Genomic DNA, 72,089 nt, shown 5'->3' with positions numbered 1-72,089 from the left:
GACGAATCATAGCCAATGTACAGAGTGGAAGGAGGCTGTTCAGATCCAGGCTTGAACTGGTGTGACTTAGACTTAGATAGGCCCATTCCCTCTGCTGTCTAACCCCAACACCCCTGCAATTACTTATTTCCAATTTGATATCCCAATACATTTAGGACTTCTTCCATGCAATACTCAGGCAATGTGTTAAAGTCACTAGTTACATAACACCCCAGGATATTTTTGGTAAACCTGTGAAATCCGATTGATCGAGCAATAAAGAACTGCAGATGCTGGTTTACAAAGAAAGACACAAAGTGCAGGAGTAACTCAGTGGGTCAGGCAGCATCTCTGGAGAACATGGATAGGTGACATTTCGAGTCGAGACCTTTCCTCAGACTCTGGAACAAGTAGGTGGAGTTGATGTGGAAGCTTGCATAGATCAGAAAGTGCTGGCGTAACTCAGCAGGTTAGACAACATCTATGGAGAACGTGGATAGGTGACATTTTGGGTCGAAACCCTTCTCCAGACTCATTTTGAAAGAGATTTTAACAGGATTTTCATCCCCCACCACAATCAGTCTGAAGAAAGGTCTCATCCTGAAATGTCACATATCCATGTTCCCAAGAGATGCTGCCTGGCCTGCAGAATTAATCCACCACTTTGTGTCCTTTTTTGTAAACCAACATCTGCAGTTCCTTGTATCTGCCACAGAAGGCAGTGGAGGCCAATTCACTGGATGAATTTAAAAGAGAGTTAGATAGAGCTCTAGGGGCTTGTGGAATCAGGGGCTATGGGGAGAAGGCAGGCACAGGTTATTGATGGTAGATGATCAGCCAGGATCACAACGAATAGCGGTGCTGGCTCGAAGGGCCAAATGGCCTCCTCCTGCACCTATTTTCTATGTTTCTATGTTTCCTCCAGCACTGTTTTTTGGCTCCAGATTTCAGCATCTGCAGTCTCTGGTGTATTCTAGGGGCTTTGGGCATTTGTTTTGCACTAATATTGTTTTTTGTATTTATTAAACTTTCTATCTATTATGTTATCTACCAGTAGGGTTGCCAACTGTCCCGTATTAACCGGGACATCCCGTATTTTGGGCTAAATTGGTTTGTCCTGTACGGGACCGCCCTTGTCCCGTATTAGGCCCGGGGGGGCGCTGTAGGCCCGGACGCTGTAGGCCCGGACAGTGTAGATCCAGAGGCCCGGGCGCCGCCTAACGGAGGTTACGTAGCAACCCGCCTCCTGGCTCGGGCAGCCGCCATTGGTGGAGCGGAACCACGTGGCCACTGACTGAGTGAGGTCACGTGTGGTGCGGGGCGGTGACGTCAAATTTGTCCCTTATTTGGGAGTGAGGTAGTTGGCACCCCTATCTACGAGTATTATGTTTACAGACCTGTTGTGCTCCAGCAGGTAAGAATTTCATTGTTTCGTTTTTGCTGCATATGACAATTAAACACTCTTGACATCGCTGAAAAAAATGATCAAAGTTCAGAGCGGCAATGAGCCTCACCACTAGATGGCAAGGCATGTTCAGTAACGTGACAATCTTCAGCTTGCAGGAAACAGGACCAGGAGTTGTACACACAGCCCCTTCCCCTCCTGCTCCACCATGTGGTTGGATCACAGCCAATCCCTTGCCTCAAGCCTATGTCCCTGTCTGACCCATGTTGATGACCCCAGCCTTAAATGTACTCACAGACTGATCGTCCACAGTTCTTCAGAGGTGCAGAAAGCCAAAGATTTACATCACTTTGCATGAAGAAGTCTCTCCCTACTTCAGTGTCAAATGGTCAAAACACACCCTGAAATTCCACTGCTTCCTCCTAGATTCCATTCCCAAGGGAAAAGCTTGTTGCATTCTTCAGGATCTTCATTGTCACATGTTCATAGAAACATAGAAACATAGAAAATAGGTGCGGGAGTAGGCCATTCGGCCCTTCGAGCCTGCACCGCCATTCAATATGATCATGGCTGATCATCCAGCTCAGTAGTCTGTACCTGCCTTCTCTCCATACCCCCTGATCCCTTTAGCCACAAGGGCCACATCTAACTCCCTCTTAAATATAGCCAATGAACTGGCCTCAACTACCTTCTGTGGCAGAGAATTCCACAGACTCACCACTCTCTGTGTGAAGAAAAATTTTCTCATCTCGGTCCTAAAAGACTTCCCCCTTATCCTTAAGCTGTGACCCCTGGTTCTGGACTCCCCCAACATCGGGAACAATCTTCCCGCATCTAGCCTCTCCAACCCCTTAAGAATTTTATATGTTTCTATAAGATCCCCCCTCAGTCTTCTAAATTCCAGCAAGTACAAGCCCAGTCTATCCTCATATGTAAGTCCCACCATCCCAGGGATCAATCTGGTGAACCTTCTCTGTACTCCCTCTAAGGCAAGAACGTCTTTCCTCAGGTTAGGAGACCAAAACTGCACACAATACTCCAGGTGCGGTCTCACCAAGGCCCTGTACAACTGCAGCAGAACCTCCCTGCTCCTAAACTCAAATCCTCTTGCTATGAATGCCAACATACCATTCGCTTTCTTCACTGCCTGCTGCACCTGCATGCTTGCTTTCAATGACTGGTGCACCATGACACCCAGGTCACGTTGCATCTCCCCTTCTCCCAATCAGTCACCATTCAGGTAATACTCTGCTTTCCTGTTCTTGCCGCCAAAGTGGATAACCTCACATTTATCCACATTATATTGCATCTGCCATGCATTTGCCCACTCGCTTAATCTATCCAAGTCACTCTGCAGCCTCCTAGCATCCTCCTCGCAGCTAACACTGCCACCCAGCTTCGTGTCATCCGCAAACTTAGAGATGTTGCATTCAATTCCCTCGTCCAAATCATTAATATACACTGTAAATAACTGGGGTCCCAGCACTGAGCCTTGCGGTACCCCACTAGTCACTGCCTGCCATTCCGAAAAGGACCCGTTTATTCCTACTCTTTGCTTCCTGTCCGCCAACCAATTTTCTATCCACCTCAACACTGAACCCTCAATACCGTGTGCTTTAAGTTTGTACACCAATCTCCTATGTGGGACCTTGTCGAAGGCCTTCTGAAAGTCCAGATATAACACATCGACTGGTTCTCCCTTATCCACTCTACTAGTTACATCCTCGAAAAATTCTATAAGATTCGTCAGACATGATTTGCCTTTGGTAAATCCATGCTGACTTTGTCCGATGATATCACCACTTTCCAAATGTGATGCTATCACATCTTTAATAACTGACTCTAGCATTTTCCCCACTACCGATGTTAGGCTAACTGGTCTATAATTCCCCGTTTTCTCTCTCCCTCCTTTTTTAAAAAGTGGGGTTACATTAGCTACCCTCCAGTCCTCAGGAACTACTCCAGAATCTAAAGAGTTTTGAAAAATTATCACTAATGCATCCACTATTTCTGAGGCTACTTCCTTAAGCACTGGGATGCAGCCTATCTGGCCCTGAGGATTTATCTGCCTTTAATCCATTTAATTTACCTAACACCACTTCCCGACTAACCTGGATTTCCCTCAGTTCCTCCATCTCATTAGACCCCCGGTCCCCTGCTATTTCCGGCAGACGGTTTATGTCTTCCTTAGTGAAGACAGAACCAAAGTATTTGTTCAATTGGTCTGCCATCTCCTTGTTCCCTAAATGTTCCCTTGTTCATAAACCTGAGGAACAGAATTAGGCCATTTGGCCCATCTATTCCGCCATTCAATCATGGTTGATCTATTTTTCTCTCTCAACCCCATTCGCCTGCCTTGTCCCCAAACCCATTGACAGCCTTACTAATCAAGAATCTGTCAATTTCCATTAAAAATATCCGTCCGTCTGTGGCAATGAAATCCACAGATTAACCACTTTCTGACCAAAAAAATCACTCCTCATCTCCTTTCTAAAGGCGTATTTTATTCTGAGGCTATGGCTTTTGGCCCTAGACTCTCCCACTAGTGGAAACATCCTCTCCGTATCCACTCTATCCAGACCTCCATGAGATTGCATCCTTCCCAAGGGCATCGAGTCGAGGCCATTTTCCATTGTCCTGCCCCTCTTTCAGCTATCACCCCCCTCTCCCCCAAACAGTCTGAAGAAAGGTCCTCTGGTGCTGCAAGGCAGCAACTCTACTGCTGCGCCACCATGCTGCCCTTGTGCCACCATTGTTACAGGTGCAATAGAGAAGGGCTTTCACCCTTTAGAACATTGGTTATTCTTGAATGAACAAACACAGGGCTCCAATTTTATAATTTGGAAATTATCCAATTTTATAATTTGCCACTTGTAATGAGCAAATTAAGCTTGCATCAATATACTCTCAATGACCAGTGATTTGCACTGCTGTTGTCATATGTAAGTCATTACACAATTACAGCCAGTCTAGCTATGCTAACATTGCAAGCTTACAGGTATTAACTCATGGATATTAAAAGCATGAAGACATTTTTCCAAAGTTGGGTCTTGTTCTGATAGGTTTGACTTGTGTTGTCACATCTTAGGAATGTTTGCACTTCTATAAACCCAAAAGTATTTTTGTAGCTGTGAGCTCCAGAATGCAAACATGAAGAAATCAGCTGGGGTTGTGCAGGCCTTTTGATGAAAGGTTATGGAGCTTTAGTCTCCATTCCCAATGAAATATATCTTGGCCTTGGTGTTAGGTAGGCATTTGACTGAATCCTAAATGTTGTCTAATGAGCAGAGACAGGGTGAAAATAGCCTGGAAAAGAACCCAAAGTACTGGAGTAACTCAACGGGTCAGACAGCATCCCTGGAGAACATAGATAGGTGATGTTTTGGGTCAGGACCTTTCTTCAGACTGTTTGGGGGGAGAGGGGGGTGATAGCTGAAAAAGGGGCAGGACAATGGAAAATGGCCTCGACTCGATGCCCTTGGGAAGGATGCAATCTCATGGAGGTCTGGATAGAGTGGATACGGAGAGGATGTTTCCACTAGTGGGAGAGTCTAGGGCCAAAAGCCATAGCCTCAGAATAAAATACGCCTTTAGAAAGGAGATGAGGAGTGATTTTTCTGGTCAGAAAGTGGTTAATCTGTGGATTTCATTGACGGATATTTTTAATGGAAATTGACAGATTCTTGATTAGTAAGGCTGTCAATGGGTTTGGGGACAAGGCAGGCGAATGGGGTTGAGAGAGAAAAATAGATCAACCATGATTGAATGGCGGAATAGATGGGCCAAATGGCCTAATTCTGTTCCTCAGGTTTATGAACAAGGGAACATTTAGGGAACAAGGAGATGGCAGACCAATTGAACAAATACTTTGGTTCTGTCTTCACTAAGGAAGACATAAACCGTCTGCCGGAAATAGCAGGGGACCGGGGGTCTAATGAGATGGAGGAACTGAGGGAAATCCAGGTTAGTCGGGAAGTGGTGTTAGGTAAATTAAATGGATTAAAGGCAGATAAATCCTCAGGGCCAGATAGGCTGCATCCCAGTGCTTAAGGAAGTAGCCTCAGAAATAGTGGATGCATTAGTGATAATTTTTCAAAACTCTTTAGATTCTGGAGTAGTTCCTGAGGACTGGAGGGTAGCTAATGTAACCCCACTTTTTAAAAAAGGAGGGAGAGAGAAAACGGGGAATTATAGACCAGTTAGCCTAACATCGGTAGTGGGGAAAATGCTAGAGTCAGTTATTAAAGATGTGATAGCATCACATTTGGAAAGTGGTGATATCATCGGACAAAGTCAGCATGGATTTACCAAAGGCAAATCATGTCTGACGAATCTTATAGAATTTTTCGAGGATGTAACTAGTAGAGTGGATAAGGGAGAACCAGTCGATGTGTTATATCTGGACTTTCAGAAGGCCTTCGACAAGGTCCCACATAGGAGATTGGTGTACAAACTTAAAGCACACGGTATTGAGGGTTCAGTGTTGAGGTGGATAGAAAATTGGTTGGCGGACAGGAAGCAAAGAGTAGGAATAAACGGGTCCTTTTCGGAATGGCAGGCAGTGACTAGTGGGGTACCGCAAGGCTCAGTGCTGGGACCCCAGTTATTTACAGTGTATATTAATGATTTGGACGAGGGAATTGAATGCAACATCTCTAAGTTTGCGGATGACACGAAGCTGGGTGGCAGTGTTAGCTGCGAGGAGGATGCTAGGAGGCTGCAGAGTGACTTGGATAGATTAAGCGAGTGGGCAAATGCATGGCAGATGCAATATAATGTGGATAAATGTGAGGTTATCCACTTTGGCGGCAAGAACAGGAAAGCAGAGTATTACCTGAATGGTGACTGATTGGGAGAAGGGGAGATGCAACGTGACCTGGGTGTCATGGTGCACCAGTCATTGAAAGCAAGCATGCAGGTGCAGCAGGCAGTGAAGAAAGCGAATGGTATGTTGGCATTCATAGCAAGAGGATTTGAGTTTAGGAGCAGGGAGGTTCTGCTGCAGTTGTACAGGGCCTTGGTGAGACCGCACCTGGAGTATTGTGTGCAGTTTTGGTCTCCTAACCTGAGGAAAGACGTTCTTGCCTTAGAGGGAGTACAGAGAAGGTTCACCAGATTGATCCCTGGGATGGTGGGACTTACATATGAGGATAGACTGGGCTTGTACTTGCTGGAATTTAGAAGACTGAGGGGGGATCTTATAGAAACATATAAAATTCTTAAGGGGTTGGAGAGGCTAGATGCGGGAAGATTGTTCCCGATGTTGGGGGAGTCCAGAACCAGGGGTCACAGCTTAAGGATAAGGGGGAAGTCTTTTAGGACCGAGATGAGAAAATTTTTCTTCACACAGAGAGTGGTGAGTCTGTGGAATTCTCTGCCACAGAAGGTAGTTGAGGCCAGTTCATTGGCTATATTTAAGAGGGAGTTAGATGTGGCCCTTGTGGCTAAAGGGATCAGGGGGTATGGAGAGAAGGCAGGTACAGACTACTGAGCTGGATGATCAGCCATGATCATATTGAATGGCGGTGCAGGCTCGAAGGGCCGAATGGCCTACTCCCGCACCTATTTTCTATGTTTCTATGTTTCTATGAACATGTGACAATGAAGATCCTGAAGAATGCAACAAGCTTTTCCCTTGGGAATGGAATCTAGGAGGAAGCAGTGGAATTTCAGGGTGTGTTTTGACCATTTGACACTGAAGTAGGGAGAGACTTCTTCATGCAAAGTGATGTAAATCTTTGGCTTTCTGCACCTCTGAAGAACTGTGGACGATCAGTCTGTGAGTACATTTAAGGCTGGGGTCATCAACATGGGTCAGACAGGGACATAGGCTTGAGGCAAGGGATTGGCTGTGATCCAACCACATGGTGGAGCAGGAGGGGAAGGGGCTGTGTGTACAACTCCTGGTCCTGTTTCCTGCAAGCTGAAGATTGTCACGTTACTGAACATGCCTTGCCATCTAGTGGTGAGGCTCATTGCCGCTCTGAACTTTGATCATTTTTTTCAGCGATGTCAAGAGTGTTTAATTGTCATATGCAGCAAAAACGAAACAATGAAATTCTTACCTGCTGGAGCACAACAGGTCTGTAAACATAATACTCGTAGATAGGGGTGCCAACTACCTCACTCCCAAATAAGGGACAAATTTGACGTCACCGCCCCGCACCACACGTGACCTCACTCAGTCAGTGGCCACGTGGTTCCGCTCCACCAATGGCGGCTGCCCGAGCCAGGAGGCGGGTTGCTACGTAACCTCCGTTAGGCGGCGCCCGGGCCTCTGGATCTACACTGTCCGGGCCTACAGCGTCCGGGCCTACAGCGCCCCCCCGGGCCTAATACGGGACAAGGGCGGTCCCGTACAGGACAAACCAATTTAGCCCAAAATACGGGATGTCCCGGTTAATACGGGACAGTTGGCAACCCTACTGGTAGATAACATAATAGATAGAAAGTTTAATAAATACAAAAAACAATATTAGTGCAAAACAAATGCCCAAAGCCCCTAGAATACACCAGAGACTGCAGATGCTGAAATCTGGAGCAAAAAAACAGTGCTGGAGGAAACATAGAAACATAGAAAATAGGTGCAGGAGGAGGCCATTTGGCCCTTCGAGCCAGCACCGCTATTCATTGTGATCCTGGCTGATCATCTACCATCAATAACCTGTGCCTGCCTTCTCCCCATAGCCCCTGATTCCACAAGCCCCTAGAGCTCTATCTAACTCTCTTTTAAATTCATCCAGTGAATTGGCCTCCACTGCCTTCTGTGGCAGATACAAGGAACTGCAGATGTTGGTTTACAAAAAAGGACACAAAGTGGTGGATTAATTCTGCAGGCCAGGCAGCATCTCTTGGGAACATGGATATGTGACATTTCAGGATGAGACCTTTCTTCAGACTGATTGTGGTGGGGGATGAAAATCCTGTTAAAATCTCTTTCAAAATGAGTCTGGAGAAGGGTTTCGACCCAAAATGTCACCTATCCACGTTCTCCATAGATGTTGCCTAACCTGCTGAGTTACGCCAGCACTTTCTGATCTATGCAAGCTTCCACATCAACTCCACCTACTTGTTCCAGAGTCTGAGGAAAGGTCTCGACTCGAAATGTCACCTATCCATGTTCTCCAGAGATGCTGCCTGACCCACTGAGTTACTCCTGCACTTTGTGTCTTTCTTTGTAAACCAGCATCTGCAGTTCTTTATTGCTCGATCAATCGGATTTCACAGGTTTACCAAAAATATCCTGGGGTGTTATGTAACTAGTGACTTTAACACATTGCCTGAGTATTGCATGGAAGAAGTCCTAAATGTATTGGGATATCAAATTGGAAATAAGTAATTGCAGGGGTGTTGGGGTTAGACAGCAGAGGGAATGGGCCTATCTAAGTCTAAGTCACACCAGTTCGAGCCTGGATCTGAACAGCCTCCTTCCACTCTGTACATTGGCTATGATTCGTCCCTGCCACACCTTGTTAATTAACAGTTACCTAGGAGTGTCACACAATATTGGGGGAGCAGCTTCACAAATAATCCAGAGGAGAATCATCGGATGAGCCAATACTGAGTGATTGTGAAAGGTTAAATTGCTGGTTGCAGAATTTGTGTGAGGCTACAGTCCAAAGGAATGAATGAATCCATCATGCAGAGGCGCATTAGTTAGGCTGTCCTTGCCTCAGGCTGCCTTGGCAAGGACACCAGTATAATCAAGGACGGATTGCACCTCGGCCACTCCATCTTCTCCCCTCTCCCATCAGGCAAGAGCTATATAAGTGTGAAAATGCACACTTCTAGATTCAGGGACAGTTTCTTCCCAGCTGTTATCAGGCAATTAAACTATCCTATGTTACAACAACTAGAGAGTGGGATCTTGGGAAAATAGATCAGGAGGCAAACAAGAGCAAACATACAAAGAAACTTTTCAAATGTTCATGATGAGTATATTATATAAGCCGAGTAAGAAAAATAATCCTTCTGATGGTAACTAAGGCAACTGGCGACAGGATCAGGTCCAAAACAGAGACTTACAATGTGACGTTGTGGAAACACCTGTAGATTGACAGGGTTTTGAGAAGCAGGAAGTCGGACCAATTCCCTGACAAAGAGGGAGAAAGTTGTTTATTGGTAGACATTCAAAACCTTTTTCCCAGGGTGGAAATGTCAGACTCGAGGGCATATATTTAAGGTGAGAGGGGCAAGTTATTTTTACACAGAGGGTGGTGGACGCCTGGAACACACTGCCAGGGTGGTGGTGGAGGCAGATATATATCATCCCTGATCAAAGAAGGCCAGTATGCCAAAGGTATTACTGACCTCGCTTTCTTCCTACAACGGCACTTTCAAAGTTCGGCTTTTTCTGTGGCGATCTTGTTATGTGTCTTTGCGATGGAGGGAAGTTAAGAAAGCATCTGTACTGTACCTTACCATGGTTCTCACCAGGACACAGTGCCCATGGCAAAGTTTTCAGTTTAGTTTATTGTCATGTTTACTGAGGTACAATGAAAAGCTCTTTTTGATTGCTAACGGAATGGTCAATCAGCGGAAAGACAATATATGATTACAATCGAGCCATCCACGGTGTACAGATACATGATAAATGGAATAACGTTTAGCGCAAGATAAAGTCCAGTAAAGTCCGATCAAAGATAGTCCAAGGGTCTCCAATGAGGTAGATAGTAATACATGAAAATGTGACCTTAATGCATGTTCTCCATCTTGTATCCATGGTGTGAAATGGTGACAAGCAGGACACTTCAACCAGAGACTGGTAACCCATGGGCCAATGCCTGTGGTGGGCACCATTTCATGGTGGGCATCGGGGTAAGGACAACTAACCACCAGCTGCTTTTGGGCACCACAACCCGGTGGGGAGCTGGTAGGCACCATCTCCTGGTGAGGATCAGGTGAGAGCAGTAACTAACAGCTCTACAACTCTACTTCCTTAGAAGGTTTGGGAAGGTTGGCATGTCCCCAACTACTCTCACCAACATCAACAGATGCGCCGTAGAAAGCATTTTAGCGAGATCTTCCCAACTGTTATCAGGCAACTGAACCATCCTACTAACAACAAGAAAGCAGTCCTGAGCTACTATCTACCTCATTGGAGACTCTGGACTATCTGTGATCAGACCTTCTGCAGTGAGAATATCTACAAAATGCATTGCAGTTACTTGCCTAACCAGCTCCAACAGCAGCTCTTAAATTCATGACCTCAACAGCCAGGAACAACATGGACAGCAAGGGCATGATCTCGTCCAAGTTGCTCACCATTCTGAATTGGAAACTCATCACCATTCCCTTCATTGTCACTGGGTCCAAATCTTGGAACTCCCTTCCCAACAGCACTGTGGGGGCGGAGTAATACAACCGGCAGCTTATCACTTCTAAAAGCTAATGGAGGGCATGGCTCCACAGTGAGAGGAGCAATGCTTAGAGCAGATGAGAACGGGGCAAGTTTTTTACACAGACGGTGTTGGGTGCCTGGAACACGATGGTGGAAGTAGATATGAAAGTGGCATTTAAGAGGCCATTAGATAGGCACATGGAAATGCAGGGAATAGAGGGATATGATCATGTGCAGGCGGAGGAGATTAGTTTATTTTGGCATCATGTTTGGAACCAACAATGTGAACCGAAGGCCATGTTCCTGCGCTGTACTGTTCTATGTTCCATGCAATTAGGGAAGGGCAGTGAATGGTAGTTTTGCCAGTGAGGTCCAGATCTGGAAACGGAATATGAAAAAACCTAAGGCACAAAGTGCTGCAGTAACTCAGCAGGTCAGGCAGCATCTCTGGATTACACCGAGAGGTGACGTTTTGGATCAGGACTCTTGAGTGTGAAGAAAATCCCGAGCTGAAATGTCACCTATCTATGTTCTGCAGAGATGCTGCCTGACCCGCTGAGTTACTCCACCACTTTGTGTCCTTTTTTTGTAAAGCACTATCTGTAATTCATTGCGTCTATATGTTTGCCAGGAGAATTCTGGTCGTATACGGAGCAGCATTTCCAGAGATGGTTTCTTTCCAATCATCTGCTTCCTTCAGAAGCCTAAGTGCATATGAGAGAGGAAGAATTTAGAATATCATTCGTCTGTGAAAGAACTTTGACTTTTTTAACTGTGGGAGTGAATACTCATTTCAGACTATAGCCGCCATTTCAAGGAAAGCCAGTCGATAAGCTCCCTCAAGTGATCAGAAGCCCCTAAATAAACAACTAAAGATTTTAAAGGTATAGAAAAGGATTCTTTTCTCCAGAGATGCTGCCTGGCCCGCTGAGTTACTCCAGCATTTTGTGTCTATCTTAAAACTATTTTCCTGTTGAAAAATAAAATTGCTGGTATTCAAAGGATAAAGATAATTCCTTAATAAAACAGAAATTAACAAGCTCTTCCTAAACTGTCTCCCACATCTGGCTCCCTCCCCTGCCAGATGTTTTTCCAGTCTGAGAAGCTCCCATGGCTAACGTGAGGAGGCCTAAGGGGAAATTCGATTTGACATGGTATTCTTCAACACTGTGGACTGAAACCTGCATATTCCGAGTTGAAACATCATGACGTGATGTTCAGGGTTGGCTTCGTGTCACCCGAGGGTGTGGGTCACCCTGGTATCCCTGACACAGGGGTTACGGGGTGCAGATAAACAGTTAATTATCTTCTCCTGTGTGATAATAAACTAAACTAAATTAAACAGCCTGACCTCATTCCCTTTGGAGTATTGCACCAAAATTTAGACAAAGATCCCCAGAGCACCTGACACGGGAGAGTCTGACTACAACTACATCCTCCCATTGCATGACAGATTGGGGGAAATTCATTGCTTACCTTCTCTGGAAGTACCTCAAACCGCATCCCAATATTTCTCCCACTGGACATCATGGGGTTACAAATCAAAATAATCAACTCCCAACTACATCTTGTGCAGATCCCAATCTCCCCCACGATGCCCCGACCCAATGACTTCCCATCCCTGATTGGAAACCTGCCATCCATACTCCCCTCCCCATCCCACATTAATCACTCCATGCACCCTCCATCCCCAATTCAAGCATGAGCCTCCTCAGGGCTTCTTCTCAAGACACACCTTGAACATTGGCCCCTTTCCCTCTTCCTCCCCACCCGACGACATCACTGTCTCAACCTCTGGCCTTCGGTCCTTATTCTCCCTCTCCCTACTCTAACATTGATCCCTCAGCCCCAGGCACCCACACTAACTTGATGAGCAATGCTTATTTGCTTCTGATTGACAGAAGCTGCCCTTTCTAACCCCAGGATCTGAACTTGCAATAGAAGCTGTGTAGGAAGAAACTACAAATGCTGGTTTACATGGAAGATAGACACAAAATGCTGGAGTAACTCAGTGGGTCAAGCAGCATCTCTGAAGAAAAGGAATAGGTGACATTTCTTCAGATTGTTCCGACTGGGTCTGAAGAAGGGTCTCGACCCAAATTGTCACCTATTCCTTTTCTGCAGAGATGCTGCCTGACCCGCTGAGTTACTCCAGCATTTTGTGTCTTGCAATCGAAGCTTTTGACGCTCCTCAAAACAGGCATCGTGCACCCAATCGTTGCCAGCCCAGTCGAGCACCTTCTCGTGTTTCAAGGCCAGGCAGTGTTGCCACCTGCCACACAGCTGGAGGATAGGAAGGACATGGGATCCCTGCTTCACCATGGAACAACTACCCCACCGGCCTCAGTCAGCAGTGCAGCAACAGGTAGGCACCACTTATCCACCAAGAAATCCAGGAATCCCTCCTTCCACTCATCAGCTCTGTGGCGCTGACGTTGCCAGCCCAGTCGAGCACCTTCTCGTGTTTCAAGGCCAGGCATTGTTGCCACCTGCCACACAGCTGGAGGATAGGAAGGACATGGGATCCCTCGCAAATTTACGTTCTCTCAACAACAAAGTGGACGCACTGCGACTCCTGTGCCACACTAACAAGGACTTCTCTCGAGCCGCTGCCCTGTGCTTCACTGAGACTGTGCTCACTCCGCTTCGTAAATCCATGCTGACTCGGAACGATCCTGTTACTACTATCCAAATACTCTGCAATTTCGTCTTTTATAATTGACTCCAGCATCTTCCCCACCACTGATGTCAGACTAACTGGTCTATAATTTCCCGTTTTCTATCTCCCTTCTTTCTTAAAAAGTGGGACAACATTAGCAACCCTCCAATCCACAGGAACTGATCCTGAATTTATAGAACATTGGAAAATGATCACCAATGTGTCCACAATTTCTAGCGCCACCTCAAGTACCCTGGGATGCAGACCATCAGGCCCTGGGGATTTATCAGCCTTCAGTCCCAGCAGTCTACCCAACACCATTTCCTGCCTAATGTGGTTTTCCTTCAGTTCCTCCTTCACCCTAGGATCTCTTGCCACTAGAACATCTGGGAGATTACTTGTATCTTCCTTGGTGAAGACAGATCCAAAGTACCGGTTCAACTCGTCTGCCATTTCCATCCCCCCAGGGTTGCGTCCTTAGCCCCCTACTGTACTCCCTGAAAACACATGACTGTGTGGCCAGGTTCAGCTCCAACTCCATCATCAAGTTTGCTGATGACACTGTGGTGGTGGGCCTGATCTCCGATAATGATGAGAAGGCCTACCGGGAGGAGGTGGCTGATCTGGCACTCTGGTGTCAGGACAACAGCCTCCTCTTGAATGTCACAAAAACTAAGGAGCTGATTGAAGACCTTAGAAGGGCTCAACATCCGAGGTTGTACACGCCACTGGAGTTAAATGGGATTACTGTGGATAGGGTGAGCAGCTTTAACTACCTGGGAGTCCACATCACAGAGGATCTGACATGGACAACACACATTGCCATACTGGTGAGTAAGCCAATGCAGTGCCTTTACCATCTCAGACAGTTAAGGACATTTAGAGTCTCTCTGAGGATCCTTCAGTGCTTCTACTCTGGGGCTGTAGAAAGCATCTTGTCCGGGAACATCACAATCTGGTTTGGGAACAGCTCTGCCCAGGACAGGAAGGCTCTGCGGAGAGTAGTGCGTTTGGCTGAACGCACTATGGGAACTACACTCGCCCCCCTGCAGGACCTATACATCAGGAGGTGCAGATCCAGAGCCAGCAACATTATGGGGGACCCCTACCACCCCAGCAACGGACTGCTCCAGCTGCTACGGTCAGGCAAACGCCTCCGCTGTCACGCTGTGAAAACAGAGAGGATGAGACGGAGTTTCTTCCCACAGGCCATCAGGACTATTAACTCTCATATCACCAGGGACTAATTTAATTTACTGTATTAATTTATTTTTTGTGTTAATTTTTTTTTTCTATTCTGTTTTGTAGTTTATCACAATCCGCAGGCGTTGCCACTTTCATTTCACTGCACATCTTGTATATGTATGTGACAAATAAACTTGACTTGACTTTATTGTTCAATTCCGCAGCGCTTTCATTTTTTCTCGAATAATGGGCTGCACACTGGTGCAGCTAGTAGAGCCACTACCTCGCTGTTGCTGAGATCTTGGTTCGATCCTGACTGTGTGGAGTTTGTATGTTCTCCCTGTGACCGTCTGAGATTCCTCGCACATCCCAAAGTCATGCAGGTTGTAGGTTAATTGGCCATTGAAAATGTTCCCAAGTGTGTAGCGGGTATACCATAGAACTAGTGTGAATGTCTGGGATCGACAGTCGGCTAGACGGTGGGCTGAAGGGCCTATTTCCATGCTGTATCTTTCAATCAATCAATTTCCTATTTTCATTATCTCAATGGGACTACCATTTATTTTTGCAGCACTCTTTGCTGCAAGCTGAGAAATGCTCTTACTTCTTTCATATTCATTCCTAGTTCATAGAACAGTACAGCACAGGAACAGGTCCTTCTGCCCACTAGGTCCGTGCTGAATATGACACCATGTTAAACTAATCTCTGCCTGCATGTAATCCATATCCCTCCTTTCTCTGCACATCCATGGAAGCCTCTTGAATGCCGCTATCGTCCATTTTGGCTGTGTATGTGTGGGGGGGTGGGGTGGGGTGGGGTGGGGTGGGGGGTGGTGGGGGAAACCTTTCCTTTTTAGGTCTCTTCCTCACGGCGGGGGGCGCGGCTCGGCCGCGGGGCCTTCCATCGCCCGGTGCGCCTCGGCCGCTGGACTTTACACCGCTGGTGCGGCTCGGCCGCGGGACCTAACATCGCCCGGTGCGGCTAGGCCGCGGGACTTTACATCGCTGGTGCGGCTCGGCCGCGGAACCTAACATCGCCCGGCGCGGCCGCGGGACGGTTCAGCGCCAGGTGCGGCTCGGCCGCGGGGCCTTCCATCGCCCGGCACGGCTCGGCCGCGGGACTTTACATCGCTGGTGCGGCTCGGCCGAGGGACCTAACATCGCCCGGTGCGGCTCGGCCGCGGGACTTAGCAGCGCACGGTACGGCCGCGGGGCCTTCCATCGCCCGGCTCGGCCGCGGGACTTTTCAGCACCCGGTACGGCTCGGCCGCGGGGCCTTCCATCGCCCGGCTCGGCCGCGGGACTTTTCAGCACCCGGTATGGCTCGGCCACGGGGCCTTCAATCGCCCGGCTCGGCTGTGGGACTTTTCAGCGCCCGGTGCGGCTCGGCCGCGGGGACTTCCATCCCCTTGCGAGGACTGTGCGGGTCGGTCGGGGACGAGCTGTCTGTCCGTGGGTGTGGGGAAGAGAGTGGAAGTTTTGTTGCCTCCATCACAGTGAGGGGGTGTTTGGAGTCACTGTGATGGATGTTTGTGTTGGGGTCATGTGTCTTGTGTTCTTTTATTTTTTTTGTGTGTGACTGCAATGTAATTTCGTTCGGTACCTCGGTACCGAATGACAAATAAAGCTCTGTATTTTGGAATGTTACGTTAAAGTTGTGCAAGACGTTGGTGAGGCCGCACTTGAAGTACTGTATTCAGTTTTGGTCACCCTGCTATAGGAAAGAAACCATTAAACTGGAACAAATACAGAAAAGATTTACGAGGATATTGCCAGGACTTGTAGGCTCTCAGGGAGAGGTTGGGCAGGCTGGAACTTTATTCCTTCGAGTACAGGAGGCTGAGGGGTGATCTTATGGAGGTGTACAAAATCATGAGGGGTATAAATGGGGTCAATGCACAATGCCTTTTTCCCAGGGTAGCAGAATCAAGAACCAGAAGACATAGGTTTAGGTGATTTATTCACAAAATGCTGGAGTAACTCAGCAGGTCAGGTGAGAGGTTTAGGTTTAGGTTTAGGTGAGAGGGAAATGATTTAATAGGAAGCTGAGGGGCAGCTTTTTCACACAGAGAATCGTGGTTGTATGGGACAAGCTATGAGAAGAGGTTCAGTAGTTGAGGTAGGTGCAATAACAAAATGTAAAAGACAATTGAACAGGTATATGGAGTTGGGCCAAAGGGTCTGTCTCTGTACTGTATGACTCTATGACTAACTGAAGTCCCGTATTCTTGCAAAACTTGCAAAACCTTAACTTGTCAAACTTTAGTGTTTTTGGATTGAAATAAAAATAGTTAACTGGCCTGTTGATGATCTATGAGTATTTGTAATGTTTAATGAAAATAACAGATTGTAAACAGTTGAAAGTGCATCACTGGTCATCACTGAAGTTTAGTAACAACCAAATTGGTAAAAGTGTTAAATGATTACTGACATTCTAGATTGTGCAGAGCGCCAAGGCATGGTGGTCTCCACTATTCCAGGCAGCTTCAATGGCTGCTGAGAATGTTATCTCTATTGCACCCTAACCCATTTGCAAATGACAGAAGCAGAATGTGCAGCGGGTAAGCTGCATCCTCACAGTGCCAAAGAACAGAGTTCAGTCCTGACCTCGGGTGCTGTCTGTGTGGAGTTTGCACGTTCTCCCTGTAATCGCATAAGATTCCTCCAGGTGCTCTGGTTTCCTTCCACATTCCAAAGACGTGCAGGTTTGGAGACTAATTGGCCGATGTAAATTGCCCCTAGTGTGCAGAGGGTTGATGCAAAGTGGGAAAATATAGAACTAGTGTGAACGGTTAATCGATGTTTGGCCTGGACTTGGTGGGACAAAGGGCCTGTTTCCATGCTGTGTCAAACAATCAATCAATTAGTCCCTGCCCCGACTTCACTTTCCTGCTCTCTACCCAGACCCAAAACTTCACCTATCCATAATGTCTAGAGATGCTGCCTGACCCGCTGAGTTACTCCAGCACTTTGTGTCTTGTGGACACCATGTGTCTGCTTGTTCTTGTGAATCACCCTGGGAGCAGCCACTGAGCCACTTTGGCAAGCTGGAGGGAAAAGCCCACTCAAACAATCAACAGGAGATCTACAATGGGCAAGAAAGGCCAAAGACAGGGAACACACAATGTTATTGTACCAAGGAATCTCTTAAAATGTAAGGTTGAGTTGATTCTGAAAGGAGGAACAGAATGTTTCAAAAACAGCTGGTAAAGCACCAGAGTTCTGGGTTACATACTGACCTTGGATGCTGTCTGTGTGGACTTTGCATTTTCTCCCTATGACCACTTGGCTTACATCCAGATACGCCAGTGTCCTCCCACATTCCAAAGACATCCGGGTTTTGCATGTTAATTGGCCTCTGTAAATTGTTCCGAGTGTGTAAGGAGTGGATGTAAAAATGGGATAACATAGAACGTGTGATTGATGGTCAACGTGGACTTGGTGGGTGGAAGATCCTATTTCCATGCTGTATCACTAAATTAATCCCCCGCCCATGTTTTCTCAACCGTGAAGCCCAACAAACAACTCAGTTTATTGTCCAGTAGTTTCTTAACTCGGATTATCAATGGGTTTACTGATTAAATCTTTCCACACAGGGTGAGCAAACCCAAGTTTGCCTCGGGGGTCAGCAAACGTTTAATTTCAGTTGTCAAAGTCCATCCAGGCCGCAGGGATATCTTTCCCAATTATTTTGTTGCACTGGGGTCTTCCATTTAAATCCACAATTTTCCGCCCCTGAATCTAATATCAAAAGTCCCACCTTGTCGGGTTGCCCTTAAATATTACTGTGCCAGCCCCCAGCAGACACTGGCCCAGTCTAGAAACCTCCTTCTGTTGTGGTCGAGGGCACTCAAGGCAAGGGCACTCACACATGGGCGGCACAGAGATGCAGCAGGTAGAGCTGCTGCCTCTTAGCAGAGACACGGTTTGATCCTGACCTCGAGTGCTGCCTGTGTGGAGTTTGCACATTCTCCCTGTGACCATGTGGTTTCCTCCGGGTCTCCAACTTTCTACCACACAAAATGTAGGTTAATTGGCCCTCCATAAAATGCTCCTAGTGCATAGGGAGTGGATGAAAAAGTGGGATAACATAGAACTGGTGTGAACGGGTGATCGATCGTCTGCATAGATTCAGCTGGCTGAAGAGCCTGTTTCCACTCTACCTCTTTAAACTAAATTAAACATTGGTGGGTTCAATGAGAAATTCCCCTTGGCGCTTCCTTGATGGTGAGGCATGAGGATGTAACATAGGAATATAAGAAACAGAAACTCCAATGAGCTGAAGGAGGTTAGTTTAGGTTTGTTTTATTATTGTCATGTGCACCGAGGTACAGTGAAAAAAATTATTTTGCATGATAACCAATCAGATCAGATAATACTATACATAATAGACTTTAGACTTTAGAGATACAGCTCGAAACAGGCCCTTTGGCCCACCGAGTCCACGCTGACCAGCGATCACCCCGTACACCAACACTATCCTTCATACTAGGGACAATTTTACAATTTACTGGCCAATTAGCCTACAGGAAGAATACCGGAGCACCTGGAGAAAATCCACGTGGTCATAGAGAGAACGTACAAACTCCATACAGACAGCACCCGTAGTCAGGATCGAACCTGGGTCTCTGGTGCTGTAAGGCAGGAACTCTACCATTCCGCCACTGTGCCACCCTGTGATACAATCAAGCCAAACTCAAGTGCAATAGGTAGAGCGAAGGGAACAATGCAGAGTGCAGAATATAATTCTCAGCATTGTAGTACAACAGTTCCAGAGACGAAGTCCAATGGGGTAGAGGTGAATCGGACAGTAACTTTGCTTATGGAAGGGTAAATGCTAAATCCACTTCCTTAGTTAGAAGAAACATATTTTCCTGAATCAACACTGTCGAGAGCCCTCTAAGCATAACATGTACGTTTAATGCAACCCAACGTCTCCTCAATAAGGCAGACTTGTCATCTCAGGGAACAGTCTGGTGAAGCTTTGCAGCGCTCTCCCTATGAGCAAGTATATGTTACTGTGGGAAAGACAGAACTGTTCCCTATACACCAGGAGTGGTCTTCCTGTGTAAGTCCCACATCACTTCTCTGACTCTCACACCCGCCCCCCCTTTCCAATAAGCTGCGTGTTAGCTCTCGTGATTTGTGCATGAGTTCATCTCGTTCTGTTTGAACAACAGCGTTTCCCAATCTCTCACCATTTACAAAATCTTTTTTTTCCATTGAAGTGGGAGAACCTCATTTGTCCCCACACTGTCCTGTTCACCATGTTTTTGCTCATTCACCCTGCCTGACTCTTTCCCCGTGAAACCTCTTTGTATCCTTGATATTCTCATTTGTTTTTATGTCACCAAATTTGAATCCCTCCACCATAGCAACACTATAAGGGTGGTACAGTGGTACAGTGATAGAGTTGCTGATTTACATCGCCAGAGACCTGGGTTCAATCCTGACTAAGGGTGCTGTCTATAAGCAGTTTGTGCGTTCTCCCTGTGACAACATGGGTTTTCCCCAGGTGCTTCGGATTCCTCCCACGTGCCAAAAACGTGCAGGTCTGTAGGTTAATTGGCTTCGGTAAAAATTTGTGAGTTATCCCTAGTGTGTAGGATAGTGCTAGTGTATGGCGCGTGTTTCAGGTGCCATGTTTCAGGTGCCAACTTGTCCCTTTCCCAATCAGAGTTGTTAAAAATATAGTTAACTTCCTACCTCCTTTACACCTCCACACCTTTCCTATCCATGTCTCGTCCAAATGTCATTTGGACAGGGCATTGATAGGAAAGTTATCTTCTTCAACCACTTCCTCCAGCAGCTCATTCCATATACCCACCACTCATAAATCTTTCCCTTCTCACCTTAAATCTACATCCTCTAGTTCTTGATTCTCCCAGTGTTATGCAGCCTTAAACCTGTAGAACAGAAGGATATGCGTTCTGACTGAGGACACAGCCATGGACAGCTGTGAACAGCTCGAATGATAGTACAGACCCAGGCTGAATGGCCTGTCTCCTGTCTTTATGTAAACATGAGGAACTGCAATTGCCAATTTAAAAAAACCACAACAACAAAGTGCTGGTCATTGTTCTCAATGTGCGAAGTACAAACGCACAGCGAAACTCTTTTCATACAAACAATTTAGTAGAGTATTGCCAAACCTAAGCAGATCCTCGATTAGCAAATGAGCAGCATATAACTCACCAGGTCAGGCAGCAGCTCTGGAGGACATGATATGCAATTTTCGGATCAGGATCATTCTTCAGACCTGAAACTGCAGAGAATTGTGAGCCCTCCCCAAACCATCATTCAAACCAGCCTCCATCTACACCTCATGCTGCCTCGGCAAGGCCACCAGCATAATCAACGACCAATTTCACCCTGAACACCCCCTGTTCTCCCCTCCCATCAGGCAAGAGGTACAAAAGTGTGAAAATGCATACCTCCAAATTCAGGGACAGTTTCTTCCCAGCTGTTATCAGGCAACTGAACCATCCCATCATCAACTAGAGAGCAGTCCTGAGCTATCATCTACCTCATTGGAGGCCCTTGCACTATCTTTGATCGGACAAGGCACAAAAAGATGGAGCAACTCAGTGGGTCAGGCAGCATCTCTGGAGCAAAGGAATAGGTGACGTTTCGGTTCGAGACCCTTCTTCAGAATTTACTGGACTTTATCTTGCACTAAACGTTATTCACTTTATTCCCTTTATCATGTATCTGTACATTTGGTTGTAAGACCAGCCTAACACAAGGCAGATACACCTGGCGACACAACCAGGTGCTGAGATGCTTGGCAGCTGCACTCGAGTGCAAGAGAGTTACCACCAACGCCATGCCTATCAATGCCCAGCTAACACTCCCGCAAATCCAATCGTTCATCCGGGAAGGAGAGAAACGGAAGTACCACCTCGCCTCTCAACTCATGCCCACTGAGCGCAACCAGAGACTGGGAAATGTGGGTTGACCTAGGCCAGAGGCTTTCCTTCCCAGTTGAAATCGCAGCTACCAACCTACGACCAGACCTCGTCCTCTGGTCTGGTGTTTACATCATTGAGCTGACGGTGCCCTGGGAGGAGGCTGTGGACGAAGCATTCGAAAGGAAAAGGCTGAGATATTCCAACCTTGCAGTAGAGGCAGAGGAGCGAGGTTGGAGTGTAAGGGTGCGTCCAGTGGGTGCAGGGGCTTTGTAGCCAGTTCCACTGCAAGGCTCCTGAGGGTGATTGATGACCTCCGTCTGATCAGGGAGAGTGAGGAGGTTATAGATAGGAGTTACAGGGAGGTGGTCACTCCTAGACCACGGGAGGTAGACAAGTGGGTCACTGTTAGGGGGGGCAAGGAACAGAGGCAGGGACTAGGGAGTACCCCGGTGGCTGTACCCCTTGGAAATAAGTACTCCTGTTTAAGTACTGTTGGGGGGGACAGCCTACCTGGGGGCAGCGACGGTGCCCGGGCCTCTGGCAAGGAGTCCGGCCCTGTTGCTCAGAAGGGTAGGGAAAGGAAGAGGAGAGCAGTAGTAATAGGGGACTCTATAGTGAGGGGGTCAGATAGGCGTTTCTGTGGACGCAGTCGGGAGACCCGGATGGTGGTTTGCCTCCCTGGTGCCGGTGTCCGGGATGTGTCTGAGCGTGTCCAGGATATCCTGAAAGGGGAGGGAGAGGAGCCAGAGGTCGTGGTACATATAGGTACCAACAATATAGGTAGGATAAGGGAAGAGGTCCTGAAAGGAGAATTCAGGGGGCTAGGAAGAGAGTTAAAAAAAAAGGACTTCCAAAGTAATAATCTCAGGCTTACTGCCTGTGCCACGCGATAGTGAGAATAGGAATGGAGTGAGGTGGAGGATAAATACGTGGCTGAGGAACTGGTGCAGGGAGCAGGGTTTCAAGTTTCTGGATCATTGGGACCTCTTCTGGGGGAAGTATGACCTGTACAAAAAGGACGGGTTGCATCTGAACCCGAGGGGAACCAATATCCTGGCGGGGAGATTTGCTAAAATAACTGCGGAGACTTTAAACTAGTACGGTTGGGGGGAGGGACTCAAACACAGATAGCTAATAGGCAGTGTGTGAGGCAGGAGGCAGAAAAGGGAAACACTCAGACCCAATATGTAGGAGAGAAAGAAGGGAAAAGAAATAAACTGAGAATAAGAAATGATGGGTCCCTTAAATGTGTATATTTTAATGCTAGGAGCATTGTAAGAAAGGTGGATGAGCTTAGAGCCTGGATTGACATCTGGAAGTATGATGTTGTGGCGATCAGTGAAACATGGTTGCAGGAGGGTTGCGATTGGCAATTAAATATTCCAGGATTTCATTGTTTCAGATGTGATAGAATCGGAGGGGCAAGAGGTGGGGGTGTTGCATTGCTTGTCAGGGAGGATATCACAGCAGTGCTTTGGCAGGACAGACTAGAAGGCTCGATTAAGGAGGCTGTTTGGGTGGAACTCAGAAATGAGAAAGGTTTAGCAACACTTATAGGGGTGTATTATAGACCGCCAAATAGGGAACGAGAATTGGAAGAGCAAATATGTAAGGAGATAGCAGATATTAGTAGTAAGCACAGAGTGGTGATTGTGGGTGATTTCAATTTTCCGTATATAGACTGGGAATCACATTCTGTTAAAGGGCTGGATGGTTTGGAGTTTGTAAAATGTGTGCAGGATAGTTTTTTGCAGCAATACGTAGAGGTGCCTACCAGAGAAGGGGCAGTGTTGGACCTCCTGTTAGGAAATGAGATGGGTCAGGTGACGGAGGTATGTGTTGAGGAGCACTTTGGGTCTAGTGATCATAATGCCATTAGTTTCAATATCATTATGGAGAAGGTCAAATCTGGACCAAGGGTTGAGATTTTGGATTGGAGAAAGGCTAATTTTGAGGAGATGAGAAAGGATTTAAAAGGAGTGAAATGGAAATTGTTGTTTTATGAAAAGGATATAATAGAGAAATGGAGGATATTTAAAGGTGAAATTTTGAGAGTACAGAGTCTTTATGTCCCTGTTCGGTGGAAAGGAAAGAATAATAATTTGAAAGAGCCGTGGTTTTCCAGGGAAATTGGACACTTGGTTCGGAAAAAGAGGGAGATATACAATAAATATAAGCGGCAAGGAGTAAATGAGGTTTTTGAGGAATATAAAGAATGTAAAAGGAATCTTAAAAAGGAAATTAGAAAAGCAAAAAAAAGATATGAGGCTGCTTTGGCAAGTAATGTAAAAGTAAACCCCAAGGGGTTCTACAGATATGTCAATAGCAAAAGGATAGTGAGGGATAAAATTGGTCCATTAGAGAGTCAGAGTGGACAGCTATGTGCTGAGCCGGAAGAAATGGGGGAGATATTAAACAATTTCTTTTCTTCGGTATTTACCGAGGAGAAGGATATTGAATTATGTGAGGTAAGCGAAACAAGTAGAGTAGTGATGGAAATTAGGAGGATTAAAGAAGAGGAGGTACGGACACTTTTGAAGAATATAAAAGTGGATAAGTCTCCAGGTCCTGATAGGATATTCCCTAGGACATTGAGGGAAGTTAGTGCAGAAATAGCAGGGGCTATGACGGAAATATTTCAAACGTCATTAGAAACAGGGATGGTGCTGGAAGATTGGCACATTGCGCATGTTGTGCCTTTGTTTAAAAAAGGTTTGACGTCTGTGGTGGGAAAATTAATGGAAAAGATACTTAGGGACAATATATATAATTATTTGGATAATCAAGGCCTGATTAGAAACAGTCAACATGGATTTGTGCCTGGAAGGTCATGTTTGACTAATCTTCTTGAATTTTTTGAAGAGGTTACCAGGGAAATTGATAAGGGCAAGGCTGTGGATGTTGTCTATATGGACTTCAGTAAGGCATTTGACAAGGTTCCACATGGAAGGTTGATTAAGAAGGTTAAATCGTTGGGTATTAATAGTGAGGTTGCAAGATGGATTCAACAATGGCTGAATGGGAGATACCAGAGGGTAATGGTTGACAATTGTATGTCAGGTTGGAGGCCAGTGTCTAGTGGAGTGCCCCAAGGATCTGTGTTGGGTCCACTGTTGTTTGTCATTTACATTAATGATCTGGATGATGGTGTGGCAAATTGGATTAGTAAATATGCAGATGATACTAAGATAGGTGGAGTAGTTGATAGTGAGGTAGATTTTCAAAGTCTACAGAGAGACTTGGGCCTTTTGGAAGGGTGGGCTGAAAGATGGCAGATGGAGTTTAATGCTGATAAGTGTGAGGTGCTGCATTTTGGTAGGACAAATCAAAATAGGACGTACAGGGTAAATGGTAGGGAATTGAGGAATGCAGTGGAACAGAGGGATCTGGGAATAACTGTGCATTGTTCCCTGAAGGTGGAATCTCATGTGGATAGGGTGGTGAAGAAGGCGTTTGGTATGCTTGCCTTTATAAATCAGAGCATCGAGTATAGAAGTTGGGATGTAATGTTGAAATTGTACAGGGCATTGGTGAGGCCGAATCTGGAGTATGGTGTGCAGTTCTGGTCGCCAAATTATAGGAAGGATGTCGACAAAATGGAGAGGGTACAGAGGAGATTTACTAGAATGTTGCCTGGGTTTCAGCACTTAGGCTACAGAGAGAGGTTGAATAGGTTGGGTCTTTATTCTTTGGAGCGTAGAAGGTTGAGGGGGGACTTGTTAGAGGTTTTTAAAATTTTGAGAGGGACGGACAGAGTTGACGTGGGTAGGCTTTTCCCTTTGAGAGTGGGGAAGATTCCAACAAGGGGACATAGCTTCAGAATTGAGGGACAAAGGTTTAGGGGTAACATGAGGGGGAACTTCTTTACTCAGAGGGTTGTGGCTGTATGGAATGGGCTTCCGGTGGAAGTGGTGGAGGCTGGCTCGATTTTATTATTTAAGAGTAAATTGGATAGGTATATGGATAGGAGGGGATTGGAGGGTTATGGTCTGAGTGCAGGTAGATGAGACTAGGTCAGGGAGAATGGTCGGCGTGGACTGGTAGGGCCGGACAGGCCTGTTTCCATGCTGTAGTTGTTATATGTTATATGTTATATGGAAGTTGGAGTCAGAGGGCAGGCCCAAAGGAGAGCAATCAAAGAACTTGCAAATGCCGCCGAACGGAGCAGTCACTGGCTGTGGCTGAAAAGAAAAGATACTGTCTGGGCTGCCACGTGACCATCTAGAGGCTAACCATAAGACACACACCCAGGTCTGATCACCCTGCGGTGGGCCTGCCTCAACTGAGGGTGTCTTGTGATAAAAGGCCGAAACACCCAGTGACGTTGAGGTACACAACTGAAGATGTGACGGAATGGTAGCAGCATCACCTGGTGGTCACCCCCAAGAACCAGTCTACACCAGTCTACACCAGTCAATTGTAGTGCAAACCTTAGGGATTGTAACATCTAGTCCTACTAATCAATTTGTGGATGGCTCGATTTTAATCATTTATTGTCTTTCCGCTGACTGGTTTGCACGTAGCAAAAACTTTTCACTGCGACCATAAACTAAACTCAACATCAAAGATTGACACAAAATGCTGGAGTAACTGAGCGTGACTCTTGTTCAAACTGGTCTCTAACCAAAATGTCACCCATTCCTTCTATCCAGAAATGCTGCCTATCCTGCTGAGTTACTCCTGTATTTTGTGTCTATCTTCAGTGTAAAGCAGCATTTGCAGTTCCTTCCTACACATTCAAGTCAACATCACCTATCCATGTTTATCCAAAGATGCTACCTGACCCATTGGATTACTACAGCACTCTGTTTTTCCCAGTCTTTCTGTATTCACATTTTAGATGTAACAGTGCCCAGCCCCATCACGGGGCTCATCGGATTGACTGTCGCACCCCTTACTTGATTAAAATATACTCCACTGAGAAATTCAGGAGCTACTCCCTAGGCATGTAGAGATGTATTTGTGTTGTATGTTGACAGAAGGGAGTTGATTAAATAATGATTACCCTTCCTTTGATAAGGAGTGACGGTAAACCAACTCCTGCTCCTGTCTGGTTAGTCTAAAGGCTAAGATTTCACAACAGCTAAAGTACATCAGCACAGATCTATCGATGTGCCATTTCACTTGAAAGCTGGTGGCAACATTTACTGCTACAATGCACTGTCAATAAGATTCAAGCTCCACCCGCCAACAAATAAATCGTGCTTCCAAATTTAAGATGGTCCTTATTCCATGCACGACCAACTGCTGAGGACTTTAACGTCATTGTTCACTGAGTGTTAACGTTTCCTCTAACGGAGAGATCTGTTTGGGCGGCACAGTGACGCAACTGGTAGAGCTGCTGCCTCACAGCGCCAGCGACTGATTCCATCCTGACCTCGGGTGTGGGTTTGCACATTCTCCCAGTGATCGCATTGGTTTTCTCCGGGTGCTCCGGTTTCCTCCCACATCCCAAAGACGTGTAGGTTTGTAGGTTAATTGGCTCTCTGTAAATTGCCCCTAGTGTGTGGAGGGTAGATGAGAAAGTGGGATAAAATAGAACTAGTGTGAATGGGTGATTGATGGTCGGCGTGGACTCAGGGCAGTACAGTACATGTAGAATTCATGGATAGGAAAGATTTGGAGAAATTATGGGCCAAGCATTCGCAAATGGGACTAACTAAGGAAGGTCCCATGGTTGGCATGGGTGAGGTGAGCTGAAAGGGATGTTGCTGTGCTGAATGACTCTGTGAAGGAATTTAAAATGTTTAAATGCTAAATCTGTTAGTCATACACCTTTACAGCATGAATAGACCCTTCGGCCTGCCTTGTCCATGCTGACTAAGCCGCCATACTGTGCTAGCCCCATTTGCCCAACTCTTCCATGCTGACCAGGGTGCCTTCCTGAGCTAGTCTCATCTGCCTCTAGATGCACCTGTCTCTCAACAGCTACTGCCAATATGGTCCATGTCATAAGGTTGTAGATTTTACCACCGTCTTCAGCATTGAAGTGCAGAGGGCTATTATGTGGTTTCTTCTGAAACATCAGGAGATCAAATTGCTCTCAGTACACCAGGCCTCCAACTGTGAATGCTTTTTCTCAGCCCTCCCCACTAACCTTTTTAGAGTCATACAGCATGGAAACAGGCCCTTCAGCCCGTCGTCCATGCCAGCCAAGATGTCCCATCTAAGCTAGTCCCATGTGCCCAAATCTGGCACATATTCCTGTAGTTTAGGTTTAATATTGTCATGTGCACTCAGACAGTGAAACACTTTGTTTTGCATGCTATCCAAACAGATCAGATATACCGTACACAAATACAATCATCAAACTCAAGAACAATAGATAGAGCAAATGGGAAGATACAGAGTGCTGAATATAGTTCTCAGCATTGCAGCGCATCAGTTCCACAGATAAAGTCTAATGCCTTCAATGGAGTTGAGGTGAATCAGGCAGTGCCCAATCTAATGGAAGGACCATTCGAAAGCCTGATAACAGAGGGGAAGAAGATGTTCCTGAGTCTGGTGGTGTGCACTTTCAAGCTTCTGTACCTTCTGCCGGATGGGAGCAGGAAGATTGGGGTGAGACCAGTCTTTGATTACGTTCACTGCTTTTCCGTGCCAGCATGGTGGAGATGGAGTCAATGGTATAAGTCTTGATATAAACCATTCCTATCCATGCCATATAGCCACCACTTTCTGAGTGAAGAAGTTGAAGAAGTCTGAAGAAGGGTCCCTACCCGAAACGTCGCCCATCCTTTTTCTTCAGAGATACTGCCTGACCCGCTGAGTTATTCCAGCACTTTGTGCCTATCTTAGGTATAAACCAGCATTTGCAGTTCCTTGGTTCTACAAAATGTTGCCCCTCAGGTTCCTATTATATCTTTCCCTTCTCACCTTAAATCCGTGTCCTCTGGATCTTGATTCCCCAAGATCCAGGGTAAAAGACTCTGTACATTCACCCTATCTATTCCCCTCATGATTGTACATACCTTTATAAGATCACCCCTCATCCTCCTCCACTCTTAAACACCACTTTAGAAATAAAGCTCGGAAACTTGCCCATCAGCCCACCGAGTCCGCGCCAACTACCGATCGCCCCATATCCTACATGCTAAGGACAATTTACAATTAACAGTGCCAAATAACCTAAAAACCGGTATGTCTTTGGAGTGTGGGAGGAAACCAGAGCACCCAGAGGAAACCCATGCGGTCACAGGGAGAACGTACAAAACTCTGAAACAGACAACACCCGTACTCAGGATCGAACCTGGGTCTCTGGTAATGTAAGGCAGCAACTCTACCACTGCGCAACTGTGCCACCCCTAACAAAGTATCAGCCTCTACCACCACCCCTGGCAGGTCGTTCCAAGCATCACCGCCCTCAGTGTAAGAAACCTGCCCTGCATATCTCCTTTCAACTTTGTCCCTCACACCTTAAAGCTATGCCCTCTGATCGTTGGCATTTCCCATTTCCACAGTGGAACCAGCTCAACTCCTAAGTGATGCCAACATCGAGGTGGGTTTGCTGACCAGATTCATCTCACAAAAAAAATGCTCAAGTCTGATAGGTTGGGGAATGTTGGCAAGTTTGTGACCTCTTTGTTTGGAGAAGGATTCACTATCTCCAAATGCGAAGTTGCACTGTCTGCCCACGGCTGTTTGTTCAAGTACCTCTGTCGGCAGTTAAGACCCGTAGGCTTAGCAGAGGCTTCCAAGCTGTTTGAAACCTGGATTAGAAATGCTTGCTTGCATCCAACTCCTTTTCCTGATTTTGCCATGTTTTGGTGAGTAAAATTCACTAATGGGGGGGATGTTGGCGGCTTTTGTGACAAAGGAATTTGTTATAACAAAACATAAAACCGTAATGTCTTCCTTTTTTCACAGTAAGAGCTGATGCATTGAGTGGCTATGTAAAAACAGAAGGGGCTTGGATTCAATCTACCAGAGAACTGTTATACTCCGTGGTCTCTGTTGAAGAATGTGCGGTAAAATGTAACTGGGAGACCCAGTTTATTTGCAGGTAGAGTTTTCTTCCTATGAAATAGAAGACTAATAATGCATGTGTAGGAAGGAACTGCAGATGCTGACTAAACCGAAGATAGACAGAAAAAGCTGGAGTAACTCAGCGGGTCAGGCAGCATCTGTGGAGAAAAATAATAAGTGACGTTTTGGGCCGAGACCCTTCTTCAGACTGAGAGCCAGGGGAATGGGAAATGAGAGATATAGACAGTGATATAGAGAGATATAAAACAAATGAATAAAAGATATGCAAAAAGTATCGATAATCAAAGAAAGGTGGTGCCCACAATGATTATACGGACAGTGAAATTGAACAGGACGACAGTGAAACTAGTACGACGACTTGGCTGGGGGAGGGAGATGGAGGATAATGTATGACCGGTTTGTTTATATCTTTAATAACATCTCTCAGACATTTTGTACTTAGAAGCACTGGCAATTCCAAACCAGGAGTCCATAAACTGTCTGGAGGCGTGTGTGGAGTACTGAGGAGGTGCAGCAAGGGGTTAAACTCAGCCTGAAGAAAGGTCCCAATTCGAAACGTCGCCTATCCATGTCTTCCAGAGTGCTGCCTAACCTGCTGAGTTACTCCAGCACTTTGTATTCTGCGTTAAACTCAGCCCCTTCTGTTCTTTTAAAACCACCTTCTCTAACCTGCCAAAGTCCTGTGAAACAAATTACATTCCTCCCCATCTTGTGTGCAATTGGCAAACTTGAAATGTTCCAGAAGATTCCTCCCTGGAGTTTTGACAGATTTTTTTTACCCTACTGAATGCCCAGTTTTTTTATGTCCTTGCTGTTGGTGGGAAGTTTTCCTTCAATTCAAGAATTAAGTAATTGACTAAAACACGAAGTGCTGGAGGGTCAGGCAACATCTGTGGAGGGGGTATACAGGCAACAATTCAATCAGTCTGCAAAAGAATCCCGAATAAAACACTGACTGTCCATTGTGTAGAAACAAAGAACTGCAGATATTGGTTTATACCAAAGACAGACACAAAGAGTTGGAGTAACTCAGCGAGTCAAGCAACATCACCGGAGAAAAAGGATAGGTGACATTTCAGGTCGGGACTGATCTGAAGAAGGGTCCTGACCCAAAATGTTACATATCCTTTTCCTCCAGAGATGCAGCCCGACCTGCTGAGTTACTCCAGCACTTTGTGTCTTTCATTGATCGTCTTTGGCCTGCAATGTGGCTGCAAGTAAGAATTTTATAGTTCCGTTGTCGGTATATATGACTATTACACACTCTTGACTTTCTTGACTCTTGCTCATCACAGTTTGATCTGTTTGCCAGAGCTTTCCTCTTCAACCTGAAGGAACAGGAATGCATCATTACAGCAGATAACAAGCATTCGCAGATGTTGGTGAGGAAAACAAACAGCATTCTTTATGAGAAAGAAGGTAAAGGAAAGTTTAAATCAGATGTGGAACAAACATATTGCAAACTAAACTCAAAGAAGTGCAAAATAAAATAGAGTCATGCAGCTCAGAAACAGGCCCTTCATTACAAATCGTTCATGCCGACTAAGATTAAGCTAGTCCCATTTGCCCAAGTTTGGCCCATTTCCCTCTTAACCTTTCTTATCCATGTGCGGCCCAAGTCTCTTTTAAATGCTGTAACAGTGCTTCAACTACCTCCCTTGGCAGCTCGTTCTGTATATCTACCACCCTCTGTGTAAAAAAAATGCCCATCAAGTTCCTTTTAAATCTTTCCTTTCTCACCTCAAACTTCTTGATTCCATTATTCTGGGTAAAAGATGCTGTGCATTTACCTGATTTCTCTCAGATTTTACACAGTTCTATACGATCTCCCCTCATCCCCCTGCTCCAATGAATAAGGTCCTGCCCAACCTCTTACTATAGCTCAGCCCCATGAGTTCGGAATGCATCCTCATAAGTCTTCTCTACTTTCTTTCCAGCAAAATGGCATCTTTGCTCTAGCAGGGTGACCAAACCTGAACATAGTACTCCAAATTCAGCCCCACCAAAGTCTGGCACAAGTGTAATGTAAAGTTCCAACTTCTACTCTGAATATCCTGATTGATGAAGGCCAGGGTAACAAAAGCCTTCTTTACCACATCTACTTCATATGCCACTTTCAGCAAACTATGTACTCATATTCCTTGTTCCCTCTGTTCTCCAATACTCCAAGGGTGCTACTGTTCACTGTGAAAGTCCAACCCTGGTTTAACTTCCCAAAATGCAATACCTTACACTTATCTGAGTTACATAAACATAAACATAGAACATAGAACATAGAACAGTATAGCGCAGGTACAGGACTTTCAGCCCACATCGTCAACAACATTTCCTTTGTCTGCACGTGGTCCATATCCCTCTATTCCCTGCATATCCATGTGCCAATGTAAAAGCCTTTTAAATGCCATTAACGTATCTGCCTCAATCACCACCCCAGGCACTCTCCATTCTCTGTGTGAAAAACGTGCCTCACATATATCCTTTAAACTTTGCTCCTCTCACATTAAAGCTATGGCCACTAACATTTGACATTTCCACCCTAGAAAAAAAGTTCCCAATCGATGCCTCTCCTAATTTTATATACTTCTGCCAGGTCTCCCCTCAATTTCCAACTTTCCAGAGAAAACAATTCAAGTCTACAACCTCTCCTTGAAGCATATACCCTCTAATCCAAGCGGCATCCTCGCAACTCTTCTGCACACTCTCTAAAACCTCCACACCCTTCCTATAATGGGGAGACCAGACCTGACCAGAAACTGTCCCTTTTCCTGCCTCATTATTTTTGCCAGCTTTCGGCCTCAGCACTTGTCCCTGAGGCTCTGTGCAGGAATTTTAACAAAGTCAACAATCAGTCAGTGCTCGATGAGTGCTTGCCCTCCCTTCCCCTCCCCTTCACTCCTTACCAGCCCTTCCTCCTCAACCATCTGGTCTCACCCACCTCCACCGCACACTATTAATGTTTAACTGGGAGAAAGTTGCAGTTTGACCAACAATTGATCGGTTGCTCGCAGCCCGGGAGGTCAAACAAACATGAGGCAGGAATTTTGAAACTCACTCTTTGGTCGTTACATTACAGATTTCAGATACAGAGAATTCCTGCTTCTATTTGTGATCGATGGCTGAGCCTGTTGTTGTTTTCCACACTTACCACTAGCCCAACATTTCCTGCATATCTATGTATCTATCAAAGTGTCTCTTAAATGTCATTATGGTACAAGTACAACACGTGCAAGACACTTGGACAGGAATGTGGGTAGGCAAGGTTTGGAGGGATTGGGACAAACGTGGGTAAATTAGATGGGTGACTAGCTTAGATGGGGCATTTTGGGCCAGGTGGATGAGTTGCATCTCCCATTCACGAATGTGAAGGGTGTTGGACTAGGGGTAAGTGTGGGAAACAACAACAAGCTTAGTCATCGATCACAAATAGAAGCAAGAATTCTCCATATCTGAAATCCGTAATGTAACGACCAAAGAGTGTGTTTGTAAATTCCTGTGATGTGGTTGAGAAAACCGGAAAATGAGTGATTGATTGAAGAGAACAAGCCCTTTGGCCCACAGAGAAACTGACAGAGACCAATTAACCTACCATCCCGCACGTCTTTAGGATGTGTGGGAGAAAACCGGAACTTCAAAGGAAACCCACACCATCACAGGGAGAACGTGCAAACTCCACGCAGACACCCAGGATCCAACCCGGGTCTCTGGTGCTGTGAGACAGCAACTCTACCAGTGCTGTTAACACTGTGCTGTTAGTTGATTAACGTTCATTTTCAATGAAGGATGTTGAGTTATAGGACATGGAGCATGGAACAGTGCAATATAAGAACAGGCCCTTCAGCACACAGTGTCTGTGCCAACTCTGATCCATATCACTCCATTCCCTGCAAACCCACGCACATATCCAAAAGTCTCTTAAATGCCACCATCGTATTTGCCTCCACCTCCATCCCTGGCAGCACTTTCTAAGCACCTAGCACCTTCGGTTGGAGGTACCACCTTTGCCGCTTGCCATACTGAACAGCAGCACAATAGGGACTCCTTTGACAGACCCTCAGAGTTGAGAAAGACTTGCTTCCACCCTGGTCCTGAGGCGTCCGATGAGGCCAATGAGGCTCGTCCACAGATGGGGCAGTTGGCCGGATAGTCAGTGAGGTGGGGCTCTCCTTCCACCACATGGATAGGAAAGGTTTAGAGGGATATTGGCCAAATGCAGGCAGGTGGGATGAGATTAGATGGAGTATCTTGGTCGGCACGGGCTAGTTGTGCGAAGGACCTGTTTCCGTACTGTGACTCTATGACTAGCATGCACCCTTTGAGTGCTACTCATGGTTCACCCTACCGTTCCCCCGTGCTCCTTCTCCACTTTGAGCGGTCGTGGGCCAGGGATTCGCAGGCGTCAACATGGATGTGGCATTTCTTCAGGGCGGGAGGCGTGGCATTGAGCCCACCCTTGAACCTCTTCCCCTGTCCTCCTGGTAATCTCTTCCCCATACCAAAGCTCAGAATGCAGTATCTGGTTCCAGATTTCATGGTTCAATTATGCTTTAATGTCACATTTATGTAGGCACAGTGAAATCTGGTATTGGGCATTACAAGACACGTAGACAGGTACATGGATAGGAAGGGTTTAGAGGGATATGGGCCAACTGTGAGCATGTGGGAATAGCTTGGATAGGCCATCTTGGTCGGCACGGGTGAGTTGGGTCAAAGGGTCTGTTTCTGTGCTGTATGACTCTATGAACCTATGGCAGCAGTTTGCACTGTCCATTGTAGGAGACTGAAGGTTACCAGGGCCTCCACACTATGGATGGTGGCCTGGGACAACCAAGGACATTGGTTTGGACTTGGTTGTGATACTCCACTAATGAGCTTCCTTCCACCCTCACTGTAATGTGGATGGAGGTTCCTTAGGACAAACATGAGGCATGAGGCCTACAGGAACGGGAGCAAGAACTCATGAGTGAAAAAGAAAGAAGAGGCACAAAACACATAGTGCTGGAGGAACCCAGCGGATCAGGAGGGAAACGTGTGGAGGGAGATGGACAGAGTACATTTCAGGTCGGAACTTATTCAGACTGATAGGAGTAGGGGATGAGAAAACTGGGTAAGAGACATTGGGGCAGGACAAAGCCTGGCAAGTTTGGAAGGATATGGGCCAAACACAAACAGTGGGGTTAGCGTAGATGGGGCATCTTGGTCTGCATAGGCAAGTTGGGCCGCTGGGCCTGTTTCCGTGCTGTCTGTCACTATGATCTAAGAGATAGTTGGAAGAGCAGGTAAGCAGCAGGAATCACAGAGGGAGACGTGTGAGAAAGGGTCTCACAGAGCACCCTTCGGAGAGAGGACAAGTTCTTCAAAGTCGACATGCTTTGAGGAGAATTTGCATTGAACCAATAAAATGGAGTGTAAAAAGGAAGCGATCACTGAGCAATTATTGCTGCCTACATGCAACGTAATTTGTTCCATCGTTTGACTGACAGGTTTATTCTCTTCTACCTCAGCTTTCCTTCTGGAATGCAAGATGAGCAATGGGATAACCTACAGAGGATCATCAACACAAACGCTCTCGGGAAGAACCTGCCAGCATTGGAGCAGTACGCAGCCTCACAAGCCAAAGTTTGTCATTCATCTTCGCCGCTAAAAGTCTCATAATTCTTCTTGTAAAATGACAGTATCAAAAAACACAAATAACAAATGACCTCATTCAGATTCTGTATTACATTTTGGATACCTGAGGGTTAGAAGGGCGGTGGATGGGGTGGGGGGGGGGGGGGGGGGTGGGGGAGGGGAGATGTTGAACCACATTTAACTTGCTGGTTCACCTCCTTACGTTTAAGATTTGACCAAATCTCTCACACCAAGGGGCAATGGTTTGAGGAGGAGCAAAGGGTTTCTCCACAATGTTCTGTACAGTATTTATCCCTTTATCCTGTATCTGTACACTGTGGTCAGCTTGAATGTAATCATGTATAGTTTTTTTGCTGAAGATAGACACAAATGGGTCGAGACCCTTCTGCAGACTGAGAGTCAGGGGAGAGAGAAACCTAGACAAACATTGAATTCTCCAATCTTAGGTAACTAACCCTTCTTTCCCCCCCCCCTTCTCCCCTCCCCCCACCACTTTCCCTGTGCCACACTTGGACGTGCACGCATTTCTCCCCTCCCCGTCCTGTCCCCGCTACATTCCCTCTGCTACCTTCATTCTTCACGCCTCCACTATCCTTATCTCACACCTTTTGACTTTTCATCTCTACCCTTTGCCCAACCATCAGCCTTCAAACCCCACCCCCTTCACGTTTCCAGCTATCACCCCCCTGCCCCCACCACAATCAATCTGAAGAAGGATCCAAACCAAAAACATTACATATCTATGTTTTCCAGAGATGCTGCCTGACTCGCTGAGTTACACCAGCACTTTGTGTCTTTTTTTGTAAACCAGTAGAAACATAGAAAATAGGTGTAGGGGAAGACCATTGAGCCCTTCGAGCTGTCATTCAATATGATCATGGCTGATCATCCACCAACAGCACCCCATTCCGGCTTTTTCCCATATCCCTTGATTCCCTTAGCCTTAAGAGCTAAATCTAACTGCAGTATCTGCAGTTCCTTGTGTCTCCATGGGTCTGATTACAATTTGACATTCCTTTGGCATTTAGTTACACGCCTGAAAATAGTCCATACGCCGACCTGGAAGAAAACTTCTGCCGAAATCCGGACAATGATACAACAGGACCCTGGTGCTACACCAAAGATCCATTCAAGCGATGGGAACACTGCAATATTCTGAACTGTGAAGGTACAGGCATGGGGGTTGCTCGGTATACTGTAGGCAGTGGTGAGAATGGGAGAAGACAGAGGGTAAGCAAGTGGCAAAGTGCTCCACAGCCGTTCTCATGAAATGAAGTGGGAGAAGGTGTGGATGACAACAGGCTGATGGACGTGATATATATGTTTGTGTGTGTTTGTGTGTATATATGTATGTATGTATGTATGTATGTGTGTGTTTTGTGTGTGTGTGTGTGTGTGTGTGTGTGTGTGTGTGTGTGTGTGTGTGTGTGTGTGTGTGTGTGTGTGTGTGTGTGTGTGTGTGTGTGTGTGCGTGTGTGCAGAGTGAGTGTTTTTATCATCATATGAATTGAAACGGAACAATGAAAATCTTATTTGCAGCAGCAGTACAACAGATTTGTAAACACAGTACCCAATAGATAATACAATAAACAAAAAGACATAAAAAGTCAATAAGTTTAAAAAGTCCAATATAATGTATAGGAGCAAATGGAAATGCCAGTCAAAGCTGATCTCCTGAGTGTGATTTTGGAACAGCTTTTACATTCTCAGCTGGCAAGATTACACAGAAACCACAAACAGCAAAACTAGGTCTTGGTTACAGAATGGAGGTTACAGAAAGACTTAATTGGGTAACAAACTAGGTGTTGATTACAGACTAAAATGATTATCCACAAGTCTAACATAATCAATGAAGTCCCTGAAACTTGGGCATTGTCACTATTGATTTCTATATCTCTACTTTTAGGCTTTGTCTGCGGTTCCCTGTCACCACATTAGCACAAACCACATCCCTATTTACCAGTTATTAGCCCTCACTATTCTTTTCCCTACAACACAATGCAAAAACAAAACTAAGCCCAAAGTCCTAATGCAAACAAGGCAGTTTGGTTGGAGTTCGTAGTGTTTGGAGTGGGGGGGATTGCAGAATATTACAGGAGCGGTTTAGTAATACCCATCTGCAAATGGATTTCAAAATAACATTGAGCAAGCAGTTTGCCATTAAGGATTAAGTGCCATATGCTGCTAGGATAAACAGACTGGGTGGGAGACTGGGTGTTAAGAGGTATATTTTAGCAACTCCAACCCCCATTTACAGGAAGTACTACATTTTAAACTTTTTTTCACATTTTTCACTTTTAATTTCAAGTTTTTGTGTACCTTGACTGTTGGCAGATCAATTTCCCTCCGGGGATGAATAAAGTTTATCGTATTGTATCGTATCGTATAACATCTCCGATAAAAGAGCCTCGTTAGAGTCCTGAATTGTTATTCCTCATCACTCCCTCCTCGAGTTGGGAATGGGTGATTTGCCTGCCTGCTGCCATCCCTGGTTGTGGTAGCCATGGTAGGCACTAATAGTACCATTGGAAGCTGACAAGGCAGACACTGGGAAGTAGCAAGGCTGGTTAATGAAACCATGTAAAGGACATCTACAGCTGTACATTTCATTTATGGACTTGTCTCATTCAAAGGCAGAGAGGTTTTGCTAAACTTAAATAGACCACAGAGCGAACTCTACACTGATATGTGTCAGTAGTTATTGCAGTTACAATGTGTTTGCCGTAAGGATGCCAATGTGGCTGGAGTCGTCTCTGGGGAGGAGAAGCAGATGGGAGCAGACATCTCTGGCAGTGCGGTGGGGCAGCGGTAGAGTTGCTGCCTTATGGCGCCAAAGGATTGCCAACAAAAGCTTTTCACTGTACCTCGGTACGCATGACAATAAACTAAACTGAACTGTGCAAAGACCCGGGTTCGATCCTGACTACGGGTGCTGTATGTACGGAGTTTAGACGTTCTCCCTGTGGCCACGTAGCTTCCCTCGGGTCCTCCTTATTCCTCCCTCACTCCAAAGACATGTAGGTTTGTAGGTTTATTGACTTCTTTGTAGGTTAATTGACAATAGATACGCTGTATTTATTCACAAAATGCTGGAGTAACTCAGCAGGCCAGGCAGCATCGCGGGAGAGAAGGAATGGGTGACGTTTCGGGTCGAGACCCTTCTTCAGACTGAAGAAGGGTCTCGACCCGAAACGTCACCCATTCCTTCTCTCCCGCGATGCTGCCTGACCTGCTGAGTTACTCCAGCATTTTGTGAATAAATACCTTCGATTTGTACCAGCATCTGCAGTTATTTTCTTATACAGATACGCTGTATCTCTGAACTAAACAAAACTAAACTAAGACTCCCAATTGACTCACAACTGCATGACCATTGGGGCTAAGGAAGCCCTGGCTTTTACTCAGGGCTGCCTCGCACGTAAATGGCGATGGGTTGTTCGGGCCAGAGCAAGCTTGTCGAACATTTTAATTTATCTGCTCTTTCCCTGTAACTTGATTATATTATCTGATTTAATTGGATAGCATGCAAAACAAAACCTTTCACTCTACCTCGCTACATGTGATAATAATAAACCTAAACCCAAGCCGAGGCTGTAACGCTGTTATAATCATGTGTAGATGGAGTGGATGCGGAAAGGATATTTCCGTTAGTGGGAGAGTCTAGGACCAGAGGGCATAGCCTCAGAATAAAAGGATGTACCTTTAGAATGGAGACAATGAGCAATTTCTTTGGCCAGAGGGTGGTGAATCTGTGGAATTCACTGCCACTGACGGTTGTGGAAGATAAGTCTTTGGGTATTTTTAAAGTCGAGATTGATAGGTTCCTCCTTAGTAAGAGTGTCAGAAGTTACGGGGAGAAGGGAGGAGAATCGGATTGATGGGCGAAAAATAGATTTGCCATGATCGAATGACGGAGTTGAATGGGTTGAAAGGCCTAATTCTGTCTTATGTTATAAATCAACTATACTGTGTCTTATAAGTTATAAATCAAAGGAGCAGGATTAGCCCATTCGGCCCATTAAGTCTACTCCACCAATGTGGTGATCTATCTTTCCCTAACCCCATTCCCCTCTTATGATCTTATGAATTTATGATACAGTGAAAGACTTTTCTTGCAATCTAGTCCAATCATACTATACATGAGTACATCAACGCCCAGCACCTCTTCAATGGTGTGTGACCAACAGGCACGATTCAGGTTGTTGCAGTAACAGCTGCGTCCAGAGCCATATTTCCCTTGTGATTGCAGAGGAATGCATGTTCTGCAGCGGCGAGAACTACCGTGGGAGAATCTTCCACACAGAGGACGGAACCCCATGCCAGCGCTGGGACACACAGACACCCCACCAGCATGGCTACAACCCAACCAGGTAAGTAACGGGCCAGACATTACCAGAACAGGCACGACCCACCCAAAGGTAAACACAAATAGACAAGGGAGGAACGGTGGCGCCACAGTAGAGTTCCTACCTTACAGCACCAGAGACCCAGGTTCGATCCTGACTATGGGTGCTGTCTGTACGGAGTTTGTACTTTGTCCCCGTGACCACCTGGGGTTTCCCTGGGTGCTCCGGTTTCCTCCCACACTCCAAAGATTGCAGGTTGTAGGTTAATATTAGCTTCAGTAAAAATTGTCTCTAGTGTGTGGGATTGTGCTAGTATATGAGGGTCGTTGGTCAGCATGGATTCAGTGGGCCGAAGTGCCCTTATTGCCCATCCCCATTGGAGCCACTGCCTCACAGCATCAGAGATCTGAGTTTGATCCCAACCTTGGTCTGAGTTTGCATGTTCTCCTTATGATTGCATGAGTTCTCTTGGTTTCCTCCCACATCCCAAAGACATGCAGCTTGGGAGGTTAATTTACTTTGAAAATCGTCCCTGATGAGGGGAGAATGGTGGTAGAACAGTCAGTGGGCCCGTGGGAGAGAATAGGCTGCGGGAACAAAGGCACTGATGGGAGCCAGCATAGGCTTGATGGGCTGAATATCGATGACAATATGACAGATACATGTCATATACAGGTACCTCGCATTTTATGTGTGTGGAGGGGTTACGTGCTTGAAAGGCAGAGCGTAATTTTAAAAATGCATAATTTAAACATACATGACTGCACAGTAAAGTTAAGGAACATGCGTGTATTTCAAAAACACATAAATCAATCACTCATTAAACACAAGGTGCCTGTATAGGTAAAAACAGGAATATCAAAACAGTTTTCCCCCCAGAGGTAACTCAATAACCTTCAGTTTTCCAGATAAATACTTGGAGGAAAACTACTGTCGGAATCCAGATGGAGAGCCCAGGCCGTGGTGTATAACGACCAACCGCCAGAGACGCTGGGCTTACTGCAACATCAGCCGCTGTGGTGAGTTCCCTACTCCCCCTGATGCTCCTTCTACAGGTCAAGGGGTGGATGAGCACACTGCCCTAAACCCCCTCTCACAGGATTCAAAGGGCTTGTTTCCATGCTGTACCTTTCAATCAAAACCCTTGGTCGACACATGGACATGTACATAGATAGTAGCTTAGAGGGATAATGGCCAAACATAGGCAAATGGGGCCATCGTAGATTAGGCATCTTGCTTAGCATGGGCTGTTTCCATGCTGTATGACTCTACGCCCAGTTGCTCAGACAAGGGAAGTCCCAGTGTTCATCACACATTGAAGTAGATATTTATTGGAAGAATTCCTATGGCCATGCTTTGAGACATAGGGGAACCAATGCACGCACACCTTAGAGTGGGTTCCCTGACTGCTCCTCTCCTACCCCAACTGCAGGTCCCCCTGTACCCACCAGTGATTTTCCAGCCAAGGGGTCGGGCATCTCCTTTAATCCGGACAAAATTACAAGAGCCCACTTGAAATCTCCCCGGAAATGTGGTGCCGAGACCGGGCGAGGCAGCCGACCTCAACCACATCTACCGGACTACCAAGGCTGATCGTTGGGTCGAATTTGCCCCCTATGACCAGACAGATCTCCCGTCTGGTTGGAGCTGGACCTGGCAAATCCATTCCATCTCTAACTTCCGAGGCTGACTTTGTGTGTCTTTGTGTGTACTAAAATGTAGTACTTCCTGTCAGGGCCGTCTTTATAGCATTATGGGCCCCGGGCAAAGCAGTGTACTGGGGCCCCTACAACAACTACTCACAGGAATAAAAATGTAAATGGTCGATAAAATTAAACATATATTTATTTTATTGGCACTTCCAACAAAAGCACTTAGCGATGGACTTAGGGTGCTACATTGTTGTGAAAAGCACTTACAGATCGCTGTGAGAAGCACTTAGGGATGGAAAAGCAAAGCACTTAGGGAGCTAATTGTTGCGAAACAGATCGCTGTGAGAAGCACTTAGGGATGGAAAATGTTGCGAAAAAAACACTTAGGGACCAAAAATGTTGCGAAAAAAGCACTTATTGAACCTACATTTTTAAAGTAGTATTTATTTATTGCAAGTCACTTAACATAAACAGATCAGCATGGGGCCCCTATGCTCGTGGGGCCCCGGGCAAGTGCCCATCAGGCCCATGCGTTAAGACGGCCCTGCTTCCTGTAAATGGGGGTTGGAGTTGCTAAAATATACCTCTAACACACAGTCTCCCACCCAGTCTGTTTATCCTAGCAGCATATGGCACTTAATCCTTAATGGCAAACCGCTTGCTCAAAGTTATATTGAAATCCATTTGCAGATGGGCATTACCGCTCCTGTAATATTCTGCAATCCCCTGGCAGCCTTGGTGGAACATTCTGGTACTGTTCGACTCCTCATGGAGGCCGTGACTCTGTTAGGCCGGCAAAATGAATAATCCTGAAAGGGTCTGGAACCAAGGGTGCTAGAAAACCGGTGGAGGACCTGTACAAGATTTAAAGGAGATGTGTGGGACGTTTTTTTACACAGAGGGTGTCTGGAATGTGTTGCCAGGGATGGTGGTGGAGGAAGATAGGATAGTGGCATTTAAGAGGCTAATGGATTTGCAACCGATGGAGGGATATGGATCATGTACAGGCTGAGAAGATTAGTTTAGCTCGGCATCATGTTCAGCACAGACATTGCGGGCCTAACGGCCTGTTCCTGTGTTTTACTGTTCTCTGTGTAGCCTCAGCATTGCAATGCGTTGCTTCATTAACCATATAACCATATAACAACTACAGCACGGAAACAGGCCCGTTCGGCCCTACCAGTCCACGCCGACCACTCTCTCTGACCTAGTCTCATCTACCTGCTCTCAGACCATAACCCTCTAATCCCCTCTTATCCATATACCTATCCAATTTACTCTTAAATAATAAAATCGAGCCTGCCTCCACCACTTCCACCGGAAGCCCATTCCATACAGCCACCACCCTCTGAGTAAAGAAGTTACCCCTCATGTTACCCCTAAACTTTTGTCCCTCAATTCTGAAGCTATGTCCCCTTGTTGGAATCTTCCCCACTCTCAAAGGGAAAAGCCTACCCACGTCAACTCTGTCCGTCCCTCTTAAAATTTTTAAAACCTCTATCAAGTCCCCCCTCAACCTTCTACGCTCCAAAGAATAAAGACCCAACCTGTTCAACCTCTCTCTGTAGCTTAAGTGCTGAAACCCAGGCAACATTCTAGTAAATCTCCTCTGTACCCTCTCCATTTTGTCAACATCCTTCCTATAATTTGGCGACCAGAACTGCACACCATACTCCAGATTCGGCCTCACCAATGCCCTGTACAATTTCAACATTACATCCCAACTTCTATATTCGATGCTCTGATTTATAAAGGCAAGCATACCAAACGCCTTCTTCACCACCCTATCCACATGAGATTCCACCTTCAGGGAACAATGCACAGTTATTCCCAGATCCCTCTGTTCCACTGCATTCCTCAATTCCCTACCATTTACCCTGTACGTCCTATTTTGATTTGTCCTACCAAAATGCAGCACCTCACACTTATCAGCATTAAACTCCATCTGCCATCTTTCAGCCCACCCTTCCAAAAGGCCCAAATCTCTCTGTAGACTTTGAAACTCTACTTCATTATTAACTACACCACCTATCTTAGTATCATCTGCATATTTACTAATCCAATTTGCCACACCATCATCCAGATCATTAATGTAAATGACAAACAACAGTGGACCCAACACAGATCCTTGGAGTACTCCACTAGACACTGGCCTCCAACCTGACATACAATTGTCAACCATTACCCTCTGGTATCTCCCATTCAGCCATTGTTGAATCCATCTTGCAACCTCACTATTAATACCCAACGATTTAACCTTCTTAATCAACATTCTCTTTCTCTTTCTCCAAGCCCCCAACATGTGCAATTCCTCAGTAGTGAAGCAGGTGCTTTTGTTTCCTCTTCCGGTACTGTAGAGGGGGAGCCGCCTGCTGTCAAGGTCGAGACGTATTGCTACACAGGGAAGGGCCAAGCCTACCGCGGGATCCTGGCGACCACCATTTCTGGTAAGGTCTGTCAACAATGGAGCTCTTTGGTCCCACACAAACACACGAGGACCCCGGAGAATTATCCCTGCAAGTAAGTGGTCCGGCCATTCCCCTTTCCTAACTTCACCCCTGACCATTTTATTCAGCCAACTGTCGGGTCGAGTGGAATTCACCGGGCAAAGGCAGCGTTGGCAGATTCCTTCTCCTCACTGCTCTCCTGTCCATTACAGAGGTCTCGAGGACAACTATTGCCGCAACCCGGACAACGAGAAGGAGCCTTGGTGCTACACAACCAACCCAGAGGTCCGATGGGAGTATTGTCAAGTGCCAAAGTGTGGCACCTCCCTGGCAGGTGAGATGCCCACTTTCATCCTCCGCATGAAGAACGGTCCCAGCCCAAACCTTCACCTATCTATCTACTCCAGAGATGCTGCTTGACCCTTCTTGAGGCAGCGCCTCCGGTGGGTCCCTTTCATGGTGGTGGATCAGTATATGTAATGGCCTTGTCCACGAGTCTCTGTAGATTCCTTCGTTACTGGGTGTTTGAGTTGCTGAACTAGGCCATGATGCAACTCATCAGAGTGCTCTCCATCATACACCTGTAAAGGTTCAATAGAATGTATGAGACAGGTTTGGAGGGACATGGGACAAACACTGGCAGATGGGACATGTTGGTCGGTGTGGGCAAGTTGGGCCGAAGGACCTTTTTCCACGCTGTATGACTATGACTATGAGTAGGAAAATAACTGCAGATGCTGGTACAAATCGAAGGTATTTATTCACGAAATGCTGGAGTAACTCAGCAGATCAGGCATCTTCTCAGGAGAGAAGGAATGGGTGACGTTTCATGTCGAGACCCTTCTTCAGACTGACTATGACTATGAGTGATCATTTGATATATTGAATCTCCTCAATCTTCTGAGGAAGTAGAGGCATTCATGCAACCAGTCTGTATTCAGTAGACAGAATAATTTACCTTGTGAAACTGGCAAATAGAAGTAGAGAGTTGATGTGTTGATCAGAATGATGTCAAAATCTTGCCATGTTTACTTTCAGGGCCTGTGGATGAGGGTGGACCCACTGATTGTTACAGGGGCAATGGCATTGCCTACCGTGGAACCACTTCTGTGACTCGGTCAGGGAAAAGATGCCAGGACTGGGATTCCATGGTACCACATAATCACAGCAAGACTCACAGCAAGTTTCCTTACGCGTACGTGCATACAGAAACACCAACCTCTTCTCGGACTCAGCGAAAGAGATAGCAGAACTTAAAAGCATTCCTCACAACCTGAGGGTATCATAGCCCAAAGTTACTGGTTCTGGATGCCTCATTACAGGAAGGATGTGGAGACTTTGGAATGGGTACCAAGGAGGTGCCTGGATTAGAGGATATTATCTACAGGAGAGATTGGACAGACTTGGATTGTTTTCTCTGGAATAACAGAGGTGGCAGGTATTCCTGATAGAAGCAGGGCAAGTGTTTCACAGAGAGGGTGGTGAGTGCCTGGAACACGTTGCCAGGCATGGTGGTGGATGTAGATGCAATGATGGCATTGAAGAGATTTTTGGATAGGCACATAGATATGCAGGGGGTGGAAGGATATGGATTATGTAGATATAGATTTCCTTATTGATCAGGTAGATGAGATGGTCTTGGCATCAGGTTCAGCACAGGCTTTGTGGGTCAAAGGGCTGTTCTTGTGCTGTACTATTCTCTATGAAATCTGCCAGAGGAAGGTCCTCAAAATGTCTGATGAGAACAGCTCTGGGGTCGTTATAGTAAGAGAGAGAGAGATTTGCTCTGGGGATGTCTTTGGCACTCTGAGAGGGGCAGGTGGAGCTTGCTTTAAGCTCCACTGCAAAACGGCATCCCTGACAGCACAGCATCCTCTCAGTGAGTGCCTGGGCTACGTGCTCAACTCCCAGGACTGGGACTGACTCTCAGAAATGAGGGTGTACATATCGACTTGTGTCTTGAATGGTATTCAGTGAGCTGTTAAAATCAGCAAAGCAGGGTGCTGTATGTACTGGCACCCTCCCTCTGACCACTGTAGGTCCACAGGCAGAGTTGTACTACACTGGACTATCGCACAGACAATCTCACATCTCAAAGGGATCTCCCGACCTGCTTTTTCCGCACATCCCACCTCGAGCTCAGTATTTTCTGTCAGCTTCACTCTTCTCACCATCTCTTTAATGGATTATCCTGTCTTGTTCCTGTACCCCACCCTCTTTCATCTACCCCTTTCACCTATCCCCTCCATCCGCCCCTGCCATCCTGTATTTGTCTTCTATGGATCCCCTCCCCTCATCTGTATCCACCTATAACTTGCCAGGATTTGCCCTGTCCCCACCTCTTTCCCAGCATTCTCCCCCCTACTACAATCAGCCTGATGAAAGGCCCGACCCTAAATGGCCGTCTGTGATCTCCAGAGATGCTGCCTGATCTGCTGAGTTACTCCAGCCTTTTGTACCTATCTGTGATCTCCAGAGATGCTGCCTGATCTGCTGAGTTACTCCAACCTTTTGTGTCTTTTTGCCTTATCCTGGAGTCCCGTGTTCGTTCTGTCTCACTCCGTGTTATTTCTGCCCTGGCTTCCATTGTTTCATGAAATGTAAACCACCCTTTTTAATAGTTAAACAGGGAATATCATGCAGTCACCAAATAATGAAACACAATGTCCTCCTCAGATATTTAACAACCTATAGGGGTGTACAAAATTATGAGAGGAATAAATCAGGTAAACACACCAAGCTCTTGGTTCCCAGAGGAAAGGAATCGAGAACCAGGGAACTTAGGTTTAAGGTGAGGGGGGAGAAAGATTTAATGGAAACCTGAGGGGCAACTTTTTACACAGAGGGTGGTGGGTGTATGGAACAAGCTGCCAGGGGAGGTAGTTATGGCAGGTACTATTGCAACTTTTAAGAAACATTTAGATAGGTACATGGACACAGTAGGTTTAGAGGGATACTAGTCCAAGTAGACCCGTTCGGCCCAAACCTCTCCTGCATTGGTGCAGCACCCTCTCCTCCCACCTCCCCCTCCCCTCTCCCCCCACTCCCCCCTTCCCTCCTCCCCTTCCCTCCCTCCTCCCCTCCCCTTTCCCTCCACCCCTCCCCCTCCCCTCCCACATGGCAGAATTACTGCCGTACAGCGTCAGAGACCCAGGTTCGATCCTGACTATGGGTGCTGTCTGTACATTCTCCCTGCAGCTTGCGTGAGTTTTCTCCGGTTGCTCTTGTTTCTTCTCACACTCCAAAGACATTCAGGTTTGTAGTTTAATTGGCTTTTGTAAAATTGTAAATTGACCCTAGTGTGTGTAGGATAGTGGTAGAGTGCCGGGTGAGCTGGTTGGCATGAACTCTGTGGGCAGAAGGGCCTGTTTCCATGCTGTATCTTTATACTAAACTAAACTAGATCCCCATCATCCATCTTGAATGTGAGGTTGCGATTTTCAGACTCCTGTATGTTCTTCCCAATCTTTGATTCTTTTCTCCCTGTCAATCCACAGGGGACTGGTTAACAACTTTTGTCGAAATCCTGATGCCGATAGGTTTCCTTGGTGCTTCACCACCAACCCGTTAGTCCGATGGGAGTATTGCCGGATCTCAAAATGTGATGCCACACAGAGTCAACCTTCCACTTTAAGACCCACTGTGATACCAAGACCGGAAAGTGGCAACGTTCCCACAACAAGACCAGGTAACCAGAGCAACTTTATGTTAGGAAGGAATGGTTTAAACCAAAGATAGACACAAAAAGCAGGAAAAACTCAGCGGCTCAGGCAGCTTCTCTGGAGAAAGACTAGATGATATTTCAGGTCGAGACCCTTCTTCAGACTGAGAGTCAGGAGAAAGGGAAACGAGAGATATAGACGATAATATCGAGGGATATATAGAACAAATTAATGAAAGATATGCAAAAACTAAAGATGATCGCTGGACCATGCGAGGTGATAACAGGTTATGCAGACAGTGAAACTCTACAGAATGACAATGAAACTAATATGACGACCAGGGTGGGGGAGGGACGGAGGGAGAGGGGATGCAAGGGTAATTGAAGTTAGAGAAATCAGAATTCGTACTGCTGGGTTGTAAGCTACCCAAGCAAAATATGAGGTGCTGTTCCTCCAATTTGCATTTGGCCTCACTCTGACAATGGAGGAGGCCCAGGACAGAAAGGTCAGAAAGGGCATGGGAATCCAGCATCCAGTATCTGGACACAATTCATCCTGACATCTCAAAAACGGCGTCCAAATACACAACATTGAAGATGCTGCAAACATGAAATTAAAATGGTTGGGCCCTGGGGTGTGTTGTGGAGCAGAGGGATCTTGGAGTACAGGTACATAGCTCCCTAAATGTGACGCCAAAGGGGTGATGAGGACGGCTTTTGGCACATTGGCCTTCATCCATCAGGGTATTAAGTATAGAAAGAGGGACGTTATGTTACAGTTGTACATGACATTAAAATAATATTTGAAAGACATGGACTGGTCTAGAGGGATATGGGCCATATATAAGTCAGGATCAGTCAGGTTTCTGATGCTGTGAGGCAGCAGCTCTACCAGTTATGTCACAGTTCCGCCTTTTTAAACATCTTATCTTAAAGATGACACCTACAGTAATGCAACACTCTTTCAGCACAGGCCTTCCTTAGCTTTGAACTGCAGCCTTAACGTAGATTATTTAGTTTAGTGGGACCGAAGATAGACACAAAATTCTGGAGTACCTCAGGGGGTCATGCAGCATTTCTGGAGAAAAGAAATAGATGACATTTTGGGGGATCGAGACCTTTCTTCAAACTGAGACAGTCTGTCTCAATCTGAAGAAGGGTTTCGACCCGAAACCTCATCTATTCCTTTTCTCCAGAGATGCTGCCTGACCCCCTGAGTTACCCCAGCATTTTGTGTCTATCTTCAGTGTATACCAGCCTCTGCAGTTCCTTCCTACACATGAAAGTTGGGATGTTATGTTACAGTTGTGCAAGACATTGGTGAGACTGCACTTGGAGCACAGTATTTAGTTTGGGTCACCCTGCTGCAGGAAAGATGCCATTAAGTTGGAAGGATGCAGAGAAGATTGACCAGAATGTTGCCAGAACTCAAGAGCCTAGCTATAGGGAGAGGTTGGGCAGGCTAGGACTTTATTCTTTGGAGCAGGAGGATGAGGGGTGATCTTATAACAGTATAACAGTATAACAGTATAACAGAGCTTTATTTGTCATTCGGTACCAAGGTACCGAACGAAACTACATAGCAGTCATACAAAAAAGAACACAAGACACACAACCCCAACACAAACGTCCATCACAGTGACTCCAAACACCCCCTCACTGTGATCGAGGCAACAAAACGTCCACACTCTTCCCCACGCCCACGGACAGACAGCTCGTCCCCGACCGACCCGCACAGTCCCCGCAAGGGGATGGAAGTCCCCGCGGCCGAGTCGCACCGGGCGCTGAAACGTCTCGCGGCCGAGCCGGGCGATGGAAGGCCCCGCGACCGAGCCTTGCGCAGCTAAGTCCCGTGGCCGAGCCGCACCGGGTGATGTTAAGTACCGCGGCCGAGCCGCACCAGCGATGAAAAGTCCCGCGGCCCAGCTGCACCGGGCGATGTAAAGTCCCGCGGCCGAGCCGCACCGGGCGATGTTAGGCCCCGCAGCCGAGCTGCACCGGGCACTGTTAAGTCCAGCGGCCGAGCCGCACCAGCGATGTAAAGTCCCGCGACCAAGCCGCACCGGGCGATGAAAAGTCCCGCGGCCGAGCCGCACCGGGCACTGTTAAGTACAGCGGCCGAGCCGCACCGGGCGATATAAAGTCCAGCGGCCGAGCCGCACCGGGCGATGTTAGACCCCGCGGCCGAGCCGCACCCCGCGCCGTGAGGAAGAGAAAAGTTTCCCCCACCCCCCCCCCCCACACCACCACCCCCCCACACATACACAACCAAAAAAATACAAGAACCATCCCAACACCGACACACAACACAAAAAAAAGGAAAAAAGACGAACAGACTGCTAGTGAGCCGCAGCCGTTAGGCGCCGCCACTTCCGCTCCCATTATAGTGATGTATAACATTTTGAGGGGAATAGATAGGGGGAATACACAGTAGGGGAATTAAGAACCATAGTACGTAGGTTTAAGATTAGAGGGGAAAGATTTAATAGGAACTTGAGGGGCAACATTTTTACCCAGAGGGAGGTTGATATATGGAACAAGCTGCCAAAGGAAGTAGTTGAAGCTAACATTTAAAAGATATTGGACGGTACATGGATTGGAAAGGTTTAGACAGAGTGGAAAGGTTTAGTAGAAACCTGATGGGCAACCTTTTCCACACAGAGGGTGATGGGAATATGGAACGAGCTGCCAGAGAATGTAGACACAAAAAGCTGGAGTAACTCAGCGGGACAGACTGCATCTCTGGAGAGAAGGAATGGGTGACGTTTCGGGTTGAGACCCTTCTTCAGACAATGTAGTCGGGGAAGATACCATAACAACAGTTAAAAGATATTTGGATGGGTACATGGATAGGAAAGGCTTAATAGGAACCTTAATAGGAGGGGTAATTTTTTTCCCAAAGATTCTCACAGATCCTGCGGTCAATAACATGGAGGTCATTTTCTCCCCACCCCCACCCCGTTCTGACGATGTTTTGCCAGATTGCACGATTGGTATCGGGGAGCTGTATCGCGGGACCCGATCCACCACATCATCCGGCAGGACCTGCCAAGCATGGTCGGCAATGCACCCCCACAGCCACCATAGCTACACAGTCCAGACTCACCCCGATGCGGGACTGGAGAGCAACGTAAGTTGCGTGCCACTGCGAGAACGGGTCGGCGCAGCAGTGTAGGAAATGCGCGCCGCTCCAGCTGTTCAGCCCCACCCTTCCACGTGCCTATCTAAAGCCACCCATGCAGGGGGCTTCGCAGAGCTCGGAGCAGGGGTGGGTGGGTGGGGGGCAACCGGGGTCTCCGGGTTGGGAGGTAGAGGCAGTCTACCCAGGTGTGCAGGGCCAGCAGCAGAACGATGGGCCGAAGTCCCACCTTCACTGTTCTCTCATATGCTCTTCCTTCCATTCAGTGTTATATCAAAGGTTCGTCAATGAGCAGCAGTGGTGAAGGAGCCGGTGTCCTGGCAATTCATTCTGGCCTTTAGGTTCACACTGATGCTCTCTTTGCAATCCTGCTTACTCCATGCAACATGCAGACTTAGGCAGCAGTGATTTCTTTGCCTCGTAGTCTAGGCTGCAAAGTGCTGTCTTCCTACCTCACTGGCCACTCACCTTGCTCCTTCTCCTATCAACCTTTTCATCCCTGTTCCTGAAAGACCGGAGGTGTGGCTGTGATTCAGCTTCAGAATGGATGACTGGACGCAGGGTCCATGGGGACCAGAGTTGTGTCATTATACTTCCACAGGGGCATTTCTCTGGGTGTGTACCCTGAGAATATCGAACAGTACAGCCCAGGCCCTCGGCCCACAGTGTCTGTGCCGAAGACGATGCCAAGACCAACTCCTGTCTGCCTGCACAAGATCCATATCTCTCCACCCCCTGCATATCAAAATGCCTTTCCAAAGCATAAACACCACTATCGTATCTGCTTCCACTACTACCCCTGGCAGTGAATTCCAAGAACTCACCACTCTCTATAAAATACATGCCCTGCACATCTTTAAACTTTGTCCCTCACATCTTAATGCTATGCCCTCCCGTCTTTGAGCACCCTAGAGCAAAAGGTTCTGACATGTCTTCCCAATCTATGTCTCTCATAATTTCATGCACTTTTATCAGGTCACCCCTCAGCCTCCAACACACCAGAGAAAACAATCTAGGTTTGGCCAATCCAACACCCGCAGTGAGACGCTCCTTCAATTCCTGCCTCTTTGCACATTTCCTTTGCATCAAACAATGCAGATGCCACTTTACAAACGAAAATACAAAGTATTGGAGTAACTTAGTAGATCAGGTGCATCCCTGGAGAATATGGATAGGCAACACTTTGGGTTGGATCCTTCTCAAGACTGAAGAAGGGTCCTGACCTGAAACATTGCCTATCCATATCCTCCAGAGTTGCTGCCTGACCCGCTGAGTTACTCCAATACTTTGTGTTTACCTTTGCTTCAGAATTGGGCAGAAACCTTCGGATCCGGACCTCTGTGCCTATATATCTCCTCTCTCTCAGTATCATTTAGGACTCTATCTCTTTGACTAAACCTGATCACCTCCCTTAGTACCTCTTCACCTGGTTCCGGCACCTAAGTTCAATGCATAATGAGGCAACTTGAAATGTTTTTAACTGCATTGCTTCATTATATATAATGCAAAGTTTTGTCACTGCTTGACTAAAACAGTCATGTTTAAATACAGTCTTGCAGAAACCCAGACAGTGATCTCAACGGTCCATGGTGTTACACAACAGATCCAGCTGAAAGATACGACTATTGCGATGATATTCGCCCATGCGGTAAATTCTATTTCTGTACTAACTCTGTGCACCCATCATAATTTATGTTAAGCAATAATTCTATGTGCATGAATTATTTATGAAACATAGAACAGTATACCATAGGAACAGGCCTTCTGCTCCACAATGTCTGTGCCGAACATAATGCCAAGATAAACTAATCTCCATTGCTTGCACGTGATCCATACTCCTGCGTACCATGCCTATCTCACAGCCCCCTGAATGCTAGTATCGTATCTCCCTCCACCACCACCCCTGGAAGCACATTCCAGGTGTCCACCACGTTCCGTGTAAGAAAATTGCCCAGCATATCTCCTTTAAACTTTGCTCCTCTCACTTTAAAGCTATGTCCTCTCGTCTTCAACATTTCCAACCTGGGGACAGTACCTGTCAATGGTGGGGAAGTCAGTACCCATGATGGACTGGACAGTGTCCACCACGCTTTGTAGTCTCCTTCGTTCCTGGGTATTAAAAAAATGCCGAACCATGCCACGATGCAACCAGTCAGCATGCTCTCAACCAGGGTTGCAGTGTTGCTGGAGCTCACCACAGCGCCGCTCCGGCACCTCTGTAAAAACAAAAACAAAATAAACAGCGGGGAATTTTTAACTGGCGGGGAATTTACCAGCGGCCACTCCGGCCCCAGTGACAGCTCCGGCACCTAAAAGATTAGCATTGCAACACTGCTCTCAACCATACACCCATAGAAGATCCATAAAGTGTTAAGATCCATAAAGTGTTCCTCAACATACTAAATCTCTTCAATCTTCTGAGGAAGTCCAGGCATTGATGAGCTTTCTTCATGATTTGTGAGTTTTCTGGGCACCTTCAAACAGCGGAAATGTAGAAAAGAGGAACTTATATGGTTGTGATATTGTTCTTTCTGCATTACCAGAACTTCCTAATGAGTGTGGAATACCGAGCATCGAACCCAAAAAATGCTTTGGACGAATTGTTGGTGGCTGCATATCCAAACCGCACTCCTGGCCTTGGCAAGTGAGTGTCCGCACAAGGTAGGTGCCTTTCCTCAATGTGATGTGAAGTCTTTTCCAGATACATTTACAGGTCTCTGTGGCAGCACCAGCGGGTGGGACCAGAGACGGCGAATTTGACCTCGGATGGGGTTTAGCCGAGAGTCTCTGGTATGCTGTATGTGGGACTTCACTTACACTGGAGAGTCTTGGAACTGAGACACTAAAGGGCAAACATAATAGGACTGTTCAAAATAGTGGTGGGTTTTAAGAATGCAGAACAAGTAGAATTGCCTGGGGGAGGAGCAGTAGCCATGTTGTTGACGATGAATAAGGAAAGGTTAAAATTAGGTAAATATTTAACGTTATTTGCATTCATATTTCTTTTATAAACCTCTATGGTTTACTTATTAATCAACTGGTGTTACATTAGTAAAACAAAATGTCCGTGTTTCAAGCAGGTTTGGTTCTCATTTCTGCGGAGGAAGTCTCATTCATGCCCAGTGGGTTCTCACTGCCAAGCACTGCCTGGACCGGTAAGAGAGTGAAGCATTACATCCACCAATCTGAAAATTTAAACATCATGCACGGAATACTTTCTGTGGCCTCTGAAGAAGGATGCCGACCCAAAATGTCATCTGTCCATTTCCTCCACAGATGCTGCCTGACCCACTGGGTTGAGTTGAGTTGAGTTTAGTTTAGAGAAACAGTGGGGAAACAGGCCCTTCGACCCACTGAGTCCACGCCGACCAGCGATCACCCATTTACACTAATTCTATGCTATCCCACTTTCACATCCACCTCCCACACGCCATGGGGGTAATTTACAGAGGCTGTGTCTCTAAATCTTAACCTGTGTGTGCTATGTGCCTGCTTCATCCAACATGGTTAGCTTGGAGATACAAGGGACTACAGATGGTGGAATCTTGAACAAAACACAAATGCTGGAGGAACTCAGCAGTCTGAACAAGTGTACTGACCTACAAACCCGCACATCTTTGGGATCTGGGAGGAAACCTGAGCACCCGGAGGAAACCCATGCAGTCACAGGGAGACTGTGCAAATTCCACACAGACAGTCAGGATCGAACCCTGGACTCTGGTGCTGCGAGGCAGCGGGGCTACCAGTTGAATGAACAAATGACATTACTTTTTTATTTTGTTTTAAAAGTAAATGTAGCAAAAATTGACCGCATTCTACATAATTTCAGGGGTATTCAGCCTTCAGACCTCAAGATCTACCTTGGAATACACAGAACTAGTGCCTTGGAAACGTCAAGACAAATCAAAGATGTTGTTAAAATCGTCTCACATCGCACGAGTGATATTGCTTTGCTAAAGCTGACCAGGTATTTGTTTATTTTCATTTCCGTACAAAATCCACCATAGAATTTAAGAAAACAGATGAGGAAAGGAGTAGTAAAATGTTAAGCCAGAGGGAGAGATGTTGGTGAGCAGGGGATGTGGACAATGGTAAAGGGGGCATGGGGATGAATGAGACATGGTATACCACGTTTCAGGGTTGCGAGATGTACGTACGAAAGAAGAGAATGGAGATGACAATGGGGAACATGGAACATAGAACAGTACAGCACAGGAACAGGCCCACAATGTCTGTGCCGAACATGATACTAAGCCAAACTCTTATAGTTTAGTTTAGTTTATTATAACGTGTACCGAGAAAAACTTTTGTTGCGCGCTAACCAGACAAACCAGACACCAGTGGAAAGACAATACATGATTACAATCAAGTCATCCACAGTGTACAGATACATGATGAAGAGGATGCCGTTTAGTGCAAGATAAAGTCCAGTAAAGTCCGATTAAAGATAGTCTGCGGGTCCCCAATGGGGTAGATGGTAGCTCAGGGCCGCTCTCTAGTTGTTGATAGGATGGTCCAGTTACCTGATAACAGCTGGGAGGGAACTGTCCCTGAATCTGGAGGTTTTCACACCTGTATCTCTTGCCTAATGGGAGAGGGGAGAAAAGGGAGTGACCGGGTGAGACTCGTTCTTGATTATGCTGGTGGCCTTGCCGGGGCAACGTGTGGTGTAAATGGAGTCAATGGAAGGGAGGTTAGTTTGTGTGATAGTCTGGGCTGCATCTATAATTTTCTGCAATTTCTTACGATCTTGGATGGATGGCCTTGGATTATCTGCCTGCACAAAATCCATATCTCTCCATTCCCTGCATATCCATGTGTTAATCTTCGTAACTCTTCCACTTTCTTTCTCCTCCAGCCTTTTTCACTTACTCCACCCATCTGCATTTCACTTCTCCCCCACTCACATCCATCTATCATGTGCCAGACTTTGCCCCACCCCACCCTCTCTTTCCCTTCTACTCTATCAGTCTCACGAAAGGTCCCGCCTGTCTGTTCCCTCCACAGATGGTACTCTGGCATTTTGTTTTCTCCATCACAGTGGCGCAGATAATAGAGCCGCTGCCTCTCAGCACCAGAGTTCATCCATTGGAATTTATCGCTGGAGCTGTTATGCTATAATGCTGAAACACTATGTCCTGCACTCTGGTATTTTTCTCCACTCTTTCTGTTGTACTTCTACAAAAAAATGACACAAGGTGCTGGAGTAACTCAGCAAGTCAGGCAGCATCTCTGGAGAACATGGAGAGGTGACATTTCAAGTTGGGACCCTTCTTTGGACTGACTCCCAACCCGAAACATTACATGTCCATGTTCTCCAGAGATGCTTCCTGACCCGCTGAGTTACTCCAGCACTTTGTGTCTTTTTTTTATAAACCACCATTCGCAGTTCCTTGTTTCTACATTCTTTTGTGCTTGTGTTTGGCTTAATCATACTCATGTATAGTATTGTATGATCTGTTGGATAGCACGCAAACAAAATCTGTTCACTGTAACACATGACTGTTATAAACTAATAATTCTAAATGCATCTTTTGGTTACAGGCCAGCAAGGTTGAATGACAAAGTGGGATTAGTCTGCCTGCCTGGCAAGGGCTTTATTTTACCTGGTGGAGTGGAATGTTATGTCACTGGCTGGGGAGAGACTCAAGGTATAATCTGTACAAGTGTGCCTCAAAGTCCTTCCAATGGCCTTGCAGGCTGGTGTTTTTCTCTTTCTTTTGCCTCTTTATTATTTATTGTGTTACAGTCTGGTTACTTAATAGTCATTGATTCATAGAGTCATACAGCACGGGGGCAGGCCCTTTGGCTCAACTCATTCTTGCCGACCATTCTATTTGGGCCATATCCCTTTAAACCTTTCCTCTCCTCTCCATGCACGTGTCCAAGTATCTTTTAAATGTTGTTATAGTACCTCCCTAAACCATCCTCTGAGTGAAAAAGTTACCCCTCGGGTTCCTATTCAATCTTTCGTTTCTCACTTTAAACCTTTGTCCTCTGGTTTTTGATTCCCCTTCTCGCCTGTAACTGGTGGTGTGCCTCAGCATTCGGTGTTGGGCCTGTTACTGTTTGTCATCTGAATCAATGATTTGGATGAGAACGTACATGGCAAGATTAGCAAGTTTGCAGATGATACAAAAATGGGTGGTATTGCAGATGGTGAAGATGGATGTCAAAATTGCAGCAGGATCCTGGTCAGTTGGCCAGGTGGACAGAGGAATGATTATTGAATTTAATACAGAGAAATGTGAGCTATTGCATTTTGGAATTTTGGGTGGTGAATCTGTGGAATTATTTGCCGCAGGAGGCTGTGGAGGTCAAGTCAATGGATATTTTTAAGGCAGAGATAGATAGATTCTTGATTAGTCTGGGTGTCAAGGTTTATGGGGAGAAGGCAGGAGAAAGTGGTTAGGAGGGAGAGATAGATCAGCCATGATTGAATGGCGGAGTAGACGATGGGCCGAGTAGCCTAATTCTGCTCCTATCACTCATGACCTTATGATACCACACCATATCATTCCACACCATACCACTCCACACCATGCCATATCACACCATACAATACCGCACCATACCCTACAATACCACACATGCCATATATACCATGCCATACCATAGGTCATATCAATAATAGCTACCCTACTTTGGGAAAGGTGTTTACAAGGATATGCCAGGAGGAATTCTGCAATAAATTCAGAGTTTCAGTATTCTGGGAGAAAAGAAAGGAAGATCTGGGACAGCAGTCCGCATTGGCCTTTGTACCATCCCATTGGCATGGACACCTGACCCCCCCCCCCCCCCCCCCCCATCTCCACTGGCTGCTTCCACTGGTGTTGTGCCCATCTGTGCCCACTGGCCTTGGTCCCCACTGGCACAGGACCAATGCAATCAGGGGAGAGTTCATGGGCATGTGAGGTTTCAAGTTTACAGTGGGATAGGGCTGATGCGCCAGAGCCAGACTGAATTACCTTATTGGTCGTCGTGACAAAGTAACCAAGAAATCAGGGCCACCTCAAGTGAGGTTTGGCCATTTTATGTCCAATTTACTTTCACAACCCTGCCAGTGATAAGTTCTGGCCATTGAACAAATGGATGCCAGTTGTAGACACTGTATTGTTAATTTATTCTGACTGCATAGGAACCATTGGTGATGGGGTTTTAAAAGAAGCAGGATTCCCTGTGTTCGAAAATAAAGTCTGCAATCGTGCCGAATACTTGAACGGAAAGGTGAAGAACTCCGAGCTTTGTGCTGGGAACATATACGGCGGTTCAGACAGTTGCCAGGTAGGTGAATTAGCCTGTGGTGTAGGACAGCTTCCAGTGACCTCACATTCACATTCACATTTGACATGCAAGTAGGATTTTAAGTGATTCAACGAATAATGTTCCATGTGCAGGAAAGAACTGCAGATGTTGTTTTAAATCGAAGGTATACACAAACTACTGGAGTAACTCAGCGGGACAGGCAGCATCTCTGGAGAGAAGGAATGGGTGATGCTTCGGGTCAAGCCCCTTCTTCAGACTGATCCATGTTTAATAATAATAATAATGTTCCATGTATTGATTGAAATGTGAAGTGCACATTTAGAATCAACAAGGGAGCAGTTCAAATATGGAAGAAGTTCCCTCATCCCTTCCCTTCCAAACCACCGGCTCCCAACATAATTTCCCCAACAACCACAGGAGATGCAACACCTGACGTTGTCCCTCCACCCTCGACTCCATCCTGGGACCCCAACTGTTCTTTCAGGTGAGGCAGAGGTTTACTTGCACCTCCTCCAACCTCATCCACTGTATCTGGTGTTCTCAATGTGGGCTCTTATATATCAGCAAGACCAAGCACAAACTGGGCGATTGTTTCGCTGAATGCCTTTGCTCAGTCCGCCTTGGCCTATGCAATCTCCTGGTTGCCAGACATTTTAGCTCCCCTTTCCAGTCCAATACTGACCTTTCTGTCCCGGGGCTCCTCCACTATCAGAGTGCAGGCTTGTGCAAATTGGAGGAACAGCACCTCATATTTTACTGGGGCAGGTTACAACCCAGCGGTATGAATATGTATTTCTCTAATATCAAGTAACCCCTGCCTTTTCAATCTCTCCGTCCCTCTCCCACCCTAGTCGTCTTGCTAGTTTCACTGTACGTATCCCTTTGTAATCACCTACTCCACAGCCAACAATTGTGGGCTCCTTCACCATCAGTGCCAGCTCTGATTTGACATGTACCTGTTCATACCTTTAGTTTCCCACTCCCCTGAATCTCAGTCTGAAGAATGGTCTCGAACTGAAACATCATCTATTCCTTTTCTCCAGAGATGCTGCCTGACCAGCTGAGTTACTCCAGCATTTTGTGTCTATCTTCAATGTAAACTAGCATCTGCAGTTCCTTCCTATACACTAGCAGAGGTTTTGTTTGAATGGTAACTCTCAACCTGCAATAACCTCCCAGGAATAATGGGAAAAAATGACTTCACAATTCCCTTGAGTTTATCCCATCATTTAGAACTGAAACATCACCTATCCATATTATCCAGAGATGCTGCCTGACCAGCTGAGTTACTCAAGTGGTTTGTGTCTTTTTTTCATAGATTAGTACAGCCCAGGAACAGGGGCTTCAACCTACAATGTCCATGACAATTTAAACTAATCTCCTCTGCCTGCACAAGATCCATATCCCTCCATTCCCTGTATATCCATGTGCCTATCCAAAAGCATCTTAAACATTGTATCTGCCTCCACCACCACCTCTGGTAATGCATTCAGGGCACCCATCACTCCACGTGTAAATAAAACGTGCCCTGCACATCTGCTTTAAGCTTTGCACCACTCATCTTAAAGCAATGCCATCATTAAGGTAATCTCCTTCACTCAAAAGGAAAAGTCCCAACGTATCCAATCCCTTCCTATAACAAGCCCCCAAGCCCCGGTAACATCCTAGTGAATCTCTTCTGCACTCTTTCCAACTTAATCCCACCCTCCCTGTAACGAGGAGACCAGAACTCCACAGGGTGCACCAAGTGTAGTCTCACCACACACTTGTACAGCTGCATCATGAAATCCCAAACTTTGTGCGTGATATCCTTCCCAATGAGAAAGGATGTGAGGCATTGGAAAGGGTGCAAAGGAGGTTTACCAGAATGATGCCTGCTTCAGAGAGTATTAGCTACAGGGAGAGGTTGGACAGACTTGGCTTATTTTCTTTAGAACGCCGGAGGTTGAGGGGAGACCGGATAGAAATATATATAAAATTATGAGAGGCATAGACAGTCAGAATCTTTTTATCTGGATGGAAATATCAAATACTAGAGGGCGTAATTTTCAGGTGAGAGGGGCAAAGTTTAAAGGAGATTTGTGGGGCAAATATTTTAACACCGTGTGTGGTGAGTGCCTGTAACACGCTGCCTGGGGTGGTGAAACTTTTAGAAAGGCACATAAATGTGTAGACCTTCATCTGAAAGGTATATTATAGAGTCTTAAACCCATTCAGCACGGAAACAGGCCCTTTGGCCCAACTTGTCCATACCGATCCCATCTAAGCTGGTCCCATTTGCCCATGGCCGTTTGGCTCATATCCATCTAAACCTTTTCCATCCAATAACCTATCCAAGTGTCTTTTAAATGATGTTATTGTATCTCCCTCAATTACCTCCTGTGGCAGCTCATTCTATATACTCACCACCATCTGTGTGGAAAAAGTTGCCCTGAAGATTCCTATTAAATCTTGCCCCTCTAACCATAAACCTATGTCTTCTTGTATTTGATTGCCCTACTCTGGGCAAAAGAATCTGTGCATTCACCCTATCTATGAGGTTAAGCCATGAGCCCTGTCATCTCATTGCTGGCTTTCGGTGTTTCCTAGGGTGACAGTGGAGGGCCTTTGGTTTGTCCAGATGCCAAAGGGAGTTACATTATCCAAGGAGTGACCTCGTGGGGCCTCGGTTGCGCGAGGGCGATGAAGCCAGGAGTTTACGTGCGGACATCTTTCTTTATTGACTGGATCGCAGATGTCATACGGGATGGTTAGGTTGGATGCAACAGAGGAACGATCAACGTCCAATGCGTATGCTCAATCAGGTGTCAAATTCTTCCCCTGAAACATTAAATTCCTTTGATCTCATACCTTCGGCTTTTACTTTACCAGGAGGTTATAGCACCAGGTGGAGAGAGAGAGGGAGGGAGGGAGGGATGGGATCGTGCTTTGATCTGGGGAGGTGATGGGATATCATATTATCAGCAAGTGTTTACTGTTTGTATTCTTTTATCAGCCAAACCTCATATAGAGAGAATCATATATATTGAGTATGAAGAAACATCCCAACCAAAAGGTCACCTACCCATTTTCTCCAGAGTTGCAGCCTGACCCGCTGGGTTACTCCAGCATCTTGTGTCTGTCTCTCACATAGAGGGACATTGGTATCGGAGGGGCCAGGTTAATAGTGACAGCCTCCCTCAGTGCATAGACTGGATGCTCAATTCGATGCTCGATTTCATTGGCAGGAAACCTCCATCCAGGAATCAAACCTGGATCATGGTTTCTGGAGAAAAAGTGAATACCAACCACTTTGCAAAGTTACCGCAGCTACACAATGGCACGTGTAAGTTGTGCTCTTCTTCCTTTCCTCTCCAGCCTCATGGAATGGTAAATAAAGGCAAGTACTCGAACAAAACCAGCTTCCAGCCATGTGATTTTGTGCCTGTTTTCGTGGGGCACTGACACCAGGCAACATCCTGGTGAACCTCCTCTGCAACCTCCCCAACACCTTTGCATTCTTTCCATAACACGGTGACCAGAACTGCGCACAATACTCCGTATGTGTCCGAACCAATGTGTAATACAGCTGCCAAACCCTCCCAGCACCATAGCATGTACTCATCATTTGGCAGCAGTCCTCAGTACTAGAACAGTGCTGGCTGGATTGTGGGTGATCCTATGTGGACTGCTTCCTGAGGTCATGGCTATCACACAGAGGGTGGTGAGTACATGGAATGAGCTGCCAGAGGAGATAATTGCAGCAGATACTTTCACACTTGGCCCCTAATGCTCACTGCTATTGAATCAAAATGGGGACCACACCAGCTCTGTTCTGCAAAAGCCAACAAACTTCACATTACTGTCAGCCTTTAAAAATAACTTCAGGGGGATTGCTGGTAGTATTTTAACACCAGATACCAATCCAGCTGAATTTCCAGACCCTGTACTGCTCTGGTTGTTTGCTGAGTAACCCACAAACCACTCTCTCCCCTTTAACACGATGCACTAACATCTTCACTACACTATTTTTGCATTATACAGTAGAGTAGGGTCATAAAGTCATACAGCTTGGAAACAGGCCTTTGGCCTAACTTGCCCATGCTGACCAACATGCCCCATCTACACTAGTTCCACCTGCCTAGGTTTGGCCCTTATCCCTCCAAACCTTCCCTATCTATCTACCTGTTCAAATGTTTCTTAAATGTTGCAATAGTACCTGCCTCAACTACCCCCTCTGGTAACTTGTTCCATATACCCACCACCCTTTGTGTGAAAATGTTGTCCCTCAGGTTCCTATTAAATCTTTCCCTCTTCACCTTAAACCTGTCCTCTGGTGCAGTAATAACATCAAACACTTGGATATATTTGCATCAAACTTTAATAAAGTCTGACGTATAAATAAAAAGATAATGTATTCCCTCTATCTAGTTTACATATCAGCAGTGAATCGCAAACTCGGGCAATGTTGAATGAAAATTTGGGGTCAGAGTCATGGGTTGTTTACCCATTGACAGGCATTGCTCTCTCCCATACTTCTCAAGGCAAGAACCCTTGCTTCAAGCTTTTAATCACAGAAGCATAATATTGACAATGCAGGAGAGCCATGGAGCTGTATAGTACCCCCCCCCCCCCCCCCCTCCCCCACACACCCTCCCCTGTCCATGCCAACCAAGTTGGCAATTTCTGCTGGTCCCATTTACCTGCATTTGGCCCTAGAACCCTCTAAACCCTCCCTATCTATGCATCTGTCCAAATGATTTTTAAAAGTCATATTTGTATCCATTTCCATATCTCCCCCTGGCAGCTTACTGCAGATGTGGACTAACCTCTGAATGAAAAAGTTGCTCCTGATGTCACTCTTAAATCTCTCTCCTTAAGCTATGCTCTCTAGTTTGGAATCCTCTAGAGTCATAAAGCATGGAAACAGGACCTTGCCCTAACTTGCCCAGGACAACCAAGATGCCCCATCTAGACTAGTCCCACCTGCCTGCATTTGGCTCATATCCTTCTAAACCTTTCCCATTCATGTACCTGTCTAAATAAACATCACATATAATGTGGGTTTGAGTTGGTATAACTCTGGTTCTCAATTCACCTACTCTGGGCACGAGGCTTGGTGTGACTACTCGGTCTATTCCTCTCATGAGCTTCTACAGTTCTATAGGACTAAAATGTACAGAGGGTCTGAAGAAGTGTCCCGACCCAAAACATCACCCATCCAAGTTCTTCAGAGATGCTGCCAGACCTGCTGAGTTACTGCAGCACTTTGTGTCTTTTAAGGGTTTAGAGTGATATGGGCCAAACGCAGGCAAATGGGACTATCTCAGAATTGCAACTTGGTTGGCACAGATAAGGTGGGCCGAAGGGCCTGTTTCTGTGCTGTACAAGTCTATGATTGTAATATAGCGGGAAAATGTGAAGCTGACATTGGTGCTGAAGAACAATAGTGCGATCTATTCACGCGTTGTCCCTGGCACTGTGTGTTGGTGTCATTGAGTGAAGAACCACCTTCTGGTAGGTTGTCCTCGAAGAGTTTCTCTTCCACCTGGTGGAACAAGCGGATATTCATTACAAAAACATCAAACCTCGCAGCGCAAGGGAAGGTCAATTGGGAACGGACTTTGCTTTCCAATCCCATCCTCAGCTCAGAGTTCGTGTTGTGGGCAACGTGTGGGGGGTTTCCGCCACCACCATTCTCCCACGCAGTGAGTTCCACCCCCCCCCCGCCCTCACTGGCTTAGAAACGTTCCTAGTCCTCCATCCACTGTGTTAAATGTTTTCACTGCGCACAATGTTCATTCGTTCACTCGCTCGCTCGGTACAAAACGCCACCCAGCGGCAACTCCTTTAGTCCCTTCAGTATTCTGTCAGTGGGGGAGGTGAAATGTTGAGGCAGAGTCCTCCCTGTTCACTTCCACCCAGCACATTGAATATACCCCCCTCTCCCCCCCCCCCCCCCCCACACCATAGCGCGGACAGGTGGTGGGGACAGGTGCAAGGTGAGGGGTCACAGATGTGGGGTCACAGGTGGTGGGGCAGGTATAAAGTGAGAGGTCACAGGTATGGGGCAAGCATAGGATGTGGGGGTCACAGGTTTGGTTTAGTTTAGTTTAGAGATATTGCGTGGATAAAGGCTCTTCGTCCCACTGAGTCTGCACCGACCATCGATCACCCATACTCTAGTTCTATCCTACAACTAGCAACTACTTACAAAAGCAAATTAACCTACAAACCTGCACGTCTTTGGTGTTTCCTCCCACCAACCTCTTGTTGGTGGGAGGAAACAAGAGCACCCGGAGTAAACCCACGCAGTCACAGGGAGAACGTATAAACTCCATACAGATAGCACCCATAATCAGTATTGATCTTGGGTCTCTGGCACTGTAAGCAGCAACTCTACTGCTGCATCACTGTGCCACCAGGTGGTAAGGCAGGTGCAAAGTGATGGGTCACAAGGTGAGGGATCATGAGTGGTGGGGTGGGAGGTGCAGGTCACAAGATGTGGGGTCACCACAAAATACACAGGGTGGTGGTCATCTAGAACGTACTGCCAGGGGTGATGGTGGAGGCAGATACAAAAGGGACATGAATCAAATGCAGGCAGATAAGAGTTGGACTTGGCATGAAGGGCCTGTTCCTGTGCTGTACTGTCCTATGTTCTAGGGTGGGCGAGGGGACATCACTTGGGCACTCACCGGCTGATGTCCTCGATCTCCTCAATGGTGTCGGGCAAAGTCAACCCCTTTGTCTCGGGCAGAAACAGCACCAGGACCCCGGAAACCAGCCCGATCATCCCTGAGAACGGACACAAACAGGGGAAGAGAGAAGACTGCTGATTCAACTCAGTACAACGGGGAATTTGGTGAATCTAGCTGGCGTTTAAAGCTGCAAATCCAAGAAAACTCTCTCGCCACTGGGGAGGCGTGAGGGGTGAGGCGGTGAACCAGGCAGGTAAAGGAGCAGGCAGTGAGGATTACAACCCCTTGGGAAAGGTAGGGCTGAGAGGGAAAGAGAGAGACATCTGTGCAACAACGCAGACTGCGTACATGGGTACAATAAGCACACACACACTGTTACACACATGCATACACACATACAGTGGTACAGGAACTCACACATAGTCATGTACACTTACACAAACACACACACAGTAGTACACACAGGCACAGATTCACACAAAGACACATCCACACACAGTCACACGCGGACGGACACATATCTACACACAGACTCATACATGCACGCAAACATGTATATAGATACGTGCAGACACACAAACAAGCTCAGACACACTTCTTCTAAAACATACATATAGACATTCACAGACACACACAGAGGTACAAAGATACACAGCCATTCAATTGCACAGACATATACACATACAGAGAAAGATAGATACACATGCACAGAGACATACACAGTCTCACATACATATACTCTCTCACAGACAGACACACATACAAACACTCCCACACACACATACAGGCACATGCATACACACAGTCACACACAGACTCACTCACAGACACACACATAGAGATCCACACACACAACATGGAAGACACCAACAGAGCAACAAAAAAGCCCCTTCAGTTTCCAGCTCCATTGACGGGTTGTCAGTTTTGGGGAACGGCAGTGAATGGGATCGGTCTGACGCCCTCACCCCTCACCCCGCACCCTGTACAAGGAGAGCCATTTGCTTCCACCGCAGGCAACTCACCAAAAACCACGAGCGGCATCTGCACCGAGAGGGCAGCCAGCCTGAACACGAGGAACGGGCAGAGGATGCCACCGAGGTCCGACAACGAGGCGCACACCGACACACCGAAGCTCCTGCTGTGACAACCACCTCTGGTTAGTTTAGAGATGCATCATAGAAACAGGCCCTTCGGCCCACTGAATCCACACTGACCATCGATCACCCATTCACACTAGTTCTATGCTATCCCACTTTCTCATCAATTCCCAACACACTAGGGGCAATTTACAGAGGCCATTTAAACTACAAACCTGCACATCTTTGGGATGTGCGGAATATCCTCTCTTTAATTAACCTCAAATCCAAGTTAGGATGAAAGGTCTTCATCCTGAAACGTTGACCCTGTTTCTCTCGCCACATATGCTGCCCGACCTGCTGAGCATTTTCGGTGCTTTCTTATTTTGTTGCAGATTCCCAGCATCTGCGATATTTCTTACCGCAAGTAAGTGGGGTACAGCTCTGTGTTTACGAAGCACACCATCTCCATGGTAATAGTTATGCCCAGCCTGCCCAAGGACGTGACCACGGTCTTCAGCCAGCGGAGATCTACAATGGAAGAAATATCACCAATTCACAAAATGTCCTGCCTCCCAATAAACTTCAGAATATCGCAAGCTACCTTTTGACCATAAGATATAGGAGCAGAATTAGGCCATTCGGCCTATCGTGTCTTCTCCGTCATTTGATCGTAGCTGATCTATTTTTCCCTCTCAACCCCATTCTCCTGCCCTCTCCCCGTAACCTTTGATGATTATCAAGAATTTATCAATCCCTGCTTTAAAATACCCAATGTCAGGCTCCACCACCATCTGTGGCAATGAATTCCGCAGATTGACCATCATCTGGCGAAAGAAATTCTCCTTCATCTCCATTTCATTCCAAGATTACGGCTCATTTCATGAGATAAATCATAACCTCTCTTCCTTGTCAGAAATTGAGGGGAGACAATGCAAAAGTATATAAATAAAGTTGTGAGAGGCGTAGATAGGGTAAGCATCAAAACCTTTCTCAGGGTGGAAATGTCAAATACTGGAGGGCATAACTTTAAGGTAAGAGAGGAAAAGTTTAAAGGAGATGTGCAGGGCAAATTTACACACAGAGAGCGGTGAGTGTCTGGAACACGCTGCTGGCAGTGGTGGAGGCAGATATGATAGATTGAGAGACTTTTGGAAAAGCACATGTATATGCAAGGAATGGAGGGATATGGATTATGTGCAGGCAGATAAGAGTTTGGATGAACATGGCATCATGTTCGGCACGGTGATTGTGGGCCGAAGGGCCTGTTCCTGTGCTGTGCTGTTCTATGTTCTCTTGCTTATCAAGAATCCCTCTGACTTAAAAATATTCAAGGGGTCTGCTTCCACCGGCTTTTCAGGAACGGAGTTTCAAAGACTTGCGACCCTCTGACTCACGGTAATTATCGTATTTGCCTCCACCACCATCTCTGGCAGCGCGCTCCAGGCGCACACACCCTCTTTATGTATAACAATCTTGCCCCGCACATATATCCTTTAAATTTGGCTCCTCCCACCTTAAAGCTATGCCCTCTAGTATTTGATGTTTCCATCCTGATTCTCTGCACTTGTCTACGCCTCACATAATTCTATAAACTTTTATCAGGTCTCCCCTCAACTTTGTGAGAAAGAAAAGTTGTGATTTATCTCTTCAGTGGGCAACTCCTTTGAAACAGGAAGGTCCTGTCCCGAGATGTCACCCATCCTTTTTCTCCAAAGATGCTGCCTGACCCGTTGAGTTACTCTAGCACTTTGTGTCTATCTCCTGTGATGTCTAAAACTAGATACTCCCACAAGAGGAAAGTTCTCTCCACATCCACCCTGTCAAGACCCTTCAGGAATTTTATGTTTAAAATCAAGTTTCCTATTAAACTTCCAGGAATACAAGGCTATCCTGTTCAACCTTTCCCCGTCCAAGTGTTACGCTGGTGAACCTTCTCTGAATTACTTCTAATTCATCAACATCCTTCCTGAAATAAGACGACTGATTCCCTCCAGAGTAATGTGATGTCACCTATGCCCTGTACATCTGTACAATTTGCAAAAAATTGATAAATGAATAGATTTACCATAGGTATAAGGTTCCAAGATTCCTTAGATTCCAAGATTAAGGAATACTGATCAAAGGAATGCGACAAGTTAGATAAAAACATAGAAAAATGGGTGCAGGAGTAGGCTATTCGACCCTTTGAGCCAGCACTGCCATTCAATATGATCACGGCTGATCATCTAAAATAAGTATCCCGTTCCTGCTTTTCCTCCATATCCCTTGATTCCTTTAGCCCTAAGAGCTCAATCTAATTCTCTCTTGAAAATATCCAGTGAATTAGTCTCCACTGCCTTCTGTGGCAGAGAATTCCACAGATTCACAACTCTCTGGGTGAAACAGTTTTCCTCATCACAGTGCTAAATGGCCCACCACTTATTCTTAAACGGTGACCCCTAGTTCTGGACTCCATCAACATCGGGAACATTTTTTGCTGCATCTAGCCAGTCCAATCCTTTAAGAATTTTATATGTTTCTATAAGATCTTCTCTCATCCTTCTAAATTCCAGTGAATACAAGCCCAGTCAACACATTCTTTCATCATATGTCAGTCCCGCCATCCCGGGAATTAACCGGGTGAACCTACGCTGGTTATTGAGGTTAACCTCAAAAGCAAGAATGTCCTTCCTCAAATTAGGAGACCAAAATTGCTCCAGGTGCAGTCTCACCTGGGCCCTGTACAACTGCAGTAGAAGGGTCTCGACCCAAAACGTCACCCATTCCTTCTCTCCAGAGATGCTGCCTGACCCATTGAGTTACTCCAGTATTTTGTGTTTACCGGCAGTAGGACCTCCTTCCTCCTAAACTCAAATCCCCTTGCAATGAAGGCCAACATGCCATTAGCTTTCTTCACGGCCTGCTGTACCTGCATGCTTACTTTCAATGACTGATGTACGAGCACACTCAGATCTTATTGCACCTCCCCTTTTCCTAATCTGACACCATTCAGATAATAATCTGCCTTCCTATTCTAGCCACCAAAGTGGATAACCTCACATTTATCCACATTATACTGAAACTGCCATGCATCTGCCCACTCACCCAACCTATCCAAGTCACCCTGCAGCCTCATAGCATCCTCTTCGCAGCTCACACTGCCACTCAGCTTTGTGTCATCCGCAAACTTGGAGATGTCACGTTTAATTCCCTCATCTAAATTATTAATATATATTGTAAATAACTGGGGTCCCAACACCGAACTTTGCGGCACCCCACTAGTCACAGATGTAAAGGAACGAAGGTGGGGAAGAGGAATAGGACCAGGTGTTGCAGGGGAAAGTGACCGGGAGACGATGGGTTGGGTGGGAAGGGATGAGCGAACCAAGGAGTTGCAGGGAGACGTAACAAGGTCCAGTTCTCTCCAGTTCAGGATTTGTGGTTTACAAAGATGTACACGAGAGCTACAGGCCACATATTTTCAAACATCTGGATATGCAGGGATTGGAGGGCATGGATCATGTGCAGGCAGAAGCGATTAGTTGAACCAGCATCAGTTTCTGCACACACATAGAGGGCCAAAGGGACTGTTCCTGTGCTGTGCAGTTCCATGCTCTACGCTCTATTCTCTACGCTCCATGTTCTATGCTCTACAGAAGATGTTCTATGCTCTACGCTATGTTCTTCATTTTACACTCTACGTTCTCCACTCCATGTTTTCTGTTCTATGCTTTATGCTGTAGGTTTTACGCTCTACACTATGTTCTATGCTCTACACTCTATGCTCTACACTCTATGCTCTATGCTCTATGCTCTATGCTCTACGCTCTACGCTCTACACTCTACACTCTACACTCTACACTCTACACTCTATGCTCTATGCTCTACACTCTATGCTCTATGCTCTACGCTCTACGCTCTACACTCTACACTCTACACTCTATGCTCTATGCTCTGCTCTATCACACGTATCCCCTTCATTGACTGGTGCCTCCTGATCCTCATCAGCCTGAACGGTCCCACAGTCCCAGGGGTACTTGCTCTCGGGTATGAAGGCTGCGATCAGGCAGGATGCCCCCGACAGGAGCCCTCCGGCAGCGAAGGGGAGGCGGCGCCCAATCCTCTCGATGACCAGAAATACAATGATCGAGGCCGGGATTTCCGCGGCTCCGGAGATGAAGAAGTCAAGGTAGATGTTTCCACCCAGCGTCCCCAAGCGCATGACCAGCCCTTGGTAGACCAGGGCGCAGGCAAACCTGCAGGGCAGAGCAGACCTTTGGTAAGTCACATCCGCTGACGACACTCTGCTACTTTACACTGGTTGTTGATTTGAAAATTATGTCACGTTAGACTAACCAAGGTAGAACACAGAGGGATACATTTTACTATAGTTTTCTAGGCTCCGTTTTTTTGCTCTTCAGGTATGTTACCATGATATTGGTTTCTAGAGTAATTAGAGTCATACGGTATGGAAACTGGCCCTTCGGTCCAACTTGCCTACCCCAACCAACATGTCCCATCTACACCAGTGCCACCTGCCTGTGTTTGGCCCATATCTCTCTAAACCTGTTCTATCCATGTACTTGTCTAAATGTTTCTTAAACAATGTGATAGTACGTGCCACAACTACCTCCTTTGGCAGCTCCATCCATACACCCTTTGTGTAAAAAAGTTACCTCTCATGTTCCTATTAAACATGGTTTATTAGGTTGAAACAATGCTGATGCTGCTTTACCAAGGAAAGACACACAGCTGGAGGAACTCAACGGGTCAGGCAGCATCCCTGGAGAATGTGGATAGATGACATTTAGTGTTGGGACCCTTCTTCAGATGGATGTTCTCCAGGGATCCTGTTCGACTTGCTGTTACTCTGGCACTTTGTGCCCTTCACACAAAGGGTAGTTGGTATCAGGAAGGAGCTGGTTTCCACCCGTCTGAAGAATGATCCATCAGGTTCAAGAACAGCTTCGTCCCAGCAACCATCTCTTGAACAGTGCACAACACTAACCTCAGCAGCTATGATCTTCCATACACTGTCTTTGGTTGCACTACAGACTTACATTTTGCACTATTGTAGTTACTTAGTATTTCAGTTATTAATTTATTGTATTATTGTTATATTTATCTGTATGTTATTATATTTACCGACCTGTTAAACTGCAGCAAGTAAGAATTTCATTCTTCCATTGTCAGTACATATGACAATTACACACTCTTGGCTTGACTCGTGATTGAAATTGAAATTGAGTGAAAGATACAGCAGGGAAACAGGTCCTTCGGTCCATAGAGTCTAGGCTGACCATCGATCACCCGTACACACCAGTTCTTTGTTATCTGACTTTCCCATCCACTCCCTACACACTAGAGACAATTTTACAGAGGCCAATTGACCTACAAACCCGGACGTCTCTGGGATGTGCTAGTTAAACTGAGCATCCAAGGGAAACTGCGAGGTCACAGGAAGAAGGTGCAAACTCCACACATAGATAGCATTCCAGATTTGGATTGAACACGTGTTTTAATTTTTAATTTTTTAGTTTTAGAAATACAGCGTGGAAAGAGGCCCTTCAACTCACCGAGTCTGCGCAAATCAGCAATCACCCATTTACTAGTTCTATCCTACAAACTAGGGACAATGTCCCCAAGCCAATTAACCTACAAACCTGCACGCCTTTGGAGTGTGGGAGGAAACCAGAGCACCCGAAGAAAACCCACATGGTCACAGGGAGAATGTACAAACTCCATTCAGACAGCATCCGTGGTTGGGATTGAACCCGGGTCTCTGGCACTGTGAGGCAGCAGCCTCTGTGCAGCCTGTGCCACTGTGCCTGTGCCTGTGCCACTGTGCAGCCCTATGATCTTATAGATGTGCCACTGTGCTGCCCATGTGGCCGAGTGGCCTCCTCCTGCTCCAAATCCCGCCCGCCGTGTGGGGACAGACGGTGTGAACCATAGTCAGCCTCACCAGTTTATCATCAGAATCAGAGTGTGTTTCCTCATCCTTGGAGTCCTAACCAGGTCCAGCAGGGTCGGACGGGTCACCTCTCCATCCCTCTCCTCCATGGTAACAGTCTGCAGAGACACAGAAGCTCAGGTAACACTGGAGCGGCCGGGCAAGGGTAGACCTCCCCGGAGCACTGACTTGTCCCACCACCCAGCGACAGGTTTGACCTTGCAGGACGGTTTGACTCCACATGAAGCTGGCACCCTCTGGCTCGCTACCCACCAGCCCCAACAACAGCCTCGCCATGCATGGCGGAGCCCAGGCCATCCCTGGAAGGTGGAGCTGGATGTCTCGTCACCCCTGGACATAGAGGGATACAGCATGGAAACAGGCCCTTCTGCCCAACTTGCCCAAGATGCCCCATCTACACTAGACTAGATGGGCTTGCGTTGATGATGATGGGTGCAGGGCTGGGAGCCACCCATCGCGGGGAAGGTCCCTGGGGTAGGACGGGCATTGCCCCAGCATCCCGGTCACCTGGGCCGTGGGCGACCAACGAGCACCGTTCCTCGCCGCCACCTGCCGGAGAATCCGAAACGCCTCCGCTTCCTTCCGTCGGGACATCATCCACCGGGGAGACTCGGGGATCAGCCTGGCAACGGGAACGTGGGCAGTTATCCGGGGCGGGAGCATGGCACCAACAGTGACCAATCACTACAGCAGAGATTACCAGCTGCAACCTGTCACACACCAAGCATTACCAGTGGTAACCAGTCATTGCTAACCATAACCAGTCATCCTCA

At 46.5% G+C, this 72,089-nt stretch overlaps 2 protein-coding genes across 2 annotated transcripts in view; one reads left to right on the top strand and one right to left on the bottom strand.

Annotated features, from left to right (window-relative positions):
- The first annotated feature begins 29,094 nt into the window (after positions 1–29,094).
- On the top strand, positions 29,095–60,451 carry plg (plasminogen). Its single transcript, XM_078405197.1, has 19 exons — positions 29,095–29,245; positions 29,346–29,481; positions 30,778–30,884; positions 34,967–35,081; positions 36,122–36,261; positions 39,343–39,463; positions 40,340–40,458; positions 43,449–43,611; positions 43,751–43,872; positions 44,577–44,733; positions 47,036–47,226; positions 50,181–50,329; positions 51,890–51,986; positions 52,882–52,999; positions 53,419–53,493; positions 54,168–54,305; positions 55,883–55,989; positions 57,477–57,622; positions 60,194–60,451. The coding sequence occupies exons 1-19, from the start codon at positions 29,200–29,202 to the stop codon at positions 60,356–60,358; spliced, it is 2,412 nt and encodes an 803-aa protein (XP_078261323.1). The 5' UTR covers positions 29,095–29,199; the 3' UTR covers positions 60,359–60,451.
- Positions 60,452–62,921: 2,470 nt separating this feature from the next.
- Positions 62,922–72,089, bottom strand: part of LOC144596969 (solute carrier family 22 member 3-like) — a 14,466-nt gene continuing 5,298 nt past the window's right edge. Inside the window, exons 5-11 of the mRNA XM_078405869.1 lie at positions 71,824–71,938; positions 71,308–71,414; positions 69,384–69,598; positions 65,783–65,891; positions 65,307–65,419; positions 64,282–64,381; positions 62,922–63,131 (exon numbers count right to left, since the gene is read on the bottom strand). Of these exons, the coding sequence (XP_078261995.1) occupies positions 63,044–63,131; positions 64,282–64,381; positions 65,307–65,419; positions 65,783–65,891; positions 69,384–69,598; positions 71,308–71,414; positions 71,824–71,938 (847 nt within the window). The 3' untranslated portion in view covers positions 62,922–63,043. The remainder of the gene's footprint in view (positions 63,132–64,281; positions 64,382–65,306; positions 65,420–65,782; positions 65,892–69,383; positions 69,599–71,307; positions 71,415–71,823; positions 71,939–72,089) is intronic.

Source organism: Rhinoraja longicauda, chromosome 9 (assembly GCF_053455715.1).
Source record: "Rhinoraja longicauda isolate Sanriku21f chromosome 9, sRhiLon1.1, whole genome shotgun sequence".
In the NCBI taxonomy this organism is placed as follows: domain Eukaryota; kingdom Metazoa; phylum Chordata; class Chondrichthyes; order Rajiformes; family Arhynchobatidae; genus Rhinoraja; species Rhinoraja longicauda.
Note: the sequence above shows the minus strand (reverse complement) of the source record. Positions and strands in the feature narration are given on the sequence as shown.

Coding starts and splice junctions, on each gene's coding strand:
- plg (XM_078405197.1), top strand. CDS start 29,200: ATGCTTGCTTGCATCCAACTCCTTTTCCTGATTTTGCCATGTTTTG. Junction 30,885..34,966: donor CATTCTTTATGAGAAAGAAG/GTAAAGGAAAGT, acceptor CTTCTACCTCAG/CTTTCCTTCTGGAATGCAAG. Junction 43,873..44,576: donor GTGTGGCACCTCCCTGGCAG/GTGAGATGCCCA, acceptor GTTTACTTTCAG/GGCCTGTGGATGAGGGTGGA.